Genomic DNA, 72,089 nt, shown 5'->3' on the forward strand with positions numbered 1-72,089 from the left:
CTGCTGCCTGTCAAGGGGGTGGAGGGAGGGAGAACATCAGGAAAAATAGCTAATGCATGTGGGGCTTAATACCTAGGTGATGGGTCGACAGGTGCAGCAAACCACCATGGCACATGTTTACCTACATGACAAACCTGCACGTCACATCCTGCACATGTATCCTGGAACCTAAAAGAAAATTAAATTAATTTTTGTTAAAAAGAACTAATTGCCTAAGCTTCAAAGCATTCTACAAAATGTTTATTTCCACCACAAAGCAGGTTAATATATATATATATATATAGCCAGCTCTTATAAGTGTCATTGTAAACATTTCCAAAAGAACAGTATTCCAAAGTCTGTGGAAAGAGAACTCCACCATTGTCTAAGAGACTTCTTGTGACATTAGTGCTATTTTAAATCTAGAATTAAATCAAGGCTTTGAAAGGAAAAGCCAGCACCATCAGTTTTCAGGGACAATAGGGACATACTCTAGAGGACTTCAGTGGGGACTCCAAGACGGAAGAGAGCTGCTAGAAACAGCATGTGCTGATTGAAGTTGAGAGTTCAGAGTAAGAGGTAAGGGTCTGAGAGTCACAGTTCAAATGCTCCTTGGACCTTCCTATTACAAACAGAACTAGGGACTCATGAGAATGATTAGATTGAATTGTAATTTTTCTGTTAATGCACATCTGTGAGCTCCTAAGTAAGGGATTGAATTTCATTCTTCTTAATAAATCTCTACCCACGTACCTAGCACAGAGGCTGCTATATGGGAGGTACCTAATACATATTGATTCAACTGAACTGATGGCCTTGCCAGGAGAGAAAACTTTTTTTTTTTCTGAAGAGTGTGAGGTTGGCAGTATCCTTGAATAAGGCCTAAAAGAGCAAATCATTAAGACCTACTCATCAAAAGATCAGCCAGCTTTGGTCCCAAAATCTAAAATCAAAGAGAGTGCCACAATTTTCCATTGCCCTGAAGGTATTCCAGCATTCAGCAGCGGCTAGTAATTTGAACAAGGGGACCACTTCAAGCCTGCAATACTGCAATTTTTGTAACACTGATGTGTGTAATTTTGGCCACAGTTTAACACAGGATAACAAATAAAAGCAATATTCTATTTGTCTATAGTTGTTTATCTAACACCATAGACTATAAGCTTTTTTATGAAATTGTATTTACTGTGCATACTTTACCTAAATTAACTAAGCATTCCTCCTCTGCAATATCATCTGCACAGGGCCAAATTCTCCATTAGAAGTCTTAGGCACACTGCCCAGAGCTCATGGTACCTTGAGGGCTTCCCAAAAATGATTTAATTTCTTTTAAAAATCAGAAAAAGATAAACTTTTAGATTAAAGAAGATATTTAAATAAAGAAGAAAATATATTCACCTTTATACTAATGCAATCATAAAATATAATTTTAACTTGGCAAGGCAGGGAGCGGGATTCATAAAGGAAAACATCATAAAAGTCATAACTGGACCTCATAACCACATATGCCAAGATGTGTCAAATTTGGTGTCATAAAGTAGATAATCTTAACAATCCTGTTTTCAGAAAAGAATCACTCAATTTGTCATAGATGGATGGATTGTTGTTACATACACAGAGACAAAATTGGGAGTTGGGACGGGCTGGTTGGGGAGGCATGAGATGGGTGAGCTGAGTTGAAAGGAACAACAATCCTCCATGTTTTATGGCTGTGACCCTCATTTCCCCTCTCACTAGCAGACTGCTCTAGCTAATTAGCAAATCAAAAGCAATAGAAACAATTCTAGACCTCAGCACAATCAAATTAGTGGAGTTATTTGAGGATATTATTTTCACACAGTGCAATCATGCTCTCTTTGTTTTGGTCAAACGAGTGAAAATTATCTTTCAAACCCAACGCCCTTCCCTCTACTCAACTGGCTCTGTGGATAGTGGCATTTCCTATCTGCTCTCATAAGTTTTACAGATGATCTTTTTCTATTAAGACAGGAATGCACAATGCACAATTAAACAATACCCAACAAGCTTCCTTTTAAAAATACATTTGACTTTTAAGGTGATTCAGCAGTAAGAGCCATTAGTACATCATCTAAATCAGGACTTGGAAAGTTTATTAAAATTGGATTTTTAACCTGATCCCAATTTCCTTTGCGGATAAAGAATCCCACTGGAGTCTTTAATATTCATGCTATTAACCTGAAGCATTCAAACAGCCATGATGGGAAGAAAGGCTATACAGGGTTGCCCACTAGACGGGGGTTACAAATAAAACCCCATTGAGTCTGAGCAGGTAGACTACTGTGGATTCTGGACATCTTCAAAAGAAGCAACTTCTCTCTTTTTCTCTCTCTCCCCTTTTCCTGACCTCCTGTCTCCTACTACATATTTTGGGGGAAAGAGAAAAACCACAAAAATAGCAAATATAAGCATATTACTTAATTACATAGAGCACTGGACTAGGAGTCTAGTTTTTACTGGAAGGGTAGCTTCCTCCTCTAGTGCTCTAATGAACTCCCTCAATTATAAAATAGGGAAGTCTGGGCTAATAATCTCTAAGATTGGTTGAGAAGACGCACTTTGGGGTCAGGTGAGAACTATTTGAATATCAGCCCTACCACTTATTAGTATGTCACCTTGAACGAGTCACTAAACTCTTCTAAACCTCTGTTTCCCCATTTGTAAAATGAACAAAAGGTGCAGCTCATATGATTCATTTTGCATAGTACCTGGCACTATAAGTCTTAGATACACTTTAGCTGGTATTATTACTGATTATTGCCCAAACTCATAGGTCAGTTGCTTTTGTTTCTATTTCACGCCTTGTCACTCCTTGAGCCTTTATCTTCTTCAGAACAGTTTACAACTGTGTTAACTGATGTCTGTGAGTGTCTGTAAAGGTAGGCTATGAGCGTTTGCCTTGTTTTTCCTTGAGATAAGATTTTATGCTCCCTTAGGGCAATGGAGATGTCTTAATTTTTCATCTCTCTCTTAGTAACTGGCATAGCGTTGTACACATACTAGGTGCTCAAAAAAGACTTTGAGATCTGAAAATATTAGCAGTACAGAGATCTTCCACTAAAACCCTCTAATTTTTCAGTTGTTGGCACTGAGAAAAAGAGTCTTGGGCCACACATCTATGACTGACAGCCACTTCGACAGTCAACTACTACTGTGTCTCCTGAGAGCCTCTATTCTCACGCCCAAGGCTTTGAAAGGGAAACATGTTTGACTTAAACCCTGACTCCTTGAGGGAAGTTCCATTTACAAATTTTTTTTTTTTAAGAGCATAGTATGTTTCAGATACTACGCAGGATTGCAGGATTCTGGGATTCAGATATCATGGAGGATTCATCATTAAATCACGATACCCAAGCTCAAGGCATTTATAATCTATCAGGGAAGACAGATCCCTAAATAGATGTTTCAATAATGTGATTGCGTTGTCATAAGAGAGCTGAGCTCTGACACTATATGAGCTTCTGGATAGGAAACCTAACTCATGACCAGAAGACTTCAGGGAGAGCTATTTAGGAGCAGTGGCAAATACCTGGACACACACATAAAGCTAAGTAAGAACAAAATAGCCAGTTAGTATTTTTATTCATCTGAATGTAAGAACATTGATTATTGATCAATGAACAATCTCTCAGATTTAAAAAGAGATGAGGAAAACTAAAATGTTAGTCCTCAAATTCCTGTCACTTCCCACATGTGCCTGCAGTCATTTCCTGCAAATGGAAACTTCTAACAACAACTCTGGGCTGGAGACCTGGGGTTCCAGTTTCTTTCAAGGTCTTGTGGTAGGGAACTAAGTAGGTGGGAAACCTGCCTTTGGCTTCCAGGGTGCAAACAGAATCATTGCTAACCCCCTTTGTGTCTCACAATAGGTAATGAAATTCATACTATGGCACCAAAGCACTTTGAACTCTTTAGAAAAAGTGATCATACCAACTTAGAGCATCAAAACTGCTCCGTATTTTGAAGGACTCGTGATCTGCACTGTGCTTGGCTGCTGGTGGAAGCTTAAAGACACCAGTAATTGGCAGAGCTTTACCTTAGACTTCCATTTGACCCTCACAACCTCACACATGATTTTACACGGCTTCCTATAATGGGGGAGAAAAGCACTTCTTTTAAATCTAATGTTAGTTTAAATGCTAAGGCTTTCAAAGTGGGGCTTTAAAGTCACTTTTTAGAATTTGTATTTTTTCAACCTAAAATAGACATGCCAACATTATTCTGATAAAAGAAGTAGACAAGGTCATTCAACTCCTAAAAGCTTATCTTCCAAAAGCACACTTAGGTCTCAGCTTTCAGGGTGCTTCTGGCTGTATCAAAAAGACAGAAAATACTGGTCACTGTTGTTTTTCCAAAGTGCCGAGGGTAATCTGTGTATGAGTTAAAGGGCCGATTTCCTATAGGAACCTTCTCTTAGAAGGGATAATATTTTTAAATTAAACAATGTTGGTGAAATATATTTAAACGTAAATCACAAATTCGAAGTCTTCCAAGTATTTATTTACTAATATGGAAGACATGAAAACTATAGTAATCTCATTTAAAGGAAGTTACTTTGATGTGCATTTGCTTTGAGGGGGCGTATGATTGCTGACCTGCCTTTGAGGGCAACCTCCTTTGACTCAGGTAAGCAGGCAAGCCCGTTTCTCTAAGGCGATTCCAACCCCACGCCCCTCAAAACCTTAAATCTTAAATTGAGTTATTGGGTGCAGGTCCTTTCTCCCACAGAACCTCCCAGCTGCCGGAACAGAGGGGCGGGGCAGAAAGACCCTGCTTTTTATTTCAGAGCTGACGTTTGCAATCCTAGTGCACCAGCAAAAAAAAAAAAAGCTGAATTTTCCGCGCTCTCCTGGCAAATTGGCGTCCGCTCTCCGACGCGAAACCACAGGAAAAGGAGTGTTCAATGGCGACAGGGCGCTCTTTGAAGCTGGCTCCTCACGCGGATTCCGGCCCAGGCCGCCGCTCCGGTCCCAGTCCGGCTGCAGAGCGAATTGGAGAGGATGGCACCTCCTGCTTCCCGGGGGGCGGAAGGAGCGCCAGCGCCTAAGGTGGGTCACCTGCCAGGAAGGGAACACGCATGGTGCAGACGCACGTGGGAGGAGCACAGGTCCCGGGTACAAGTGCCAAGCTGGCGACTCAGGGAAGAGGTAGGCTCGGGCTCAGACCAAGCAGGTGTGAGGGAGTAGACGGGACGTCCCGGGTTTGCAGTGACGGCGGAGTCACCCATCCCAGCAGCCTCACCTTCTTGGAGCGCTGGTCCCTCCCCTTGGACTGAAACCCCAGGGGCCGCCGCACCGGGTGGGCGGGACCGACTACTCCCGGATCCGTGGCTGGAGCTGCGTGCCAGGCGGGGCCGTGCGGAGCAGCTGAGCGCAGAGCGGAGCACCAGGCACCTAGCGGGCCGGACTCCGGGCGGCACCCGAGCGGGCCGGGCAGCAGTGGGCGCTCGCGGTCCTCCTCTGCCCAACGCGCTCTCCCTCCGGGCCCGGCCTCCTCCGTCTCCTCCTTTTGCTCCTGCTCCTCCTCCCGCTCCTCCCCTCCTTGGGATTGAGCACCAAAACGCCCGCCTGCAAGGTCCTCTGCTCGCTGGCAGCCAGGAGTCGCCGCCACGACCGCCGGGTCTCAGTGGGTGCCTGCGCCTTCTCCCCGCCCGCCTGCCCCGGGCCATCCAGAAACTTGCTCCACCCGCCGAGGGAGCTCCGCAGTGCTGCCCATGGCCCAGCCCAGGAGCCTATTTAGGGCGCCGGACGGGCTGGACGGAGGCGCGGCTCAGGTGAGTGCAGCGCGCGCGGGGTGGGAGAGTGGCAGGACGCAGGCGTGGAGGGCTCCGAGGCGCCTTCGTCTGGCGTTCTGGACTTCGGGCAAGTGCAAAACCTAAGAAGAATCTGGGCTGGAGCAGGTGGAGTGGATGCAGAGGGAACCAGGAAGAAGAGGCTGGGGATTTTCCCATCCTCCTCACCTCCTGCCCTAGCACCTCTGCTCTGGAAGTCCCGAGGGATCGGTTGATCTGTAAGGACAGGGACCCAGATTTCTGACTCTTACTGGGTTGGATGTTTTTCCCCCCCAGCAGAGTCGGGAGGTTCGCTCCTGCTGGCCGCTTCGCGACCGCAGCTTCACCATAGGACCCTGTAGGGCAGCGAGAGCGCAGCACTCAACGGAGCCTGGGTACCACCTGGGGCCAGAAACTGGGGCGAGGACACAGCCCACAAAAGTAACTCGGCCGAGGGAGCCTTTGGGAGTGGAGAAGCCTTGATCGGGTTTGCCTTTGCATTTGGTTGGAGATAGGCATCTCCCAAGGAGAGAGGTTGAGGTGACAGCCCTGACAATAAACCTCTCATCCCCAATGCCAATTACATGAGGGTCTTGATTTTTTTCTTGTTACTTTTTACTGATTTTTTTTTTTCCCGTCGTGGGTTTCTATTTCCGGGCCCTTGGGTAGTGGCAGCGGATGGAGGTGAGAGATGGCGGGGCGCGAACCCGCGGTTGGAGCGTCTAGCCCCCCAGCTCCCAAGAAGGTTCTTATTCGCGGAGCTTGACCTCTCCAGGTGCGCTCTACCAGCCAGGGGGCGGACGGCGCGCTGCTCCTCCTTCTGGCCCCAGCCTGTCCCGGGAAGCGGAGGACAGACCCAGAACGTAGGCGGATGATGGGAAGAAGAAGCTGGAGCCAAAGCCGGGTGCCGGCGCGGGATGGGGTGTGCTGGGCTCTGCAGTTATGTGCCGGCGCTATAGGTCTTCCACTCTTTCCCTCCCCTGGGAGCCAGCGATTCCTCGCACACTCAGGGCGCTCTCTTGGGCCAAGGGTTGCATCCTCCCTCCTCCTCCTCCTTTGCAGAGCCAGTGGTACCCTTGCCTCGCCTTGCGCGAGTCTCGCTCCTCCCTTTCCCACAACGTTATCATGAGCTATTTTTATCTACAACTTGTGCCAAGATGCTTTTGGGGGGATTCTAGGGAGGCCACTCCAAATCCACTGTCTTTGCGCTGCGCTCCCAGAAACAGTCTCCTGTTAGCATGGAGCAGCCTCAAGGAGTGGCGGGGAGGGTGGCCGAGAACCGAAGGAGCCAGTCCGCCCTCTTCTCCTCCCTCAGCCCTAGCCCGGGAGGGAAACCCCGCCACCACCAGCTCGGCTGCGCCTCCCGCCAGTAGCCCGGGAAGAGGGTCCCCAGACAAGTCCCCACGCTCTCGCTCCCAGGCGCTGGGTGCTTGGGGACTGCTGAGGCAGCAGCCTGGCACAGGCAGGATCCTTCATTCCCACCCGTGCGTTCTCGCTTTGCAGGCAAATCTCATTTTATTTTGTTGAAATGCTTCCACCCAAAGGTTAATTCCAGGAATTCCATCTTAAAAAAAAAAGAAAAGAAAAAGAAAAAAAAAAAAAGGAGGGAGAAATAACCCAACTTCTGCCTCCCTGCATTTCTAAAGCAAAGCGCATCCTTTGACGTTCGGATTTTTTTCTTGCTTTCTGCATTCCTGGTAATATTGGGTAACACTGGGTGCAATTAGAATAAGCCTTACCTACTGAAATTCCAGGAGACGCGCTTGGCTGCAAATCCCTGCCCTACCCTTCCCTTCGTATATCCAGCGCTTAAATTTTCCCCCACAGGATTGCAGAAATAACATATTGAAATGGACCATTGTGTTACATAAGGTTTTCTCCAGCGCTAAGCAGAGAAAGAACAGCTTTTAAAAGAGTCTTTCCAGGTTTCGGTTAGCCCATCTAACTCTTTCCGCTGAGTTTGACAGGGATGGACAACTTCATGACTAAGCACTCTTAAGTGGAAGCAGTTAATTACAACAGCAGCATAGATGAAGATTCCTTAGTGAGGCTTATTAAACTGTGCTTCTAGGCTGTGGATCCTCTGTGAAGCCACAGGGTATACAATGCTCTGTAGTTTTAAGATGGGAGATTTTTGTTCTGAGAAGCTGGTGAGAAATTGGCACCTTGAGATGGCATCGGAAAAAGCAAAGGGTTCTTTACTTTCCTGTTATGCCTGGGATGAAGCCTCAAGCCCTCCCCGGGTCCCCCTAAAAGTTGGAGCATGTACTTTTCTTATTAAAATAAGAAATTATTTTACTGGAAAAATCCTGCGAGGATTGGGGCGGGGTGGGGGGGACTCTGAAGGGAAAAGCCACATGGAAGCTTCTCTTGCCTTGAATTGAAACTCGATGTTGACTAGAAAGGGGCTAGAAAGATGGCCTGGGTGGTGTAAATTGCTTCACCCATGCACACTGCCTTTCCGAGAACATAGCAGCTACGCACGATGGCATATCCCACCGTGGTTGCTAAATCATGTCTGTCTATGGGAGCTAAAGTTTGGAGGAAGGCACAGTAAGATGTATTGGGTGTCCTGATGAAATCGAGCCTGTAGGCTGGGTCAGTGCCCAGGCACCAGGTTTCCGGGCCTGCATCTAAGCCTGGGTCCCTGTGTTAGAGACAGTTGTTGCAGGAGAGTGGTAACTTTTTAGCAGCTTCCAGGGAAATGCAGTAACTTTCCAGCTACTGTTGGAAAAGATCAGGGCTATTCCCCAGTTTTGTTCCCTCAACCTGGCTACTTGACCTAGTGCTTTCAATTGAGGCTGCTCATTTCTTACGACAGAAGGCAAGAGAGTGCTAGCTGGATTTAAAGCCAACTTCTTGCCCCATGACCTTGGGCAACAATTTCTCCCTCCCTGAGCCTAAGTTTCTTCCTCTGCAAAACAGTGAGGAAAAGATTATTATGAGAAAGTGACAAAATGTATATGAAGTGCATTTTGCCGATTATAGAACACTTGTGCAATTGTAAAGGGTAAAAAATACAAAACAAAATTAAGTTTTATCATAGATCTATTTTAATGTTCATTTTAATCCTAGTTTGCATATGTCTGAGAAAATTACATATGCTAAACGTTAAGTGAGAGAGATTTCCTTTAATTGGCCAGTCTCTTCTTGTGATCACTCCACCTGAATGCTACAAGCACCAGGCCTCACTGCTTCTCAGAATGATTCCTTTCTTGTTTTCAGGATCACAGTTAATTTTTAGAGCGTTTTTCCTTTTAACATAATACACATTACATGTCTTAAGAAAATCTGTTTGAAGAGAGGGCCCTGATGTTAATTAATCAAAAAAAAAAAAAAAGGAGAAAAGTCACAAATGGGGAGTGACTCCATTGGGGAAAAGTAAAACATGACCAGTGTCATGAGATGACCCGGCTCCCCCTTGTCTAAATCTTTATCAGCATCATGCACTGGCTCCCCATTGCATTTTAGGTGTTGTTCCAAACGTGTCTCCAGAACCTAACTCAGTGCCTGCCTGGCACTTAGACATTCAATAAGTATATTTGGAATAATTGAATGAGTGATTGGACTGAATCTTCACAGCAACCTTGGAGAGCAGATGGCGTCATTTCTATTTTAAGGATTTGGAATCTGCCGATCGGAAAACTTAATTAATTTTCTAAAGGTACAAAGGATTCCAGACTAGAATTCAGGCCTGTCTGTTCTTATTCCACTCTACAGTCGTGCTTGTAGTGCTCTCTCTCTTCAGACTCACTTAAAACCCTTCTACGCAGTTGGAACCAAACATCCTATTTAGGGAACATGACACTCCCTTCATAGAAGGATTTTTTTGGTGGGAGATGGGCCTCTTTCTCCTTGTCCATATCTCCCAGCCCTGAACTAGGGCTTAGTTGAATGATCCCACCTGGGGCCTGGAATCTTGACAGACTAGCTAAAGGGCACAGGGACACTGGAGTGTTTATTTACCACCTTGGGTCATGGATCAAGTGGCGTCGGCAGCAGTATGCATGTCCCAAGCTGTGGTCCCAGAGGTGCCTTTTCTGCAACACCATCTTGACGTGCCCCTGGTGCCCGGGTTCCTTTCGCTCCTTCTCGTTTTCCAATCCTGGCTTTTCAGCTTCTCGGCGATTCCTAGAGGCAACCCATTGTCTTCAAGTGAATTCCCTTTCTCCCTGACTTAGCCAGAATTGCAACCCACTGATGTACAGCCTCTCCCCATTCATCTTCAGGCCTGTCTCCAGCATGAAGCATCCTTAGCTTCCTCTACCCATGGGAAATGAAGTCTATAGCTTTTTCAGATCGTTAGAATAATAACTACTGGGCCGTAGTTTGTCAATAGTTATGTGCTACTACAAGAGGTCTAGAAAAATGAATACATTATTCTTCCAAACAATAGTCTGAACATAACAGAAATAGATCCCAGTGGGCATCTTTCTTTTCTTCTAATACATGCTTTTTGGTAGTTTTCCAGCAGGGGTCGCAAACTCTAATGCCTTCAGCAGCCAGGCAAGTAACAGCTTGAGTGGAACAGGACTTGGGCCCTGTGCCTGGGTAAGTGGGGCTTGTAGCCCAGATCCAGCACAGGGGCTGCAGGCGGGACTTCAGGTCTGGTCTTGCCAGATCTGGTTATGTTTTTTTTTTTTTTTTTTCAAGATAGACTGTCAATTCACAGTTTTATGTGAAATCTACTCACTTTCAAGTGCCAGCAGCTAATTCAATATTCCTAAATAACACCATGTGGGCCAAACCAAACATTTCTGTGTGTAAGCCTTATATCTGTCACACAGGCCTCCAATGTATGGCCTCCGGTTTCCAGAGATATGAGGGAAATTTGGAATATGAAATTCAGGAGGGTACGTTATTCAGAATATCAAGGCAAGAATGTAGGGACGTGGAGCGCAGACAGTGCTCTAGTTAGTTACTGTTTACAGAGTGAACCTCTGTTCGGGATGTTCCTTCTTCCTATTTCTGCAAGCGGTTACAGCAATCACGTTTACTCCTATAACACATGTTTATTGAGTTCCAGCCATGTACCGCGTATTGTTCTGCTCACCTGTGACACAGTAGGGAACAAAACAGTTGGAAGTCCTCGCCCTTGTGCTTATCTTCCAGCGGAGGAGACAGACAAAACGCAAGACAGATAAGCAGAATCTCTCCTAGTTAGATAGTGATGTGCTAAGGATTAAAAAATAAATAAAAACTAGGGGAAAGTGATAGGAAACATCAGGATACTGGGGAGGAACCTTAGGCCGTTAGCCAGGGAGCCTGCAGTTCAGTCTCTGGCTCAATATAACCCAAAGTTAAGTTTCATTATCCAACATAAAATATTTTCTATGTGGGAGTTTGATTGTCTCCTGGGACTATCATCTGTTGGGTAGTTTTGGATATTGAGCTATACTCTCAATTTTAATAAAATTGACTATTGAGCACATTTATTGTCTGTCATATACCCGGCATTGCATTACATGTTAGAGTACATTGATGAACAAAACCAATCGAGGACTACTCTGCAAGGAAATTATAGACCAGCATGAAATACATTAAACATGATCTCAAATGATTAGGCAACTAAAGTGATTGAGGACTGTGGTAAGGATGCCTTAATTGTTGAGTTTTCATACTCAGAACTCTGACGTTCAGCACCTTTTTTTTCTTTTTTTTTTTTTTTTTGACGGCGTCTCGCTCTTGTTGCCCTGGCTGGAGTTCAGTGGCGTGATCCCAGCTCACTGCAACCTCTGCCTCCTGGGCTCAAGGGATTCTCCTGCCTCAGCCTCCCGAGCACCTTTTAAATTGATCATTTGTTTTGTCCCAGGCACAGTTTACATCTGTGCTTATTAACTTACTTTAAGCCTGCTCCCATCGTCCACGGAAATTTTTTTGAGGCTTTAATTTCTTTCTCTGGCAATGACATTTTTATTATAAAATTTCATTTCGCGTTATGAGAAGTATGTATTTCTAAAAAATGTGTTCCAAGTGTAAAGTGTGCTTGTGCCCTTGGAGACTCTGGTACACCTTCTCCCAAATCTGCCCCTACATTTGCTATTGATTGTCGTTCACAAGGCAGTTGTGCAGGAGATTAAGAAATAGTTCTTGTCGTTGATGAATTTACAGTTTCCTATGGGGGTCAGATAAATAACCAAGTCTCTGCCTCTCTCATGAGATGGACCATCCCAAGAATATTTCCCTTTCATCACCTTATTTCTTTCTTTCATGGTAATAATTTCTTCAGTAACATAATTGGGTAGCAAGTATGTTTATGTGGAGTCACCTTGTTACTTGATTGGCTTATTTGCTTACTTTCTCGCACTCTCCCACCAGAGTATGTGCTCCAGGAGAGCAGGGGCCTGGAAGTGTGAGTTTGCTCCAGTTTCTAGAATAGTGTATTGCTCAGAAATGAAGAAACAGGCGGCATTTCTGTCTGGAGGAGTTAGAAAACGGTTCATGGTGGAAGAAATATTTAAGAAAAGAGAGACGTGGTGAGAACAGCCAAAGAAGAATGATAAGATGTAGTCAAAATTGCATAGCCCTCAAACCTTTGTTGAAAACTGATTTGTCTATTTTAGGGATTCCCAATACGGTCAGTCCAGCTGAATAACTGGCATATTAATATAAGCCCTTTGCTGAATACATCCTGGTCTGCTTGTGCAAAAGCACTCTGGCATGAAAAGAATGTAGTAGATAATTCCTTACTTTCACATAATGTGACAATACCCACTGCCTCCTTTATCTCTCGTACCCAGCCCTGTGAGGGCTGCAGGGGAGCTCTTACCATCTTCATTTGCTATTTAAGGAAACTGAGGTCCAAAAGTGAAGAAACTTTTCTTAGAGATGCCCAAAGTAAAGGTGGCAGACTGGATCCAGGGACAAGATTCTCTACCTGCTGTGAGCAGTTGGCTCAAGGTGGAGATTTGTTAAATCCCTGGAGAACTGAGTACCCCACATTTTCTATAAGCAAAGAAATACATTTAGATGTGAAACATTCACATCTCCTTTCATCCCTCAAGAACTTCTATTTCAGCATTTTATGCCTTGTCGAATTTCCCCTAGAATTCCTGCAGATGAAGTACTTGTACATCCTGCAGTAGGTTGTTTTATGTAAATGTCTTCGCTCTTTAGTTTAGGAGGGTAAATCAAAGTTCTGTATCAGCTGTTAAAATACAGTGAGAGAAAGGTGATTTCGGATGCAGCTGAAATGAAAAGGCATGCTTGCCTAGCTGTGTTCTGAAAAATACATACTTGTGTGGCAGGAAATGAGAGTGGGCTGGGAGCCTCCTCTGGAAAGCTGGCTTGCACTTTACTTGAATTACTTCTAAAACCAGATCTCTCCCAGTGTCCTGGGTAGGAAGGTGGGGGAGGGTGTTGGTTACGGATTTCTGAGATTAGATTTTGGAGCTATTTTTGTGGTTGAAAGAGCTTGGCTTTGGAAGTCATGTATGTTTGAATTTCTGGCCTGGTTCTTACTGGTTGTGTCACTCTGAGTAATAGACAATTTTTCTGGGCCTCAGTTTTTCTCCATACCCTAGTGAGGACTGAGGGAGATGGCCAATATGTAGTGCCTAGCACAACGCTCAATGTGTTTTTTCTTGTGTAGATTTGCCAGATTCAGCAAATACAAATACGGAACACCTAATTCAATTTGAGTTTAAGACAGACAACAAATAATTTTTTAGTATAGTATGTCTCAGATACTAAAAAGTAAGAAGTGTGTCATGTTTATCTAAAATTTCAATTTAACTGGACATCCTGTATATTATTAGCATCCCTATTCTCCTGGTAGCAGTTCTGAAAGATTCTTTTCTGAAAGTTCTTGTGCCATAGGAAGATAAAGAAAGCAGTGTAGTCTTCAAGGTGAAATGACTTGTCCAGGGAGTGGGGTCCAAGGTGAAAGAGAAGGGCTGTTTTCCTTGGTGAGCTAAGCAACAGAACAATCAAACCAAAGCAAGCTTATTTCTTTGCTTAAAAGGACCAAAAGAAGTGTAGAGCAAAACAGAACTCTGGGCATTGAAGAAGTGAGGCCAATTCCTGCCTATGTCACCAAAGCACAAGCCAGATTATTCTCAACACCCTTCAAGAAGAAGGTATTTCAACCCCGTGAGGCCACCAGGGTAGTGTTCATTCCGCTAAGATAGAACCTTATTAAATACTAACATTGCTCCAAGCTCGTTACTGTAGGGCTGGAATTAGAAAGACTAGCCTCACACAGCGTTCCACTGAGCACACTGAAGGGATACTTTGTGCTTTGAAAACTCACACCTGAAATTCCTCCTGCAATAAAAGCTAATAAAACTGTTAGAGAGCTTTTCAGACTTGCTCCCCCCAAAAAGATGAACACAGATTATAAATTGAGTCTGAGATCTCTCCTGCGACTGCTGGAGCATGCTGTTCTGAGGAGGGCTGTGAAAATGTTGCATTTCCATTTCAGGTGATAGACCGATGGGGAACTAAATTAACAACAGTTTTGTTGTGTGGGGTCTTTCCAAAGCAGAGTTTCATGCTTTCTTCAATAGTGAGGTGTTGCTCATGCCAAAATAACCAGTTCCTGTTGCGTGTAATATCAGTGACTCCTCATTTAACCTGAGCTGCTAACTAGCAGGGTGTTTACATGAAATATGGGACAGAAAGAAAGTAGAACAGCAGTATGATTAGTGTGAAGGCTTAACCAGCCAGAGAGATCTGGTTAGAATCTGCTATGCTACTTTGCAGCCAGGCCATAAGAGGTGAGCTACTTTATAGCTCAACGTCTCAGGCTCCACCTCCGCAAAATAGGCTTAATTAAAATTATAGCACAGATTTTATTTCATGTGCATTAAATTAACAAGTTATGTCATGCACTTATGTGGTGTCTGGTTCACGGTCAGAATTTTTTTTTAAAGGATGCCATTAATGATGAGGGAAAGCAAGGAAGGCCTCTGGATTGCGAACTCAATGTCCTGTCACAAAGACCACAGACTAATTTGTTTTTTCAAATTATATTTTTAATGGGTTAAATGTGCCCCCACCATATATGTTTTCTTACTGGAAGGCCCCTACTTCTTCTTTTTTTTTTTAATTTTATTGTATTTTATTTTACTTTAAGTTCCAGGATGCAAGTGCAGAACATGTAGGTTTGTTACATAGGTAAACGTGTGCCATGGTGTTTGCTCCACGCATCAACCCGTCGTCTAGGTTTCCAGCCCCGCATGCATTCGCTGTTTGTCATAATGCTCTCCTCCCCTCTCCCCAACCTCTGGCAGGCCCCCGTGTGTGTTCTTCCCCTCCCTGTATCCATGTGTTCTCATTATTCAACTCCCACTTCCGAGTGAGAACATGCGGTGTCACAAACTAAATTTTATGCATCATGTTCATGGGAGAGTGTCTCAGTCTTTTGCCCTTTGTTTCTTTAGTCTTAATTTATATAATTCAAGTAAGCACTGTTGATTCATTTTCTAGGCCAACCAATGAGATGCAGCAATGTAGCAAAATATGGAAGGAACAGTGAGGGGAAGATGCAGAAAAAGTACAAGGAGAGGAAGAGAAGTGGGGAGATAAGACGAGATGGACAGAGGGTGAGAGAAGGGAAAAGAATACAAGACAAGAGAACAGAAAAATCATGAAAAGTAGAAAAAAGGATTTGAAGAGCATAGAAGTCCAGCGACGTTTTGAGACAGGGTGGTCTTCAGCAGCCCCTGAGTAAACCCCAATGCAGCCAGGCCACTGAGAGTGGTACATGCCACTCCCTCTCCCTGCCTCAGCAGAGCTTCTCAGGACCCCAACACAATGCCTCATGACCTTGAGGGAAAGACGTAGAAACTGTAGTGTTCCAACTAGAAAGCGTATGGAGCATGATAGGAGCAGCGAGCCATGTGCTTTCTCCCCAGTCTGTTTCTGTGACAGCTGAACATCGCAGATGAAACCTGAAGGCAAGGGACCTGAGTGCCATCTTGTGGAGGGACAGGCCATGGTGCCCCTGGTGGTCCTCTCACTGTGTGGGGATTTGGTTTGGTTTTAATGGTTTGCATGGTGTATCCTGGCCTTCCTCCTCTCCCTAAGCCCCACCTGCCTGCACCGTGGGAACTGATCCTTTCTGGGGTGATGAGTACATTGTCACCAGTCATTCTGTGATGCAGGATCATTCTTGGGGCCAGAGCTCCATTCGCCATGCAGTTTGAAATTCATGGTGGCTCTGGGTATGAGAGACTATTCCCTGATCCAAAAGGGAGTGTAGTATTTGAAGCATTTGATGACAGGGAAATGACTTTGCATCATTGAACCTTGGTCGCCTTATCTGTCAAATGGAATTATATTTCCTTATGGACTTTTGTTGTGAGAATCACATTTCGTAATGTATGCAAAGCACCCATTAGAGAGCCTGGTATGTAGTTAAGTGTCTATAATGTGGCACTTAATAGCAATGATTATTTTTCTTGCTGGTAAGCCTGATTTTGATTGAAAAGCAGATTACAAATGTCATCATAGATCTAGCTGCTTATTGCCTTCCAGTCCACCTCTGCCTTCTGGCCGATCCTCCCCTCCAGGTGGCTAAAGTGCCACAGTGTCCCAAAGCAGCTGATCTCATTACTCTGCTCTAAAGTAGGAGGGGAGCAAGGTGCAGAAGGGCTGGGAAGAGAGAGGCTCTCTTTTAATCACAGAGGAAAATCTTTCTCAAATGCCAGAATATTTTCCCCTTGTGTGCCCTTGGCCAAAAACTAGGTCACAGGCTCACAGGCAAAATCATTACAGAACAGGAAACTGAGGCACAAAGACATTTGAAGCAGTGAAAGAGGAAAATGAATCGAATATGGTAACTCTGAATTGATCCCTCTTGCCTTTGGGCAACAATTACACTTCTGTTTGTATATTACAATTGGAGATTGATCCTGCTCAGCTTCATCGCTTCTCTTTTACTGCCATCTTCAGCTAAAATACAAATCTTGTATCTTTCTGGCTTCTGTTTTGTTTTTCCTTCCCAGCTCTGTCATTTTTACAGCCATTTGCAATCTGCAATATTTCTCTATGTTAATCTCTCTTGCTAACCTGTGAAATCTTTGTAAAACACAAATATAATCAGGTTATTGCCCAGTCTTGTAATTCAGAATGTTCCATGGATTTCCATTGTTCATGATATTAATGTTTAAGTGCAGGACTTTTAGATGCAAGAAGAGGTCAAGTCCCAGCCACGTCACTTCATCACAATATCACCTTGGGCAGGTGAATAATCTCTCTAAACTTCAGGTATTCTTCCATGATTTTTAATTATGTATTTTTCATACATTCATTTATTAACATTTAATTTGTTCTAATAGATAAAATTGTAGGAGGATGGGGACTTTGTCTAGAGCCCCCCCCCACCAAAATCTGTCTCTAATCTGAACCAATGCCTGGCAGACAGTGGTCACCCAGGAAATAATTGTGGAGTGAAAAACCGTGGAACCTAACGCCCTCTATTTCATAGAATAGCCAGGATTAAATATGATAATGCATGTACTGATTATTTTAATTATAATGCATTTGATTAACTTAGAATGTTTAATACACATAGTGGATGCTTGAAAGCTGGCTCTCCTTTCAGTTTTTTTTTTTTTAAATAATAAAAGTAGTACCAAAATTCAAGTTCTGCAGGATGGCTCTCACATTCTAATTTATTAAGCCTTATCATTAGCCAGTCTCTGTTCTGTATACATACCTCATAATCTGACCTCAGGACCACCCTTTGTTCCCAGATAAATCAGGAATGTGAGCATTCACACCCCTACACATACTGTTTCCTCTGCCTAGAACTTTTGTATGTTTTCCCTTTTCTTATCAGGTTCAGACTGTATCATTCTTTAAGGGCTGTCTAGCTCTGTCCCAATACACTGCTCCCTCTCCATAGTAAATCACAGCATGTGTGCCTTTTGCCTTGGATCTCTCTCTTCCAGGCACTCGATGGGACGTGCTTTCCTTCCTAGTTGGAGTTCAGCCGGGCCATGCAAAAGTGAGGGGAACTGAGGTGTGGTCACCTGGCCTGAAGCTTTAAGAGCCAGCCCATGCTTTGTGCCAGATCTCCTCCCCGCCAGCCTGGTGACTGGCACTACTACAGAGAGTACCTGCTCTGTCTTTCTGCCTCTCTGAGAGACTCGAATGAGCAGTGTCCTGCCACCAACCCTCGTGGGACAAACAGCCAAAGGGAGGAGGGACAGAGATGTAGGTGTTGATCTCAGCCTAACCTGGCATACCCTGAATGAGGCACCACCTCTCCAGTGCTCCTGGAGCTCTCCACATTGTGCAGTTGATGCTGTGGTCATTGCTCGTTGACTTGGCTGCATCCCTCAGGAGACAGCTCCCAGAGAGCAGGACAGAACCCCGGTCAGGCCCCTTCATGCCCCTTCACACCGCTCGTGCCTAGTCCCGAGTGTAAGTCCTCCATCCCTGAGTGAAATATAGATTTATGTGGTGAGAGGCGATGAAAGGAGGGGCCTTTGGTCATTGTTGTTAGGAAGTGAAAGTACCATTATGATAAAAAGAATTACCAGTCTTTGAGTGGAGGCAGATCTTTTCGTTCGGATTGCCTGAGTTCAGATTGCTGTCCTTTGTCATCTCATGAAGGGTTTAAAGTGACCTGAGAAAATGTCCCCTGGGTAAGGTCAATGCTACCTGCACTCTGTCCTTCCCTGAACTCTCTCATGGGAGTTCTTATGTGCATCAGCCCTTCCCCAACCAGGAAGGCACCTGTTCTAGGAATGTTTTTACACTTTCAGTCATACTGGAGCAGCCTGCTCCTGCCGGCTTCTCACCCCCAGACGAGTCTCCTTAGCTGCACACATTTCCGCAGAAGCACTCTCTCTGCATTGTCATCGGGTCATTTGGTGACATAGACCACTGGGCCCTATTCATTTAGACAAACCCATGTGTTTGGTTTAAGATTGTCATCACCTGCTACTTTTCCCTGCTTTAGTTCTTAAGGTTCTCTGCTAAAGGCAGCACAAAGGCTAATTATCTTATGATAGTTGTCCTTTAAAAACACTAGATTAACAGCCACTTTATGCTTTTTATTCTGTCTTTTCTTTGTCGTCTGTCTCTGCATAGCTATCAATAGAGGAGCATTTTTGTGCTTTCACTGGAGAATGTTTCTTTCTTACTCATCAATTTTCAGAATGTTGTTTCTTTCTTATGACAACTATTTAAGCAGACAAAAATAGTTGTCGTTAAACCTAAATTATTACTAATATTTTTCTTTCACTTTTCTCTTCAAGTTAATATCATTGAGCTATTATTGATTGAGTGAATACTATTGAGCAATTATTTATTGTGAGTCTATCATATGTCAGGTGGGCTAAAATGATTTTTCTGTAATATTTTACTTAATTCCACCTAAGAAAACAGGCAGTGGTCCCTTTCTTCAAGATAGGGAAATTAGGCCCAGAGTGAAAAATAGCTTCTTCGAGGGCATGTAACTAACCCAGAATGCAAACCCAAGGTAATTTAAACATGATTGCTTTGATCTTTCTGCCCCATCCATTTATTTCTCTGTTTCCCTATTTACATACTTTAGCCTGGACATTAGTTCAAAGTGTTGAACTTTGTTTCTGTCCTCACCAGACCCCTGAACTTTCCTCAGGTGCCTTCTCCATGAAGCATATTCCAAATTTCCTCATCCCAACCTCCTTAATGTTGATGAAATAGTGTCTATTCCACAGTTTCTTTCATCTCATTGGATTGGTAGTGTTTGTTTCCAAATCCATCTTTCCCCTTACACAGTGGGTTCCTTGGGATGGGACCTCATTTTCTTCCTACATTTCTGGGCTTGGTTACCTATGACCTGAGCAAATGACATCTAACCCTCATCAGTGTCTGAATTTGCTAATCTTACATTGTGGGAGTGAGGAAAGGGGATAATAATTGTAGAAAGAAATCCTGGATTCCAACTCAGTGACTCACAGTATTAAAATTCTCTCTCTCTATGAATCTAAGCATTTGAAGAAAAACTGTGAAAAACCAATCCAGAAACCTCAACACAATTTCCAAAGCTTATTTAACATGAACTACTGTTCTTTGGCCAAGCCTACTCATCTTCCTTGGCATGTTGGACACTAATGAATCTGTTGGTTTAGATTTGATATCAATCTGGAATACAAAGCCAGGCCTGAGCGTTCACACAAGCTAGTGGGGGAAGTAAATATGGTTGTTAAAGTAGAAAAGCAATGGGACTGACTTGACCAAGGCAGCCACAGTCAGTTTTATTCTTTAGATGCCTCTGAAAACTCGTCTTTATGGTAGTATGCTATGGGCTAGAACATTTCAGGACCTCTAGGCATTGCTTCCTTCATTAATGTGCTGATGACCTAGAGGAGGTTGTGAGAAGCAGGAAGTCTTGAAAACTTAGTTCATCATTGGAACAATCACACATGTGTGTACATGCGTACACATACACAGAGAGAGAGACACAGCAATTATATGCCACAGGCCCGTCTTGAAAGGAGATGGAACCAGGACTTGATGAGTGAACCTTGCTAAGGTCCCGTCAAATCTAATGAACATGATGGAATAAAGAATAACATAGCAAAGGCTCTCTTGCTTGCAACTATACTGCCTTGCAAGTGCCTGACTGCAGAAGCTAAGCATGGTCAGGCCTGGTTAGTACTTGGGATGGGAGACTGTCCAGGAAGATCCAGTGTTTTGTGCTTTAAAAAAAAGGAAGGAAAAAAGCCTATCTCATGCAGCCTCCTGCTTGTCCTTCATTTCTCCTGCCGATATCTTTGCTTTTCCTTCTTTCTTACTATGATTTAGAGGAAGAAATACAGTTATTAACAGATAATAACTCATGTTCACATGTTTTTTTTTCAATTTTGAAACACAAAGCAATCTATTTCTAATTGTAGCTCTGCTATCATTCTTCTTATCTCATAACACATGAATAAGACCAAAATGGTTTTCATGTAGATCTCTTAGTCCATTATTGATGAGTCTCTGTGCTCTTCCCACAAGCATCCTGTCCTTAGCCCTCTCACAGCCCTAACCCTAATGTGATCATGGCTGTTTTTGTTTTGTTTTGTACCTTCTCTCCTATTGTTCCCTCTCCACACCCCATACACTGCATGGTCCCAAGCTGTTTGAGGGAAGAGACAGGGTGGGTGTCAACTGTCTCTAATTTCTTAGTGCCTGATGCACCGTACATTTATTTAGGCCTTGACTCTGAATTGTGGATTCTCTCACACCCTGATACTTTACAAAGTTTGCTTCTCCATTTGCTAAGGAAGAGGCTAAGTGTCATATGTGGTGCAAACCAGGAAACTAGACCCCTGTGGCAGCTCTCAGTCCTCGGCTCTTTTCCCAAGCAATTCTACTTACTCCCATTTGTCCATACCTCATTTAAGCAAGCAGAAGCCTTAGAGCAAACTGCCTTCCTCCAGCCTAGAAGGTGATTAAGCTGCCTGTTTGGTGTGGGGATAAGGGAAATCTTATCCCACCACATGCCCCAGGTTGAAAGGATTCTCTTCTAATGGTATGTTTTATTGTCACTGAGAAACTTTTTATATAATACTTATCTTAGTTAATTAGGGCTACTATGACCAAGCACCACAGGCCGGATGGCTTATGAACAACAGAAACTGACTTCTCACAGTTCTGCAGGCTGGAAGTCTGAGGCCAGGATGCCAGCATGCTTGGGTTCTGGTGAGAGCCCTCTTCTGGGTTGCAGCCCCTGCTGAATTCTCCTTGTATCCCCACATGGCAGAAAGAAAATGAGCCAGACTTCTGGCCTCTTCTTAGAAGGGTGCTAATCCCATTCATGAAGTCTTCACCCTCATGACCTACTTACCTCCTAAGGGCCCCACCTCCAATACCATCATGATGGGGATTTGATTTTAACATATTAATTTTGTAAGGACACAAACATTCAGTCCGTAGGAGTACAATGCTTTCTTCTTTGCCTTGTTTCATTCTAGTAATGGTTAAGCATTCTTCATAGATTATTTCTCAGTCTAACTGACCCACCTCTCAATCAGGTCCTAGGTTCAATGAATACTCATTGAATGAGTGCTAAGTATGATCTGAGTAGAGTCAGATCAGCAAGTGCAGTTTGAGAGGCCCTACCCAAGGAAACAGCCTCTTTTCCACTAAAGGCTGTATTCTTCCCCCTCCCCATCAAGAAGACCTCAGCAGCTTAGAAGTTTGATATATGGTGCTACCTTTAACCTATAAAATGTTAGATGCCCACATTGGTGACAAAACTTTGTGGTTAATTTTTAACAGTAATCACTTTGGCTAGGAATTTTGGATTCCGTAGCTCTTGGAAAATTCTCTTGAAATTTTGGATTCCAAGAGAGCCATGGTCTCTTGACGTGATCAACCCATATGTTTCTCAATCCTCTAAAGCGTTCATGTTTTAGATTGATCTTATACGATCTTAGAATTTACGACCCAATCGTTTCACTCTGTAAACAAGGCTTAGAGTAGCCCTGTGTCTTGCTTACCATCACGTGGAAGTCAAGACAGAACCAGGGACTAGACCCTAGCTCCTATCTCCCAGTTCAGCACCCTATTTACCCTGGTGATTTGGCCCTTTCGAGCAAAGAAGACTTTGTGGATATGCATCTTATGTGTCTGAATTATTGATTACCTGAATAGAAGCTTTATCAACTATTGGGATATGGAAGTCTGACAGTGACAAAAACTGAAATTTGGTGGGAGTTTTCTACGCCAGCCCCATTCTTTAATACTTCACACAGTCACATCTCCTTTGATCCCTATGACAATCCCATGAGGTTGGTGCTGTTACCATCCCCATATTTCAGATGGGAAAATGCATATAGAGGTCACATGGCTTGCTCTTGGTCATATAGAGTCAGTATGGGTGCAGCCAGGATTCAAACCCAGGCCCTTAATCACCATCCTCCCCACTCTGAGCTCCTGTAATTCATCTTGATGATTCCTGAACTTCTTCTGACATTACTTTATTTGAGTAATAATAAATAACTTTTTAAAAGTATCAAATGTAAATCATTTTGCATCAACATTCAGAAAGAACGAATGACCAGGCCACTGATGGATTAACTTGACATACACCAGTGCATTTAATCTGAAGATAGTGTAATTATAATAAGAGATAACAAGAGATTACAGAGAGGGCTGTGTGGAGTGCACGATCTAGTTGTTGTTTCTCTGGATAGATTACATGGCATTTAAATATTTCAAGATTAGCAAGATGATAAAACAGCATCTCCTGTTTAAAGTAAAGTTTGAGTCAGAGGCAAATGAGATACTAATTTACTTGTAGAACCTGAAGCATCAGTATAATGAAATATTCAACTTGAATGACACTTTAAAAACATTTCAAGCAAGGGACAAATGGAAATCACAGTGGTGTGTATATGTATGTGGGCCAGAGGAAAGAACCATGTACTATTGCTTTATTTAGTGCTATCATATGAACTGCAACAGTGTTTTCAATATAAAATCAAAACCTACTAGGGCATACTACTTGTATTATTTCTATGCCAGTTTTCCCCTTGAGCTCTTTCAGGCATGGATGCCGCTTTGTCATTGCTCTACCCCTGGTGTTTTTCATGGTGCCTGGCAAGATAATAAAAAGTTCCTGGGCCAAAGCTGAACAAAAGTTTCCAAGTTACGCCTTAACTTTTCTCAAGTCAGAGCTTGTACATAGTGAAGTGACACTGCTGAGGTTTAAGTTCAGGACTATATGCTTCGTCCCAATGCCAGGGTTATTTTTCCTCTACATTTTTTTTTTTTTTTTTTTTTGAGATGGAGTCTCGCTCTGTCACCCAGGCTGGAGTGCCATGGTGTGATCTTGGCTCACTGCAAACTCTGCCTCCCAGGTTCAAGCAATTCTGCTGCCTCAGCCTCCTGAGGAGCTGGGATTACAGGCACATGCCACCACGCCTGGCTAATTTTTGTGTTTTTAGTAGAGACGGGGTTTCACCATGTTTGACAGGCTGGTCTTGAACTCCTGACCTCATGATCCACCTACCTTGGCCTCCCAAAAGTGCTGGGATTACGGGCATAAGCCACCGCTCCCAGCCTCCTCTACCCTCTTTCTAAATTTCTAGGGAGAGCACTGCAGCCTCTCAAGCTGTGGGTCCTGTAGCCTCATCCACACCAGCACCTGCCATGGCCTGTGCTCACCATAGCACATCTTAGCATAGGCTGAGGTTTTCATTGTACCCCATTTAGCTTTTTCTCCTACTGCCCTGAATGAATGCTCCCGTGGGACTTTCTCCTGAGCAATGGCCAAGTTTTCTCCAAGATTGTGTTCGAACATGATCTTTGCAGTGAGGTCCTTCCAGGCCCTCCCTGACCCTCTGCTAGCTCCCATCTCTTTCCTCTGGGCTCTTGAGTTTCTACGGCTGGATCTATGTCTACTCCGAAGTCTAGTCATTCATTCCTTCCACGTGCATCTTCCACATTATAAGGTGCTCCTTGAGGACAGGGACGGGATTATTTCAGTGTCCCCAGGGACTCAGTACAATTTTAGAAACATCGTAGATGTCTTGTAAGAGTTTGAGTGATCACCTATGGGCAAAGCATAGACCTTAGGCATTGCTCTTTGCAGACTTGCCATTCAGTCTTTTTTATTTTTATTTTTTCCTTTTCTTCACTTTACTTGGCAACTTATATCCATTTATGAGTTTCCTAAAAATCAGCACTTTTCACATAAATATCCATAGTTGAGTTTTGAAAAATGTGAAGATCAGACCACTCTGGTCCCTGGTCTCTGATAATATCTGCCAGAGTTGGCAGCACCTGCTTCTTTAGCCAAACTACACACACAGCTGCTTGCCACCGTCTCCCACCAGCCAGCCGGCTTCATACATAGATGTCACCTGCCCAAACCTGGAAGCATCTGAGTGCTGCCCCTGGAAAGACACACAATGGAGGAAGTCCCAGCCAAACTGTTTTGCTTTACTAATTATTCTGAGGACCATGTACTAGTCAGTTAGGGCTGCTATCATCAAATACTGTGCAATGGATGGTTTAAACAACAGACATTTATTTCTCACAGCTCTGGAGGCTGGAAGTTCAAGATCAAGGTGTCAGCAGAAGTGGTTCTTCATGAAACCCCATTCCTTGCTTGCAGAGAGCCACGTTTTGGCTGTGCCTTCACATGGTGGAGAGAATGAGAGAGAGAGACAGAGTGAGCCCTGTTTTATCTTCCTCTTTTTATAAGGACACCAATCATGTCAGAATGGAGCCCCACCCTTACAACCTGATGGAAACCTAATCATCTAAAGCCCCCACCTCCAAATACCATCACACGGAGGGTTAGGGTCTCAACCTATGAATTTGGGGAGGACAAAAACATTCAGTCCATAACAATCTGGCTCAAGAAATGAGACAAATCATCTCTCCCTATTTGTCCAAATTGTTTCAGGGGAAACAATTTACTTTGGTTTGTATAAGTTTATTTTCAGCTGTGAATTATTCCAATCCTCCTTACCCAAACAAAAAAGGACAGATTTCCATGTGTATGGAGGTTTGTGAGACGCAAATTGGGAGACCCATGTTTCTGACTCAGTTCAGTCCCTGCAGGCCTGACCTTGGGGTTCTTGTTCTCTGCTTACCTCAGTTTCTCTATCTGCAAAATGATAAGACAGAACAAAATGATGGTACATGGCTGTTTTGCCTCTGATGCCTTGTGTGTCTTTCCTGACCAATTCTGGGTTAACACAAAAGATTTGTGGGTACTCACCATGTGCAGGGTGATAGATGACCGTCCACCCCAGCCAGGGGAGCTTCTTCAGCTTCTTCAGCTAAGATGGTACCTCTCAGAGGCTCAGTCACACCTGGAGCAGGGGCCAAAGCCATGCACCCCAGCGTGGGCCCAAGGCAGCCCAGCTCCTCTCTCCTGTCTGCTATGGGGCCCCTCTTCCACTCAGTTGCACTGAGTAATAAGAGAAGCCCCGTCTGTCCACCCTCCTGTCACAGAGCTCTGCTGCGCAGTGCCTGAGCCAGTGTGTTTCTGCTTCTAATGAAGGATTTATTTAGGTCACTGCTGCCTTCTGTGCACAGCAATGCAAATTAAACATGTTGAGAAGTAACTCCTCCTCTTCCTTCACTGGGGCCTGCCTCACCACTGCACACACCTGGCTGTTCATCATTCATTCAGGATCCCTTTATGAAGGACCCACAGCCACTGCGTGCCCTTCCACAGAGAGCTAAATTATTTCTATGTGTCACTGTCCTTTCTTCTTTGAGCCTCTGTCTGGTTGAGTCACTGCAGTACTTTGCATCATGAACAAATGTGTTTGACTAATTATCATCCCAGGATCCCATTTATACCACCCAACATTTTTTTTTTAAGGGACAAAAATAACTACCATGATTTGAGAGCTTACCACAGTCCAGACAGTATGGCAATGCCCTAAGCATGCCACATGTACTATTTTATTTAATCCTCACAGTAAATATGTAGGGCCAAGACATTCAATCTCAAGCTCTGAGTTTCAGGGCTGTCTTGCAGATTTCAAGTTACAGAGCTAACATTTGAGACTGGGTTTTTGGCTCTAAATCCTGTTAATTCCCAGCATCTTCCCTCCATCTCCCGCCTCCCAAAATACAAACTCGGCAGCCAAAATAATCCCTATCTATTTTGTCTACCACAATTGTTTTCAGTCCTGGAATTAAAAATATACTACCCCAACAACAGTAGAAAACAAACAAATAAAAAACAAAAGACATTGCCCATCTCTGCCCCAGGCCAAGAGTATCAGAATCTGAATTGGCACCCACATTCTAAGCTCACAGGGGCCTAGCCATTCCAAAGACTATCGAGGGTTAGATCAGCTCCTCTGAGAATTTATGAGGAATACAGAATCCCAGGCCTCTGCTCAGGCCTCTTGCATTAGAATCTGCATTTGTAACTGGCTTTCCAAGTGACTTGCATGCATATGCATGCTTGGAAAGCACTATGCCTGATAATTATAACTTGCGGCCACAAGTCCCTCCCAAGAGGAAATCTTTAGTTACCGCTCATGCGAAGTTTATATCCAGATCCTTGGGCCGTAATCCTTCGCCTGATCTGGGCAATAACATTTTGTGGGTTGACTTCAGACTACCTATGGGACAGGTTGCATTTATCATTCTCATTTTATCAAGGAGCACTTAGAGGCTCACAAATAACACTGAGATGGGAAACCTTATCCCGGTGACCACACCACGCTGCCTTCCTTGGCTTGCCAAGGCATCTCCTTCCTTCAGTTTCAGAGAATTCAATTTACTATCAAGTTAAACTTTTGCAAATATGGCATCTCTCAGACATGCAGAGGATTCAAGGAAGCATAGAAAGCTAGAGGAGGAGATATTCGAATAGTCCTCTTCTTTTTCAAGGAAAAAGTGGGTTCAATGACTCTAACTTATCCCCCACTGCATAGTAAATGTGGTCCAAGGAAGCTTATTAACATTACATGGCCTGACTTATGGTCCCTTCTACCCTAAACTCTTTTCACCCCATCCCACCTCACAGCAATTACCATAAGGAAATCCAAACAAAAGTGAATGTCAACATTCGTTGAAGATTGACACGTATAGACAATTTCAAGAAAATAAATATTTATGTAGGTCTTGAAATATCACTGTCCTCTCATAGACTGACAGGCACAAACTAAATCTATTTCCAATTTCACTGTTTCCAAAATGACCTGCCAAGGATGAAAATCTGACACCACTGCGAGGTGCTCTTCAGTAGCTGTGCAAAGATGAAAGTGAAGACATTTTTCATTCTTAACAATGAAAAAATAATCTTACACTTTTGATTGTCCAGAAGTTTGGTAGATTAAAAAAAAAATGACAGTTCTGTTGTTCAACCTGTCTTTCTCATGTTTCAGTATGTTCCAGAAAATTAAATCACTCAGCACCATGGGATTCTTGGAAAGAAGCAGTTCTTGCATAACAGTATAATAAATCTCACACTTCTATCTCATTGTGGTTTTAAGTAAGCTCTCCCTCGCCTGGAATGCACTCCCCACTGCCCAAGGGTAAGCATCACCATTCAAATGGGACAAAAGCACACCATGGGCTTTGAGGATGGCCGGTGGAATATTTTAGTTTTGATATTTCCTGGTTCTGTGACCTTGAGGAGGTCATTTAACCTTAACAGCATGTTTCCATTTCTGTCATGGCAGATACGAATATGAAAGGCAGGCCATTAACATTTGTTGAATGACTGTGTGCCAGACACTGTGCCATGTATTTGGCATGGGTCATCTTATTTAATTATGATGACACCCCTATCAAGTAGATTTAAGCTCATATTTGCAGAGGGGAATGTGGCGCCCCAGAGAGGTTAGACATTTACTGAGGTCAGTTAGCAGTAAGAATTCTAGCTTGGATCTACCTGATTGCAAAAGCTTCTTTGATCATCTACTACTCTCCACCACCTTTTTATTGCTTAAAAATATAAAATAAAATGAGAACAACCACCTCTTGTATTGTCGCAAGTATTAGAAGAAATAATTTATACTCAAGTGCTTACCACCTGACACCCAGTGAGTGCTCAGCAGGTAATCTCTTCCCCTCTAACCCTTCTGTTAAATCCCATAAGTGACTTGTGGTTGTATGTTTTGATCATCCCCACTGCCCTAGAGGAGATTCCTGCCTGTGACAGTGTGTCACCATCTCTTGTTGAGGGGCTGTGAAGGTGTCCTGCAGACAGCCAGATGGCAGGCGTCGCTGTTCCAGATTCATTAAATGTACCTCTTGTGAAATATCCTAGTTATTTCATTTCATCTATGAATATGTTCCAGTAGTGGGACTGAGAGAATACATTACAGTTAATTACATTTGAAATCTAGGTCATAATGTGAATTATGTAATAAGGAGTCATAAGGAGAAAATGAAAATATGTTTGAAGGGTTATGCCATAGCTTCCCCTCCTTTTTTAATCCAAATATTTTCTAGGCTCTCAGGTGAGGTCGCCCAATCACGATTAGAAATGTGAGTCCCCCTTTCAACATCTGGTTTCTGCTTGACTCTCTAGAGACAGAAGTTTCAAACCCTTTAAGTTTCTCTTCCTGCTGTGTTAAAATATGTTCCCAGTACCTTCCAGCTATTTGCCTGTCTACTGCATTTGACGAGTTCATTCAGCAAACAAAATATCTAGTACGTGCTATATACCAGAAACCATGCCAGGCCCGAGGCGATAGAGCAGAGCAAGGCAAGACCTCCATTTGCAGGAAAGGCCTCCTTGGAAAGGAGTTTAGATTTAATTCCAAGTGCAAGGGAAGCCTCCATCTGGAAGATTCTGTGGAATCTCCCTTGGGTTTCCTATGCCTGGCATGTGGCTACTGTCTTCACAGTGGGACTCGAGGAAGCTTACTGTTGCTGATAGGAAGGACCTTAATCTTTTCAATTCGTGAAACTCAGGACTTGGGTTTTCACCGTAACACCCAGAAAACAGCCTCCCTGATAAAGGGAAGTAAACGGAGAGGTAGCTGGATCTTGCTTTGGGACCTATTAACCCATCTATAAAAGGAAGGCGGAGGTTCATTTTGCCCATCTTAGCAAGTCCGGGCCTTCACAGAAATTGTGACCTTCATCAAAGAATTGGTGCAAGGCACAACTATTCAACAGGACCGAAGAAGTCGAGCCAAGTTCATCAACAACTTGCTCACTAACTCCAGACATTGCCAAGAAAAGTGAAAGTGACAGTGAAGTTCCTGGCTTTGTCTGTTTAGACTGAGTTTGAATCCTTTCACCTCCTCTAACTTTCTAGACACAAGACTTCATTTCTCTGCACCTCATTTTTAAAAATAATAATATCACTTACCCTGAAGACTTGCAGTGAGGATTACAGCAAGCCCTGTGTGGAAAATTGCCAGCCTAGTGCCTGTTCAGTAGCAATTGCTGCAGATGGGAGCTGCAATCATTGCTTTTGCCGAGGATGTGGCCTCAGCTCCAGGTGCTATGGAGAATTCTGTATCCATGCCCACATCAGCCAAGTGCTTCAACTGTCAAAAGGTCCCATTTGTTTACTTTTACCTGGTTTGTTTCTTGAGGGAGAAGATGGAATTTGCCTTTGTGCTGCCTGCAGGTTCAAACCTGCCTTCCTGGTTCTTCTGTTCAGGAAGCTCCTAATCAGTGAGTGGGCAGAGAATCTTGCTTTCAGGAGAGTGTGATCCACACTTGAAGAGCTCTCAGATTAAGAATTGCAAACGTGCCCAGTGCTATCTATCTCTGTGCTCTCTAACTCAATTGCCACCAGCCATATGTGTCCTTGAGATGTGCTACACGGAAAATATATATGCACTTGCATTTTGAAGACTGGGTAAAAAAAAAATGCAAAATACCTCATTAATTTTATATAGTGATTAGGCCAGGTATGGTGGCTCATGCCTGGAATCCAAGCACTTTGGGAGACCGAGGCAGGTGGATCACTTAAGGTCAGGAGTTCGAGACCAGTCTGGCCAACCTGGTGAAACTCCATCTGTACTAAAATTATAATACAAAAATTAGCCAGGTGTAGTGGCACATGCCTGTGGTCCCAGCTACTTGGGAGGCTGAGGCACAAGAACTACTTGAACCCAAAATGCAGAGGTCACAGTGAGCGGAGATCATGCCACTGCACTCCAGCCTGGGCAACAGAGGAAGACTCTGTCTCAAAAAAGAAAATTTATATAGTAATTATATGTTAGAGTGATAACATTTTAGATTTATTAAGCTATATAAAATATAAAATGTGACCCTTGGAAAATGTGTGAATGCATATGCGATACACAATATATTTGTATTGGACAGTCCTGACACACATTGCTTCATTTCAGTCTCAAAGTAATCATTTGAAGCAGGTGGAATTATTACCATTTTACAGATGAGGAAACTGAAGCTAAGAGAGGTTAAGTCACTTTGACCAAGGTACAAACTAGAGACAGGAATCCTGACTCCAGAGCCTGTGCAATTCATTTGGACCCTTCTACTGAACAGAACAAATGAGCAAGTTTGACCCTGTACTGCACATACCCTGTGTGTCAGCTGACACTGGAAGTTGGTGGCCAGGGAGTTGTCATTGCTGGGTAGATTTTGTTGGGTTTTTCTTCTTTGGAATCCCAAAAACATTGTCATTATTTTCCATTACAACCACTTACTCAAAAGACAGTAATAACAGCAACTAGACTACAGAACTGGAATTCAGGAGCCAAAAGTCCTAGGAACAGACTTACTATGCGACATTGGGCAAGTCATCTTGGGGTGTGAAAGGCAGAGACTAAGTGACTCCCTTCTTCTCTGATGTTTATAATTCCATTGTCAAGATCAAGGTTGCCCATAAGAATGGCTTACAGGTTCACCTGAACTTGGGAATCTTTTTGTTTCTGAGAGTGTTACAAAAAGGACCAGAAATCCTTTCTCTGCCACTGGGAAGTCCAAATTACAAAACCACAAGAGGAAGTTGGCTCCCAATGCCCACGGTGTGTATGTAATATAAAACAGGTTATACTGTATTTAGGTGTGAATATATGTGTGCATACATTTACACGCACGAACACATATATACTTATACACATTTTTACATATACACATAAGAGATACACATGGGGTATACACGTGATAGATATGCTATATATAGTATTTGTGTATGTATATGTTTGTGTATATACTTGCATATACGTATATAAGACATTAGCTAATTTCTTTCTCTATAAGCCTCAAATATTTTTGAATGAAAAAGGTCTAGACATAAGTAAATACATTTTTAGAAAGGATTGAAGTACAAACAAAGAGCTTATAAGCTGCTTAACTTCCCAATATTTTGTTGTTATTTTCTTTCATAAAGGACAAACTATATTTAGTTTCTTCTCTACTGTCTGCTGGTAATTCCCCTTCAGGAAAGAAACCTCAGATGTACACTATACTAACCAGGATACCTCAGGTTAGAGTGGAAGGAGCATAAACAGTCAGATAATATGAATTTCAGATCTGGCCTCTGCCTCTACACTTAGGTATCAAATAATAGGGATGTGTTTTTCCCTGAGTCTGAACATGGAACTATAAGACGGGGATAGAAGTGACCAACACACAATATAGCTCTCTACAGGGTAGTAGTTAGTCCTTCTCTCATTTGACTAACCTATTATACCTGCACACACACACACATGCATGCACACACATACAGACACACTCAAGCATGCACATACAATTGCATACATTCTCACATCTCAAACATGTAAGAGCCAAGCACAATTGGTACATTTGGTCGAACCACATAGCTGACTTGAGAAGGAAATGAAATTCAGGTGAAACACCCTGAAACCACGAGTTGACTAAAAAAATTGGTCCATTAAATTGAGCTCACCAATCGGTAGAACCAACCTGAAACCTCATAGTTCTTGGCTAGCCTTTCTAAAGCATTCTCGATTTTTTTCTTAAAGAGTTACATCATTGATCTCTCAGGTCCCTTCTCCAGTGCACTGTGGTTCTCTAAAACCTTCCATCTATTTGATTACTTGCTCTTTAATATGTTTTTCAAAGCAGATAACAATATCTGAGAAAGGTAGATCAGCTGGTTGATCATAAAAATGGATGTCCTGGGATTTGTTCTTCCTTTATTCATTCTGGACAAGTTTTAAACTAATGAAGTACATTTTGAAACTGCCGTACAAAAGATGATGAGTCCTCTTGATGGAGAACATTTTTACTAGCTTTGTAAATCCCACAGTTCCCAAGCCAGGCCTGTCTCTTACGCTTCTCTTAATGTGTTTTAACAGAGATGACTCAAGTGAGAGCATCTAATCTCCTCTTTAGGGGAGAGCGTGAAACACAGACTGATGAGTATCAGCTCCTTGAAAACATAAACCCTTGACTGGTGTGTCTTGTGGAACCCCACAGCATCTAGGCCAGCAGTTCCTGTGTCCTTTACTGCCTAAATGTTATAAATCTTAAATAGGTAAAGAGGAGAAGTTTTGTGGAAAAGATGTGGTTTGTGGATAAAGAACACTGAGTTTAGAGTTTTCAATTTGTCTTTGAATTTTGAAATAGACAATAGAATAGTGTCCTTAGACAAGACTACCCTCTATAAAATGGTGGTGACCGGCAGGGCGTGGTGGCTCATGCCTGTAATCCCAGCACTTTGGGAGGCCGAGGTGGGTGGATCACCTGGGGTTGGGAGTTCGAGACCAGCCTGACCAACATGGAGAAACCCCATCTCTACTAAAAATACAAAATTAGCCAGGCGTGGTGGCACATGCCTGTAATCTCAGCTACTCGGGAGACTGAGGCAGGAGAGTTGCTCGAACCCAGGAGGCAGAGGCTGCGGCGAGCTGAGATCGCACCATTGCACTCCAGCCTGAGCAACAAGAGAAAAACTCCATCTAAAAAAAAAAATGGTGGTGACACCTGCCCTGCCTTCCTACCTTACAATGTAGGGTTGTAGTGACAATAGCTGAACATAGTATGAGACCATATTATCAATAGTAAAGCTTTGTACAAATGAAGGCTTTTTTGCACTTTGTGGTAATTTCACTTGTTTATCCCTCCAGGCCTACTTCAAATGTTTCCTCCACTGTGAAACCATCCCCAATTATTTTAGGCAAAATGAATGAAAATGTGTCTTCATAGTACCCTACCTAAATTACAATCATAACATATATCTCCCCGATGCCTACAGTCAGGCTGCATCAATTAACTTTTGCCAATCTCCCGCTGCAATACAAACCACTCCAAAACTCAGTGGCTTAAAACCACAATCACGCATCTTCAGTCATGAGCTGGGATGGCTGTGTGTGTCTCTCATCCTCCCTCTGGGACCGTGGGCTAGCCAGGGCATATTCTTCTCATGGCAAAGGCAAGAGTGAAAGAGGGTGAGCAAAAACACACAAGACCTCTTGCAGCCAGGCTGGGAACTGATACGTTGTCACATCAGCTCATATGCTAGTGGCAAGGCCAATTCAAGGGTTGGACACAAGGTGAAGAATTGGGACTAATCATGCAATCTTTCATACTAATTCACGTGCTTTGTTAGATTAGGAGCCCCTGGCTGGAAGAGTGGGGGCAGGAACAAAGCCTGCTTCTATATCACCTGCCCCTCTGCCAGGGACTGGTGAGTAGTAGATATTTTACTGATTTTTGCTGAGTTCCAAAGGGTCTTCCCAACCCTTTCCTTTATAGCAAGGGTTAGCATGCTCTGACTAGGGGGCCAAACCTGGCCTGGTTGTATGCAGCCAAGCAGCTAAACATATAAATGATTGCAAAAAATAATAACAGTATAAAGGAAAATAATATTTAATGACACGTGAAAATTATATGAAATTCATTCAGTGCCCGTAAATAGAGTGTTCTTGGAACACAACCACACCCATTCCCTTGTGTGTTGTCTACGGCTGCATTCCATCTATAATAGCATGGTTGGAGTTGGAGCTGGCATAAAGTATGTCCCTTAAATCCTAAAATACTTATTCTCTGGCCTTTTGCAGAAAATGTTTGCCATCGGCTCTTGTATAGGATAAGAAACTGAGAGTCCTGGGGAGGTGAATATAGCCCTCACTGCGGAGTGGCTACAGAGTTGTTAGTTGAATTATCCCTGTGTTTGTTATATGTTAATATCTTCCCTTTTTGTTCCCTAGTAATTGAAGGCCTGAAACGCCCATGTGCCACTGACTAGGAGGCTTCCCTGCTGCGGTGCTTCATGACCCAGCGGCGCACGGCCCAGTGAAGCCACCGTGGTGTCCAGCATGGCCGCGCTGCTCCTGGGCGCGGTGCTGCTGGTGGCCCAGCCCCAGCTAGTGCCTTCCCGCCCCTCTGAGCTAGGCCAGCAGGAGCTTCTGCGGAAAGCGGGGACCCTCCAGGATGACGTCCGCGATGGCGCAGCCCCGAACGGCTCTGCCCAGCAGTTGCCACAGACCATCATCATCGGCGTGCGCAAGGGCGGCACGCGCGCGCTGCTGGAGATGCTCAGCCTGCACCCCGACGTGGCGGCCGCGGAGAACGAGGTCCACTTCTTCGACTGGGAGGAGCATTACAGCCACGGCCTGGGCTGGTACCTCAGCCAGATGCCCTTCTCCTGGCCACACCAGCTCACGGTGGAGAAGACCCCCGCGTACTTCACGTCGCCCAAAGTGCCTGAGCGAGTCTACAGCATGAACCCGTCCATCCGGCTGCTGCTCATCCTGCGAGACCCGTCGGAGCGCGTGCTATCTGACTACACCCAAGTGTTCTACAACCACATGCAGAAGCGCAAGCCCTACCCATCCATCGAGGAGTTCCTGGTGCGCGACGGCCGGCTCAACGTGGACTACAAGGCCCTCAACCGCAGCCTCTACCACGTGCACATGCAGAACTGGCTGCGCTTCTTCCCGCTGCGCCACATCCACATTGTGGACGGCGACCGCCTCATCAGGGACCCTTTCCCCGAGATCCAAAAGGTCGAGAGGTTCCTGAAGCTGTCGCCGCAGATCAATGCCTCAAACTTCTACTTTAACAAAACCAAGGGCTTTTACTGCCTGCGGGACAGCGGCCGGGACCGCTGCTTACATGAGTCCAAAGGCCGGGCGCACCCCCAAGTTGATCCCAAACTACTCAATAAACTGCACGAATATTTTCATGAGCCAAATAAGAAATTCTTCGAGCTTGTTGGCAGAACATTTGACTGGCACTGATTTGCAATAAGCTAAGCTCAGAAACTTTCCTACTGTAAGTTCTGGTGTACATCTGGGGGTGGGGGAAGAATTTTAAAAAAAGCATTTAAGGTATAATTTATTTGTAAAATCCATAAAGTACTTCTGTACAGTATTAGATTCACAATTGCCATATATACTAGTTATATTTTTCTACTTGTTAAATGGAGGGCATTTTGTATTGTTTTTCATGGTTGTTAACATTGTGTAATATGTCTCTATATGAAGGAACTAAACTATTTCACTGAAAAAAAAGATTTTTTCTGGAGACGCTATCTTTTTTTGAATATAATTAACTTGCCCCCAACTCAAAATAGCTGTCTGTGTTGCAATCATTGCAAAATCTAAATTCTTTTGTTACTTAAAAAAACATGTTTTTCATGGCTATTATAATCCTCTCTCTCCTCTCTCCTTTCTGCATTGCTCTTTTTAATTTTTAATGTCTTATTGTGATCATCAGATTTATTTTTACTTGGATTGTAAGATTTATCTCGTCGGCGATTCCTTGTCATTTTTGGAGGTCACAGTTTTACCCATTCCCACATGTAAACTTCAAGTAAACAAAGCAATATTCAGGATGGAGAAGCAGTTAGTGACTGGCTAGAGGTCTCTTGGGATCCATCTTGACCTCAAAGAATATTTGCACACGCTTCTGATCTCAGCAGTTATAATAAAGAGGATTAAACCCTTGCCCTTCAGAATGATCTTGGGCCTGGGTACTTTGCCCTAGGTGGCAGTTGGCTTCCAGAAAGCCAATTAGAATAGCAAAGAGAAACTGCAAAATCTATGCGTGTCTTCATCCTGTAGGTTCTGTGAAAAGCTAACTAAAAGGGTAGTAGTCTTTTGCTTAGTCTGAAAGTCTGCTTACTTCCTGAAAGATACATTGGCATTATAGACATATATTCCATATGCACTGAGACATAAATATGTGTATGTTTCAAAATCAACTCTAAATTTGGAGTCCTGAATGTGAAAGAAAAAGTAAGCTCCCAAGGGTTGAAGTCAAAAAGAGAAAAGAGCAGAGCTGAGGGTAGCACCTAAGAGAGCCACTGTACCTGCCCCCAGAGGAGAGGCTGGAGTTCAGGTTTACTTCTGCCTCTGAGCAGCCAGCTTGTTGGAGATGGTCACACAAACCCTTCTTATCCTCAGTTTTTTCATGCATTCTTTGTGCAGTCAGCCTTTTACAGAATTAAACACATTGGAATTTAATAAAAATAAAACATTCATGACAGTAAAAGAGAACATACAAACAAGCAAAATAAACTGGTTTCCTGACATAGTTTATACTGAAGGAAAATGACAGAAATGGACGTTATTAATCATCTCCTACACTTAAGAACTCATTGAAATTTCTCCAAGCAACCCCAGGATGCAGATATTATTATGGAAATTTCAAAGAGGAGGAAATAGGCCCAGAGAACATGAGAAACTTGCCCAAGGTCACATTGACTATAAACTCAGGCTTAGAGGCTACTCAGAGCCAAAGCACAGGTTATTTATGTATTTAGTTTTTACCCAACTCTTTCTGAACTCAAAAGGAAAAGCCCAGACTCAGAGCCAGTTCTTCCTGACCTGACTTGACATTTCTTCCCAGGTGCCAAATATCTTCCATCCTAAGAGGTGTGTCCCAGATACAGGAAGGGCAAGAAGAAGCCTGCAGTTTTCTCAGCAGTGTTATCAGGGAAGTGAGTCACCTTGGTGTGTTTCAGCAGCTCCAGCCTGACCTGACCTTAGCATGGCCTATGCCCTACCCCATATCATGCACAGAGAGCAGAGAGGATGCCTTCCCTTTAGAATCCATTAAAGTCGTCATTAAACCATCATCTCCCCGAGAGGATGTAGCAGAAATATTTATAGCAGGCCCGTGGTGGACATGGTACTTTTCAATAGGCAGAGAGCCTCCCTCTGCAGTGCATCATTGGATCTTGCTTTTACCATAGTCGTTGAAGAGCTGAAGAAATAAGAGGGCCCAGAAAGGTTAAGTCAAGTTTCCAAGCCTGTTCAGGAATCTGGTGACTGAAAGGAAACTGCAATGACAGTCTCTGACTCGGAAGAAGATGCTCTTTGCAAACTGCCTGTAAATTCCTGTGCCCTGACAGGGATGGTCTGGTTGAAGCATGAACTGTTGATGCAAGAGGCAGCGGGGAGGAGCAGAGGAAGACAGGAACAGCACGTGGAACATAATCTAGCTGTTGGGACTGGCATAGTCGATGGAGGGGGTGGTCCAGTGTAAAATGATCAGTGAATGTAAATTCAATATGTTTTCCTTTGAGGGTGTAGTGTCGTGGCTAAAGGAATGTTCAAATGAGTCTACCATGAGCAAGGGATCAGAGGTCCTAGTGGCACTATCTGTTCATTCATTTTTGGTACAACCCCAGCCAGTCATTGAGAAGGTACACTGAGAAAGAAACCATCACTCAAGACTTACCCAAGGTATTTATTAATAGCTCTCACCAAGCACTGTCAAATTCAAAGGAGGCCCTGTAGTAGACCCTGTGCTGTCCTTATAGGCCAAAATGCAGTGACTCAGGAGCTTAATAGCACCCGGTCCCTCCAAAACATGCCTTCTACCAATTCCATTAACAGAGACAGATGTCAGTAGAAGGCGTGGGGCTCCTGTCCAGACCACCCCAGCCCAGGAGCAGCCTGGGGGATCCAGGTGGGTCCTTCCAGAGAGGCAGCTGAGAACAACGGAACCAAGCCTCAGCTATTAGATTTGGAATATTCACACATGTGACACTCCAGAGTCAGAACAGCCCCTTCCCTTTCCCTTCCTCCTGGAATCAGATAGGGTTGAAATCCTTTTAACACCATTTGGTTATCAGCGCACAACCTGAAGGTTTGAGAGTTTAGGAAAAGTGACATGTCTCTGAGCACAGGGTGCTTTACTCCTTCTGTGCTTGGAGGCTTACCCAACTGGAAGGAGATGCAAGGCAGGGGAGACCAATGCCTAGCATGCCTGCTGCTTACAGGGGTGATGTCACAGGTCACCATTATTCATTAAAATTTTACTTTTTTGAGCCCCTACCACATGCTCAACATGGTATTGAGTCGTCAAAAACATAAAAAGAAAATACAACAGGAACCAGTAGTCATTAACTGTTTGTTCTGGAGTTTAATAAAAATACAGAGGGTCTTGGAGTACAAGGGGAAAGACATTTAGCTGTGTATAGACTGGGTGGGGGGATGTGTTCCATGGTTTGGCATTCAGTTCAGCAACATTCCTGAGAGAAATCAACTAGCCCCCTTATAGAGAAGAGGAAACTGAGATTTAAAAAGTGGTCCTGGCCGGACGCAGTGGCTCACGCTTGTAATCCCAGCACTTTGGGAGGCCGAGGCAGGTGAATCACGAGGTCAGGAGTTCAAGACCAGCCTGACCAACATGGTGAAACCCCGTCTCTACTAAAAATACAAAAATTTGTCAGGCATGGTGGCGAGTGCATGTAATCCCAGCTACTCAGGAGGCTGAGGCAGGAGGACCACTTGAACCTGGCAGGTGGAGGTTGCAGTAAGCCGAGATGATGCCACTGCACTCCAGCCTGGGTGACAGAGCAAGACTCCATCTCAAATAAATAAATAAATAAGATAAAATAATAATAAAAAATAAAAAATGATCCTGACCTCAAGTCATTTTTTTTCGGAAGAAAGGATTTTTGCTCACTCCAGGGAAATAGTCCAGAAATGGGAAACGTTGACATCACATATCACAAAAGAAGGTGAAAAATATCAGAGACCCTCTCCAGAATATCATTTGTCAGAAATATTAAGAAATAGAGAATCTTCCCAGAGGTCGCATGGCAGGGCAGGTCACTTAACTTGTGGGCCACAGAGATCCTGACCTTCCTATGGGAAGGTTTCATGGAGGAATTGCCATAAAGCTGGGGCACGAATGGCAGTGGTGTCACCAGAGCAGGGCATTCTGAATAAGGGAAGCTTGAGACATGAAGACAGTGGTCCTGGGGAGAGGCTGGGGTTAGAGGGTAGAGGTAGGCAAGAGATTTGTCTAAGTGGCATGTCAAATGTGTTAAACTCAGGGAGAAGCTACTGCTTTCCAAGGCTGGAGTGTTGGAAGCTTACTTAGCAGGCACCCATGTGAATTTGGCTCCTGTGCAGGTGTATCTGTTGCATAAAAATACCTATCATTTGTTGCACACCTGCCATGTGCTTGGTATTTTAAATATATTGCTTCTAACCTGTATAACAACTCTAGGAAGTAGAAAATGGGCTACTAATTTTACAGAAAAATAAACTCAGAAATTAAAGGGCTTGCCTGTGTTGATAGAGCCATTGCTTCTTACAAATGAAATTTTGTCTCGGGTGTCTCTGCTCCTTTTCAGTCCATCTATTTGTGGGTCAGTGGAGGAAGATATAAAGCATATGTATCTGTCTATTAGGCACAGCCTGTAAGGGAAATTATGGGCATCTAGGATTTGGAGTTGGACTGTTAGGGTGTTGTCAAGATTACCTTCAAGCAAAGCAGTGGCTGGGATTTGATGCAACAGGGACGTGATAAAACATGCTCCTAACCGGCAGCAGCTCATTTCGGAAGACTGAGCCTGAGTTAAAGGCCAGAGCAACGTAACAGATTTCTCCAAACAGCATACAATGAGAGAAGGCCAAAGCTAAAGAGGACATCATCAGATTTAGCTGCTTCACTAAAGTGTTTTGATGTAGAAAATGACCTTGGTGCTTTAGTTCTCCCTGATGTCAAGACCTTTACTCCATTTTGCCCAAATTTCCCAGTTAGATAACAGCAGAGAGAGAGCCAGTAGACCTGGGTATGCATCCTAGCTGTACCAATCACTGACCATGGGATCTTAGATTCAGATTCTGAGGACCTCCATTTCCTTTTCCATAAAAATGGGCAGATATCTACTGTATTCTGTTTGGGGGAAAACTCCAATTCAATGAGATAAAGTAGGTAAAAACTATAAACCCGGTGCATATGTTACTTAGTGGTTAAAAACATTTGGGACTTCAGGAGACAGACCAAAATTGGTTTTGAACCAGTCGGCAGAAATGCACTGCCCTTTTTCCTGCTCTGCTTCCCAGCTATGTGACTGTAGCTGTTGCTGTTAATGCTTCATCCAGAGCTCATTTACCAGGGAAGTGCTCTCAACCCCAGCTGCCACCAAGATTGTCTTCTGTACTATTTCCTGAAGGATTTCTCTTAGTTGGCGGGAGTTTCCTTACCTGAAGATGACTGAGAAGTGTTGTCCACCCCACTCCCCTGCTTTCCTAGGGTTAGGGCATGACTAATGATTGACTGACCGATGTGGGATGGGGCATGGGGGTAGTAGGGTAACAGTCCACCCTCATTGCCTCCGGGCAGGACAACCTCTGGTGCGACTCATACTCAGAGCTCCTCGTGAGATCAGGCTGAGGCTAGACTTCTCCTGAAACCTTACTTTTACTTATTTCTTCTGAAACTTCATCCTTTTCCCACATTTCCTTACTCATTTCTTCTGCTACCCTGTTCTCAGTAAATGTGTTTCCCAAGAAAACAGGAATCCCCCCTCAGACTTCGCTTCTAGACCATCCACTTTAAGGTCTTAACCTTGCATGCATGTTTTCTTCTCTCTGTATTTTAAATGTATAATGTGATCAACCCACGGAGTTATTAGAATTCTTCCAATTAAATGAAATGTAGCAGAGAATGCGTCTATTTTATTGGCTAGCAAATAGCAAAGTGTTAAATTCAATAATGGCTGAAATTGTTTCCAAGTAGTAGGCTCTTTTATTAGCTTATCGGACTACCAAAATAGTATAATGCATCAATATCAAACTTAAATTCCAGCTTCATAGAACAATTCTGGGCCCAACAAATATGAAGGTATTGCTCCATCTTATGTAGCAACATCTTGTATTTCTATTGTTTGATAAATATTCCACTTAGAACTAATACATGGATGTCTATTCCTTTTGATTTCAACCCTCTGGCACTGAACACAGCGCCTGGTACATGGTAAGTAAGGAGTATTAATACTTGTTTGTGGATTGAAGGGTAACTCTAGACTAGTTGTCAGTTTTATGTGAAAGCCCCTTCTACAACATCCCAGCCTCATGATCTGGCCCGCCTCCTGAAAGTACCCTTTCTGGCCCAGACACTGGTAGGTACTTTAAAATATGCTGTTTTATGTAATCTTCACAAACCTCAGGGGAAATAATCAATTCAAGCTTCCTGTGTTTGTTTACCATTAGATCCCCATCACATAGCAACAATACTTGACATAGGAGCTATAAATATTTATTAATCGAACAAATCGCCCTAATACCCAAGCTCTTTTCACTATGCCTTACTATATGACCTCTTCTTGAATATTGAACCCATGGATAGTTCTCCAAGGTAACCCATTATATCTCCAAACTGACTATTGAAATTCATACTTACTGTACCTCGACTTACATCCCCCAACTTTCTCTCATGAATTTGAGTTCTACCACACAGTGCCATAATGAACAGGTCTAATACCACTTTCTCATGTTGGCGTACTGAAAAGAGCGCTGACCTCGGATTCTGAAGACATGAATTTAGAAGTTTATCTCTCATCCTTTTTCACAGCTATGTGACCTTGGGCAATTTCCTTAACTTCTCTGAACTTCCAGTACCTTTCTGTAAAATAGGGATAAATATACCTTCTTCACAGAGATTCTATGAACAATTTATGGAAAATGGACAATGGACATATATGACATCACAATGTCATAAACTCTCCAAATATGTAAAAGTGAGTCTTTCTAATTCCTAGTTAGCTCTCACGGCTGGTATCATCTTCGACAGAAAGTAAAGGAATAATACTCATGTGCTTATTAAAACCTAGGTATTATCTCATTTAACCTTCATATCAACCTATGAGACAAATGCTACTATTTCGCTTCTTTTATATATGGATGGGGAACCAAGGCACAGAGACATTAAGTAATTTGCCCAAGGTCACATGGCTAGTAAATAGTAGCACCAGATTTGTCTCTTGCGTGTTCTCTTCATAACTAAAATGCTTTACCTCTAGGTTATAATTCCTGGCAATGCAAAAGAGAATCTCTTCTACAACATGTCTGTTCATAAAAAGAGCTAGAACACAAAGAAGGCAAAGATAGAGACCAGAAACTTAATATAAATATCAGCAAAAAAGGCTGTCTCAGGCAGAATTCTAGAAAGGCTCCCTTGATTTCCACCTACTTGTATACAAACCCTGCATAGACCCCTCGCCTTGAATATGAGCAGAAGTTATAAATAAGATGAGTCATTTACTCTCTTGGTTAGAGTACTTTATATGGCAAAGATGATGAGCTATAATGACATTGTGTTATGTAAGACTCCAACTTAGCACACTGGGGAGATTCTTCTACTGGCTTTGAAGGCCTCACCTGCCATGTTGTGAAAGAACTTTTAGAGGGCCATGTAGCAAGGGACTGCAGTGTCCAGTAGTAGCTGAGACTGTCCCCAGCCAATATCCAGCAAGAAAGCAAAGATCTCAATATTCCAGTTTCAAAGACTAAATATTTGCAACAACACATGAGCTTGAAAGAGGGCCCCAAGCTCTGGATAAGAAAGTCATCAGTCTGAAATCTTGATTGCTGCTTGGGAAGGCCACAGCAGAGGTAGGATGTGATTGGACTCCTGTCACAGAGAAGTTGAGAGAATAGGTGTATATTGGTTTAAGCTGCTAAGTTTGTAGTAATTTGTTAGGTAATAGGTAATTAATTCAAAGTGCAATTCTATTATCTAGTCTATTCATCTTGCCTCATGCTCACTTTTCTGTATGCTCCCTTGAAAACAAACAAAATGTATGGATTTTTGTTACCCAAGGAATGCATTTCCATTGTATATTAACCAGAGCCTTATAGCAAGATTATTCAGAGATGACAATTTTTAAATTTTTATTTATATCCTTTGAGATAAAAAAAAACACACACACACACAGAATTGCAGCTCCATCAGTTGATAGAGTTGAAAGGGAACTTACAGGTGATTTTAGCCAAACTTCTCTTTTTATAGAAGGATTTAAGGTCTGGAGGAATAAAGTAATGTAGGTAGCAGCAGAATCGAAGGGAGAACTCAGAACTACTTTGTAATATCTATCACACTATGTATCTGTTTTCCAATCCCTTGCTCTCCAAGTGAAGACCTGTTGCTTACTGTGGAGACCAATGCACCACACAGTTCTCTGCATAAAGAAGATACCCAGCTGAGAGTTGATTGAAATTATGCTCCTCATTTAGTAGTGTTTTTGGTAGAGCATGAAAAACAATAATAGCTAAACATACCTGGTGTTCCAGTTACCTAAGGCTATATAACAAACCACTCCAAAATTTAGTGTATAAAGAAACAATCTATTACCTCTTATGGTTCTGTGGGTAAATTGGAAACATCTGGGAAAGTCTTGCTTGGGGGTTTACCTGGTTGTAGTCAGGTGGTGGCTAGGACTGTAGTCATCTGAAGACTAACCTCATCTGGATGGCCAAGATGGCTTCTTTAATCTCATGTTGGGATAACTGTAACACCTCCGTGTGGCCAACTTGGGTTTCCTCACAGCATGGCCGACTTAGATTTATTGGTGGAACTTTTTATATGGTAGCTGGCTTTCCCTAGAATGTTCCAAGAAACCAAGGCAAAAGTTACAACTGTTACATAGTGAAACTATTGTCACATTTAATGTTTCAACAAGGCCGGCCCAAATTCAGTGTGGGAAAAGACCACAAAAGAGGCAGAATAATTGGAGGCGTGGTTCACAGGGGGGCCCTCTGTGGAGACTAGCTTCCATACCTGGTTGTTCCTTCACAATAAAATGGACAGAATACCTGCTTAATGGTTATGCGGTCATACTTAAAAAGGGAGATTAATATAAGTGTAAGCTTTCAGGATATTAGTGTTCATTACACAAATGTAAGTTATCATTATTATAAGTCCTTGGGCTTGCTATGTAATTTCAACTATTTTGACCTAAGGAATGTGGTCAGTTCACTCCTCTTTTGATCCTATGTGATGGTGATTAAGTGATTTTGCATAAATCAATTTATTCTACAAGTAGAATCCAGGCATGCACACTGTGTTGCTTCCTCTGAATTTTTTTATGGCTCAACCAAACCATGTGAAGAAAAGATAACACTTAGAACAAATTACAGGCTGGAGTCAGCTTGGAAAACTTTGTGTTACATGAAAGCACAAACCCTGACAGACCTGCAAAACCTCTTAGACAATTCATCAGACATAAAAGACTATTGCTGAGACATTTAACACTGGATATTAAAAGCTATGCACAGCACTCAAAAGACAATATATGGCAGACTCTATTTCCACTTTCTTTAATTTGGAAGTTCTATCTTTAGTAGCAATTTACATTTTCCACACAATTAAAGACTGTACCTCGTTCTGATATGCACTTCAAGTATCCAATTCATCTGTGATTTACATTTTCTTCTCTGTTTATCTGTTTATTTTCCTCTCAGTTAGAAAATGAGGTTTTAAATTTTGGCATCATCACTTAAAATCTGGGCAATGCTGGGCAAATTTGATTAACCATTTCAGAGGGTCAGTTGGCTGATATGTTAAATGGGAATATGATTTTGTTTCAGGAATTGTTGTGGCTCTTGAAGTCTATGAGCACAGCCAGGCATGCAGTAGATATTCAACACATACATATTCATTGATCTTTTAATACACTTTTTGTTGGTGGATTCAAAGGGTCTGTAAATAGGAATTCACTTGTGACAATAGAACAACCCTTCAGATATCATTGTACCACCATGAATGTCAAGACCAATACATCTAAAAATCAATGAAATTTTATTGTGCCTCTAATGGTAACCATTTACATAAGGCCAAGCCATGGGCAAATGTGATATAGTGGTATAGTAAGAACTATGTACAAATGCTCCTTGACTTACAATGGAGTCATATCCCAAAAAAAAATCTGATTTATTGAAATATCTTGATAAGTTGAAAATATTATAAATCAAAAATGCATTTAATATCGTAATCTATTGAACATCATAGATAAGCCTAGCCTACCTTAAACATGCATAGAACACTTACATTAACTTAAAGTTGGGGAGAATAGTCTACCACAAAGCCTATTTTAGAATGAAATGTTGAATATCTCATGTCATTTATTGAATATTGCACTGAAAGTGAAAAACAGAATGGTTGTATGGGTACCCACCACTAGCACATACAGCTGAAAGCACACTGGGCCTGAAATATGTTTGAAGCATTGAACTAAAATTAATTTTTGAATGATGGGGATGCCACAGCAACAGGGTCATCAATTTCTCTCTCTTCCAGTGAGGCTTAAGAAGAGCTGATAGAAGGCACTGGAACATGGACGCTTGTTTATGGGTCAGCAGCAATGGTGTTCTTCATGACGACACCAAGTGTCAGTTTACCCCAGTGAGCAAGTGGCTGAATGGGAACTACTGCTTGCTGCCACTGCTCAGCCTTGCTAGAGAGTATCTTACTGAATATCACTAGACCAGGAAGATACCAAAATTCAAAATTGGAAATATGGTTTCTACTGAATTTGTATTGCTTCTGCTACCATCACAAAGTCAGAAAATAGTAAGCCAAATCATTGTAAGCTGAGAACCATCCCTATGTTGGTCTTCATCTTGTTCTTGACATACAGCTTCTAAAACTCTTGGAATTTCCTAAGGGATAAAAGCAATAAAGCACAGAAGGGAGCCTTTTGTTATTCACAACAGGCCACTTTCCACCACACCTGAGTTAACATTGATGAGATGACTTTTGTAAAACTCCTGGATAACCACAGGATGGGAGGTGGTTGCCAGGGGAAACAACCACGTGATTAAAATGTCTGAGCTTTCAGCCCTAGCTGCCACACTCCCCCACTTCTGATCTCCCTGAAGGAAGCGGGTGAAGAGGGGCTGAAGATTGAGTTGATCACCAATGGTCAATGATTTAATCAGCCATACCTACTTAATGATATGACCATAAAAACCCAAAAGGACAGAGTTCAGAGTTTCCAAGTTGATGAACATTTGGGGGTGCTGGGAGGATAGCAAGCCCAGAGAGGCCATGGACGCTCTGCACTCCTTCATTCTGCATCATCCCATGGCAGAAGTTGGAAGGGCAAGGGAGGGTGAGAGCAAGAGAGCAAAATACGCTGAACTCACTTTTAAAAAAAACCCACTCTTGTGACAGCTATTTCACTCCCTTGATAATGACATTAATCTATTCCTTCAGGCCGATCTCTCATGACATAATCACCTCTTATGAGGCCCCACCTCTCAACAGTGTTGCACTGGAGATTAAGTTTTCAACACATAAATTTTGGGGACATATTCAAACCATAGCATTCCATTATTGGTCCCCCAAATGTATGTTCATACAATGCAAAATACATTCATTCTATCCCAATAGTCTCAAATTCTTAACTTGTTCGAGTCATCAACTCAAAAATTCAAAGTCCAGAGTCTCATCTAAATCAAATATAAGTGACACTAAAGGCACAGTTCATCAGAGGCAAATTATTTTCCAGCTGTGAGCCTGTGAAATTAACAAGTTATGAAATACAATGGTGAAACAGGCACAGAATAGACATTCTCACTTCAAAAGAGAGAAATAGACAAAAAGAAAGGAGTAACTGGGCCCAAGTAAATCCAAAACCTAACAGGGAAAATAACATTCAGTCTTAAATCTGGAGAATAATTTATTTTGACTCCATGTCCTGAATCCTGAGCACAAAGTGGGTTAGGAACTGGGCCCCCAAAGTCTCAGGCAGCCCCATGCCTATGGCTTTGCTGGGCACAATCCATCCAGAAGCTATCATGGGTTAAAATCTTGTGCCTGCAACTGCAGGGTTCCTGGAGCTGCTCTCCGGTGGATTTACAGTTCTGGGGTCTTAGTGGCTGTTCCACTCTCATAGCACCATTAGGCTTTGCACTAGTTGGTGCTTCCTGTGGTGTCTACTCCTGTGACAGGTCTATGCCCCCAGACTGTCCAAAACATCCTTTGAAATTTAGACAGAGGCCATCTTGGCCACATATCTCTTGCATTTTCTTTGCAGAATTAGAATCACATGAGTTCTCCCGAAGTTTATGCCTTGTAACTTTTGGAACAGTGGGTAAAGCCACACCTGGACTCACCCGAGCCACAGCTGGGGTGGCCAAGGGGTGCTGCACCAGAATTCAGGGATCCCTGAATTTTAGATGTCACAGGGCAGCAGATTCTGAGGTTCCATGGGCACTTCTTTGAAAACCTTGCCCTCAAGTTTCTAGCTCACCTGGGATATCTCTGAAATGCTTCTAAGAGCATTCTCTCATTGTCTGGTTAAATGGAACATGGCTTCCTTCTATCCATATTAATCACTTTAGCAAATGGTTACTTGGCCACACTCTTAGTGTTCTCTTCCAAGCATGTTTTTATTTTCTTTTTTATTTTTTTTTCTATTCCTGACATGGCAGGCTGAGCATTTTCCAAGTCTTTTCATTGTGCTTCCCTTTTAATTATAATTTCATCTTTAAATCACTTCTGACTTCTATCACTTCACTATAAGCAGTTAAAAGTAGCCAGGCAAGTCTTTCAATATCTTTCTTAGAAATTTCTTCCACCAGATATCCTGTTAGGTTGATGCAGACGTAATTGCGGTTTTGCCATTACGTCCAATGGCAAAAACCAACCTAATAGTTTATCACTCTTACTTAAATTGCACCTTCCATAGAGCCCTTGAGAATGGACACAGCTCAATCAAATCCTTTATCAATTTATAACAAAGATAGGCTTTATTTCAGTTTCCAATAAATTATTCCTTGTATTTATCTCAGCTTTGGCTGAGATATGAATGGCTTTTACTCTCCATATTTCTACCAACATTTTGATCATGACCACTTAAGTAACCTTTAAGAAGATTTAGACTTTTCTTACAGCTCTTGTCTTCTTCTGAGTCCTCCCCACAACAGCCCTTAATGCTCTGTTTATGGCAATCTAGGCTTTTCCTAGCCTGCTTTCCTAAATTCTTCTAACCTGTGCACATTCCCCAGTTCCAAAGCCGCTTTCATATTTTCAGGTATTTGTTATAGCAACAACATCACTTTTTCAGTACCAATTTTCTGTCTGAGTTCATTTTATTTTGCTATAGCAGAATACCACATACTGGGTAATTTATAATAAACAGAAATTTATTTCGCTTATGGTTCTGAAGACTGGGGAGTCCAGGAGTATTGGAGAACCTTAGTGCCATGTCATCCCATGGAACAAGGCATATAGGTGAGGGTGGGAGTGAGAGAACATGAAGGGGGCAAACTCAGTTTTCTAATAAACTTACTTCTGTGGTAACTAACCCACTCCCTTGATAATGACATTCATCCATTCATGATGGCAAAGCCTTCACGACCTAATTACTTCTTATTAGGCCCCAACCCCGAGCACTGGAGATTGAGTTTCCAACATATGAATTTTTTGAGATACATTCAAACTATAACACATATCTCCCATTTGTCAGCTTCTGAGTTGTATCTTTTATAATAAACTTGTAATCGTATGTAAAGCACTTTTCTGAGTTCTATAACCTATTGTAGAAAATTATTAAACCTTTGAAAGGGGGTTATTGGAACCCCTGAATTTGTACTTGCCAAGTCAGAAGCAATGATGACACCTTAGATCTTGTTATTGACTTTTGAAGTGGGGGCAGTCTTGTGGGACTGAACCTTAGCCTATGGGTCTGATACGATCTCAGGATCATATCAGAATTGAGTTAAATCATAGGACACCCAGCTGTTGTTGTCTGCCAAGAATTTAAGAATTGTTTGGTGTGAGGGAGAAAAATAGCACACATTTGATGACCAGAAGTGAAATAGTAGTGTGGAAGTTGAATGAGTATAAAGATAAACAATTTGTTTTATCCTGTACAACAAACACCATTTTTTGAGATAATTATCAGGATTATAAAGATCATTTTGTTTTTCTGAAATATTCCAATAATGAAGAAGAAAAGGCTGATCATTTTCCTGTTCTTTCTTCTTACACATAGACAGATGCAGATTAAAGGTGATTTTCTTAAAAAACTTATTCTACTAGCTAGTTGAGAAATTTACTTCTTTTTCTAAAGATGATTGTTAACTGTTTTTCAAGGATGTTAAATGATTATTTTCAATTATCTATCAATTTTTTTTCATTTTTACCAAGGTGATTCTTTTAAAATTCAGTTTTTTCCCTCACCCAATGCAAATAGCCCTACTTATTATTTTATTTTTTTCTAGAGAGGTGGAGGATGGCAAGTTTGAAAAAGGACAAAAAGAATTGTAAGGGTCAAGGGATATCTCAGCCTTGCCCATCTATTTATTAAAATCCAATCTTACCCTTATTCACAATTGTCAAAATGTAGAAACAACCTATGTCCATCAACTGATGAATAAATAAACTAAATGTGACATATTTATACAGTAGAATATTATTTAGGCAGGAAAATGTATGAAGTTCTGATACATGCTGCAGCAAGGGCGAGCCTTGAAAATGTTATGTTAAGTGAAATAAACCAGACACAAAAGAATAAATCTCATATGATTCCACTTATATGAAATATCTATAATGGGAAAATCCATAGAAATAGAAAGTACATTAGCAGATACCAGAGGCTGGCGGGTGGGCAATGAAGTGTTATCGCTTAACAGGTATAAAGTTTCTGTTTGGGTGTTGAAAACTTTTTAGAAATAATGGTGATGGATGCACAACATTTTGAAAGCAATTAATGGCTCTGAATCATATAATCATACACATGAGATTAAAAAGGCAAGTGTATGTTACATATATTTTACCACTATGTGAGTGTGTGTTTGTGTTTCTGTGTGTGTGTCCCAAAACAGGGGAAAACATTAATCTTAGGTTCTATGTGAACTTTGTATTTAATTGCAAGCAAGTCAACTATGTTCTTGACTTATTTGTAGGATGTGCATAAAATCTTCTATAAAAATGCTAAATCTATGCATCACTGTTGCATGACAATTTCAGTTACCAATTGCTACATTATTTATCAGTGTATAGATGGGAAATAAACATGGTACTTAATGTGAAGCAGGCCTAATTACACCCACTTTTCATGTGCCTAACCTGTGACTTAGCTTCGAACCAAATAAATCATTTACACTTATAAGTTAAACTACTGTACAAGCAGTTTTCAATTTCTCCCATCCTGAGAAGTATATTATTGCCTCTCTAAATCACGTTGTTCCCAATCTGCCTGTAAAACATTCAGCAACACAACCTCAGTGTGAATGCATCATCAGTCAGCAATTTCCAGGGTGGAAATTAACCCCTTGCCCTCTCAGTTCTGTTAAACAAAAATTCCTGATCATGGGTTGAGCATAGCTGCCCAAACTGGAGTAAGTACAAAATAGATGAGCTCCTTAATAGTCAAAAGCAGATAGTATACTTGAGCTGTAATAAAATTAACCAAAAGAATACATTAACAAGGGGTGGGTGTACCTTCAAATTATTTTTGTTTTGTTTATCTCCATCAGACACACAGGCTAATTGAATAGTCATCACTTTGTCTGGTATGCCAAGTTTCTGCTAGATAGCAAGTGAAAAATGTTATATAATTGGAAATAAGACTGACTATATTTAACGTTATGTAGAATTAAGTGTATATATCTGCAGTCTTACATGGAGAAAATTTGACACCTTAAAATCTGATTGGATTCCTTAAATAATAGTTTCGTTGTTTAAAATAAGTCCTGGGCAACTGGGCATTCTCCTACTAGAGGCCAGCAAATAGGAAGTTCAAGGGATTTGGGGGCTGATCAATAAATAAGATATGATCCTGAAAGCCTGTAACACACAACAAGCCTTATGGGGCAGTACTTGGATAGGGTTGCATAACAGGAAAGTCCTTACAGCACGAGACCATCCAGTGGTTTGTGTGCCCAGGTGATGTTGCTAAACAGCAAGGCTGGGTCAGAAAGCTCCTAAGGGTAGCAGCTGCTTCTTCTGAATTTGTAATCACAAAGCCCTATCTTCTCAATGGGTAACAATTGTCTGGTGAGGTTTCCTGGGGTATGCAAAACAAGCAGGCTACAATTGGCTTGTTTGGGTTATATTTTAAATAATTGGATATGCAAAAATATTTGACTTTGGAGCGAGTGTAATTTTGAGCTCAGGGGTCTCAACCTTCTGCGAAGAAATAAACAACCCAGTAGCCAATACATAGAGGCCATCTTTGGCTCACTTACATAACCACAAGAAACTAGAGTGTCTGCCTTACACAGGCATGGATTGTTCATCTTCAAGTAGACTTCTGTCAACTCAGAATATCCATCAAATGGCTTATATTTGTTTTTGTTTTCTATCGCCACGGAAACACATTGCCACAACTTAGTGGCTTACACAAGAAAAATGTATTTTCTTGCAGTTCTGAAATTTGGATGTTCAAACTCGGTCTTGGTGAGCTAAAATCAAAGTGTTATCAGGAATCTGTTCCTTTTGGAGGCAATGGGGAGAATGTTTCACAAAGTCTTTTCTAGGTTTTAGAGTCCATTCTCATTTCTTGGCTAGCGGTCTCACATCAAATCACCTTCCTTCAGACTCTAATCTACCTCTGCTTCCCTCAAGATTTTTGTGGGTTCACCCAGGTAAGTTATCTCCCCATTTCAAGATTCTAACCTTCATCATAACTGCAAAGTCCCTGTGCCATGTAATTTAACATAGTCACAGGTTCCAGGGATTAGGATGTGGATATCTGTGGTGACATTATTCAGCCCCCCAAGGGGTGCTGGAGAAAACACAGACTCCAGGTCTGTGAGGAGCCTCAGGTTCAGGACACAGATAAAAGGAAACTCAATGGACTCTTTTCAAGGCAGCCTCTTAACTTCACTGAGTGACTTCTGGAAGGGGGTATAGCTATTTTCAAACATACAGGTAGTGAGGATGAAATTTATGATTTCATCTAGCCCAGGGAAGCATTCTGACCCCCAGCCCTGGAGCAGTTTAAGAGATGGAGCCAGTAAAGTCAGGCTTGTCTTCCTCAGGTTTCTTCCTCTTCAGACCATACTGTTCTGTGTTCCCTTTTCAAAGTTTGGGCCTCTCTGCACCCTAAAATCCCAGTGACTGACAGGTGGCTCAGATGCAGTTCTTGTCCTGGTGGATCCCATAGCCTGGTGCGAAAGACATAAATATAAATGGAGATTCCATTTCCTTCCAGGGCCCTGAGCATCTAGCCAAACCATTGATTCTGCAGCCCATGCATTGACACATAATTGCATGTCTAGCCATTTCTCCTTCCAAGTAAAGTGCACAACCAGGGGCACTGCCCAACGTTCTGTTCACTGGGAGGTTTTCCCTTTGCTACTGTCCTTCATGGATGTTCTGGAAAGAGGCTGTGGAGCTGCAGCTGTCCACATTTGGTGGTGTCTGCATATTATGCAAAACCATCTGAAGCCTGGTTCAACTGTCCTCTTCCTCTGTCAACTGATCATAGGGTACTACCCATGAAGCCACAGGTGCAGGCTAGAAGAGAGAAGGCAGTGTAGCCAGAGTAGGGACCATGGGCATTTGGGTCACTTCTTCATGTAATTTACTTACGCCTTCAGGACTTTCTTGGGTCTGAACCAGTATACAGAACTTCCTTTGGTGATGAAGTATTGTACTGCATGCCTAACCTTATGGCTTGGTAGGTCATGTAACACCCAGTTCATGATAGGTAGCTCAGATAGCATGGATACTTAGTGGCCCATAGTCAAGCATTCAGTTTCTACTAAGGCCTAATAGCTGGCAGAGAGCTGTCTCTCAAAAGGAAGAGTTTTCTGAAGATGATGGCAGAGCTTGCTCCAAAATCCTAAAGCCTATACTGTTTGCCTATGGGAACTACAAACATTTCCATCTGCTACTAACATTTCAAGCACAGGTTATTCTGAAACACACAATATGATTGAACCATTATTCTATAATTTGGATCTGAGGGGTCCAAGGCTTGAGAATGTCACCGAACCTGATGGAATTCAGGCAGTGCCACATGAAGGCTGAACACACAAACCTTGAGTCAGGATTATGGGTTCAAATCTCAACCTCTCTTCTGTCTATCTAGAGTGGAAATATCTCCAGACAGACAGAAGAGAGTTTGACCCTGGACAGGTTCTTTGACTCCCAGTGCTTCCTTCCATCACTGTTAGAATGGCAATGATAATGGCAATCCCTTACTGGATTATGGAAAGCTGAATAATCGAATATGTGGAAAACAAGAACTCTTCTCATGTGATTAGATGATGAATGAATATTCATTATGATTGCTGCCTCACTTTAACTTAGCTCTGTACTCAAATACCACCAAATAAAGGCTTCCCTCACCACCTTATAACTTCTGCTTACTTCCGATTTTCATTGTACTTGATTTTTCCGCATAGAACTGATCATTACTAGATATATTAGTAACATATAGATTAAATATTATTTTAAATGTTGCCTCTTTTGTTTTAATTTTTTTTACCAAATGTAATTCATTTAAATCATTCTACAGATATTAACTGACCATCTACTATGTGCCAGGACCCATTCATTGGACTGGAAATATAACAGTAATTAAAAGGTAAAATTTTGTTCACCTTCTTTTCTGGTGTTCACTTACTGACCTTCACTACCAGGAGCCTGTTTCCATGAGGGTAGGGATTCTGTGTCTTTGATTCATTCCTGAAAACTCAGAACCTAGAACAGTGACTATCCCATAAAGTCAACACTTAGTGAATAAACAAATGAGTGAATTAATAATATTTTTACCCAGCACATGAAAATTGTCACCAGGGAAGAAAAGAGGAGCAAACCTTGAAGCTCTTTAACACAGAGAGAGCTGGTAATGGAATGCATCTGAGATTTCCTCCTTATGATTCTGCAGGGTCTGTGCTTTTTCTTAGTGTGGAAAGTGAAAATCAGAGACATCAAACAGCTTCCTCAAGGACACACAGTTAGATGGAAATGGAGTCAGAATTCTAATCCAGGTCTATTTGACCACCAACTCTGCAATTTACCTACCATATCTGTGCAGAAGAGCCCTGAGTTACAGACCAGTAATGAGAAGAAATAGTGAAGGGTTGGCAGGCACCTCAGTTACATAAGGAGTTTCTCTAGGCTGTGTGCATCACCCCACACTCCATCTAAAATAGATGTTGGAGATTTTAAACATCTAGGGTTTAGATACCTGAAAAAAATTAATCATTTTAGTGGTTTATGAAAAAAGGCAGGAAGAAGAGGAGAAGCAGCAGCAGGAGGAGGTGGAGGAGGAGGAGAAGGAGCAGGAAGGGGAAGAGGAGGGAGGAAGGGAGTGGAAAAGAAGAAGAGAAAAAAATGAGTAACCAGGCGGACTTTTAGTTGGCCTTTTGCTCACATCAGTATTTCATCCTTGGCCACCAATTGCACACTTGAAGTTGTTTACCTTCCTGGAGGATTTCTCAGTCGTTCATTGTGAAGGATTCCTAGCCTCTCCTCAGTGGACAGCCAAGAGCCTCCTCTCAGCTGGGAGCCTTCCTCCTATTCACTGCAGTCTCCCTGAACTGCTTCCAGGCCCAGCTTCTCTGGCCAATGGCCAAGGACTCAGACAGGCACTGTTCTTTCAGCACAGAAACACAGAAACCAAGTGCCTTGGTACAAACAGAAGGCTGCATTCTTTGGCTGGGATCTGGGAGAGATAATTACCCCACAAGGTCTTCCTCTCATCTAAGCTGTTGTTTAGCTAGACAGCACAACAGAGTTTGTGGAAAGTGCTGCACAAAGGTTTAGTTCATTCATTTGCTGACCCTGTGATTAGTGACGGTGAGCCTCACCTCCATGAGCTACAGATTTCCTTCTCTGAAAAGGGTCATAGAACTAGGTTATCTTTAAATTTCTGAAAAGTTCTGAAACATGATAATTTCTCCTAGTATGAAAGAAGAAAGTTTAAGAAAAAGTGAAATTTTATTCCTTCCTTCCTTCCTTCCTTCCTTTCTTCCTTCCTTCTTTCCTTCCCTCCCTCCTTCCCTCCCTACCTCCTTCCCTTCCTTTCCCTTCCCTTCCCTTCCCTTCCCTTCCCTTCCCCTCCTTTCCCTTCTCCTCCCTCCCTCCCTCCCATCTTCTTTTTCCTCTCTCTCTCTCTAATGTACCAAGATTTTAAGCAAATAATTTCCAGATGAAATTAGTACCTTGAAATTTTGAAGTTGTATTGGGTAGAAGCCAGAAAGATATCCTCCAAAAAGCTGTAGACATTTTATTATGCTTCTTACATGACAAAACTTGAGGACTCCTTTGCAGCCACCTTTTTCTCTGTTCACTATTTACAAATCTCATTTCTTGAGACGTCATAGAGGAATTCAGAGATGGGTTTGGTCATGGAAACCTATTTTCCATTTTTCATTTTCCATGCTACACTTGCCACTCATTTCAGTGGTAGGAGTTGCTAAGCCAGTGAGTTAACCTTGTCTTGGCCTAGAGCTGGGGCCTGGCAGAAACTGGTGAAATTGATTTAGAATGTGTTCTGTGGTCTATACCTTATCATTGTAGAAATAGATAAGCTTTTTTTTTGAGACAGGGTCTAGCTTTGTCACCCAGGCTATAGTACAGTGGTATGATTGTAGTTCACTGCAGCCTCAAACTCCTGGGCTCAAACAATCCTCCTGCTTCAGCCTCCTGAGTAGCTGGAACCACAGGCACACACTACCGCACCCAGCTGGAGATGGTTTTCGAAAGTTCATTAACTGATATTTACATACAGGAGAAAACACAAATGAAAGCGAGGCTGAAGACTCTGATTTCATGAGAGATATTGTGAAGTTCTGGGTAGAGAAAGACTTCTCCCGGGTCCAGTGAAAAAGTAGCTCCAAATGGGGAAGAGCCATTGTCCACATCCCAGCCCCCTTCCTCCTCAGACTTGGAGACGGTGGGGGCAAGTGGCATGAGGGATAATTGTGCCAAGGTCACCTGGATTCTCAGTTGATTTTGTGTGAGCTGGAAACACACTTTTCTGTGTAAACCCGTTGGGATTTAGGGGTGCTGGTGTTGTAACATAGCCAAAGCTTTACCTGATTAACATAACCCACAGGACAAGGGCAATGAGTAAACTAATTGTAGGCACATGGTGTTATCTTTTTGCAAGAAGAAAGAATCAGAAGATGCTGATGAGAGGAAGGACACCCTGCAATCAAGCTAAGAGGGCTCAATGTCACCATCCATTTGGATTAAATGTCAGTGTGACCTTCCTTGGACAGAATTAATGTCTTTGGTGTATTCTGTTTCCTTGAAGCTTAGCAATGATTCCTCAGAAGGAAATGGAGGCTGGGGTTCGAGCCCGGGACTGTCTCACACTAAAGCCAACGTTCTTTGGAGCACACAACACTAATTCCTTTTTCCATTTTGCTCGGTTCTGGATTCTTTGCCTGCACATGCATCATTTTAATATATGTATAATTATATCATGATATGTATTTTATTATCATTGCACTAGAGATACTGGACCTTCCCTACTAAAGACTTTGACACATTCACAGCTTTCAAAACAACACAATAATAACTAATGTTTGAAATACTTCACAGTTGGTCCTTCCATAAAAAAAAATTCTTTGGAGTTTGAAAACTCTTAAGCTCTTTTTCCATAGCTATGGGGGCTGGTAGGACTGAAAGGGTTTCAAATGTAGAGGAATTTTTAGTTTCTTGGCAATCTCATAATTCAAACAACTTTAAGTTTTAAATGTCACACTTGTGATGTACTATAGGTAGTCATTAATAAACATGAATGGGTTTTTGAGGTTCAGAAAACTGGCAGCAAATAAAGGGATGGAAACATTGATGCAGAGAGCAGGTGCATGCTATAGGGAGCTCCACTTTCCTTGCTGGCTGACATTTGCACAGAGTTAAGGTCAGCCATGTTGGCTGTGATCTTCACAGCCAGCAGGGGAGTTTTCTAAAAGTAAAAGGCTCCTGGTGTCATTCCCCACTTCCACACCTTGAGGGCTGCCCATTGGTAGAAGGTCATTTTGCTTTTTTAGTTTATTGGGTTTTATTTTCAATGTGGCATTCAAGGCCTGTTGCATGCCTGGCCCAACTTAACCTTTACCGTCCTCTTTCCCTGCTCTTCTATATGTTGGGCTGCAGTTCAAGCGACAGGACTGCTAGACACACTAGCCTGAATTCCCAAACAGGCCATCCCTTTTTACATCTCTATGCCTCACTCAAAACATTTTCCTCCTCTTGCTTCCCAGCAATGTCTGGCATGACTTTCAGAGCCCACCTAACACATCACCTCTTGGGATTGACTTCCTGTGGTATTCCACAATTGACAAACTCAGCACATCTGTGACATCCATCAAACACTTGACTCTCATCTGTAGGGAAGACTTTACCATTCAGTGTCATTGTCCCTACTGGGTCTGGGTCCATAACCAGGCACAGAGCCCAGCAGTTATGCCTTCACCACCTTGTTTTGTTGAAATTTACACAGCACTGGCTTATAGTTGGTACTCAACAAATGTTTGTTGAAAGAATATTTAGATAGTTGATAGATAGATCATAGATATTGAGGTTCCTCTACCCTCCTTAATTTAATATTTTCTTTCTCCACATTGAGCAGAAGACTAGCTTTTAAGTCCAGTGGTGTACTGCAGGGCAATGGGAACAGTCTTCCTGGGGTGCAGGTGATGAGGGAAGTAGTGTTTGTGCGTAATAAAAACAATTAAAAGTGGGTCTACTTTTTGTTATTACCATGCACTTGTAATGCTAATCAATGTCACTGATAAAATATGCCCCTCTTCAGGGCATTCCTGCCCTCCACCCCTCCTAGTTAGGCCAGGGTCAGGAACTCTCATGATTTCCTCCCTTATGCAGAATCCTTCTATCCTGCAACAAGCTTCTGCAGGGCTTCTCCTAGAGATCATTCATCCATTCATTCCTTTAACAAGTGTTTATACAATTATTAATATAGAGCAGCATTGCTAGACAAAGATGAGCACAAAAGAGGTGCTCTTCTTGTCTTAGAGTTTGAATTGCATTTGGGGGAGACAGAAAATAAAATGAGTATGTATCACACGCACACAAATACACACACGTGCACACTTTTTGGGGTGGTAATTGTTTGAGAACAGTAGCCTAAGATGATGTGATCCTGATGGAGGAGGGGTGCCTTCAGAAGGGTTTTCAGTGGCAGCCATTGTGTCTGTGGTGGAGCAGAGTGAGCTGAGGTATGAGTGATAAGAAGGGGCCAGAGATGTGAAGAGCAGGAATAATATTCGCAGCAGAGAGAAGAGCAAGTGTGAGGACATGGGGTCGCAAAGAGATATTATAGAAAAACACCTGCCAAATACTCACAAGGGCAACAGGTGTTATGTTTTTGCTGTCTTTTAAATCCTGTACTTAGACCTGTCTCTTCAGTTCACCTGTTGATAATGGTTTGGCTGTGTCCCTATCCAAATCTCATCTTGAATTGTAGCTCCCATAATCCCCACGTGTTGTGGGAGGGACCTGGTGGGAGATAATTGAATCATGGAGGTGGTTTCCCCCCTACTATTCTCGTCATAGTGAATCAGTCTCACAAGATCTGATAGTTTTATAAGGGGAAACCCTTTTCGCTTGATTCTTATTCTCTCTTCCCTGCTGCCATGTAAGAGTTGGCTTTCACCTTCTGCCATGATTATGAGGCCTCCCCAGCCACATGGAACTGTGAGTCTATTAAACCTCTTTTTCTTTATTAATTGCCCAGTCTCACGTATGTCTTTATCAGCAGCGTGAAAATGAACTGATACACTTGTGCTCTGTAAACTCTCCTGATTTTTTACCTGGAGACAGGGTGAAACCTGGCAAAAAGATGGAATGTGTTTTATCCCAGTGCCTGTTTTGATGTGGCCGACTCTTGTTGGTGGTAACACTGGGCATTTTGACATAGATGGAGGGTTCTGTGTCTCTCCTCTCAATTGTCATCCCTGGTTCTCCATCACGTGGTCAAGATGTGCAAATGATAGGGCTCAAATAGCTCTCCATCCCCTCTCATCAGTATTTCATTATTGGAGTATGGTTCATGTCATCTGGTGCCTTAATTCAACAGATAAAGCAACTGAAGCTCAGAGAAACTGAGTTGCTGGCAGAGTGTCACATAGCTATGTAGTGGTAGTGCTTGAGTGAATAATATGTATCACCCTTCTCTAAACACAAAGCATATGCTGAACATTGTGAAAGTCACTTTACATAGACCATCTTTTCTCAACAGTCTCAGATGCTAGAGAAAAAAATGTGGTAGGGAGCCTGATTAAGTGGCTTCTTATCAGACATTTCAACAAGAAAATCTTCTCCTTTCTGTATCCCATGTTATCTCCAGATACATATGCTTTTCAAAATATGTAGGTCCATTTTTATAGGCGCTTCTGAGGACAATGCTATGGAGATGTTATATTTTTGCTTTAATGTTTTGCAAGCATGAGACTCATCTACATAACATCTTGCACAGCAGGCTACACTTTATAACGATTAATACCCCTAGGCTGTGGGTCAGTAATCATTTGTGTAACTGATTCGGCATTAGCCAAGACCACAGACAGTGCCAGAGAGGGTGAAACTGGAACATTAGTGGGATACGCTTTGATAACCACTAACCAGCTGCAAGCTGAAAATTCTCCTCCTGTGCCTGCTATGCTGTTTGTTCTCTTCAGTTTGAAAAGTGAAAAATGAAAGGGCTGTATGGGCAACCTTAAGAAATATATGACTAGAGTAAAAAGACTTTCACTGAGGCCCATTGTGCTAGAAGCAGGTGAGAAAAGTTTATACTCTCAAAAGCTAAAATAATTACTAGGTAAAGATATGGATAATTACTCAGACACTCTAGGAATATTTTACAGGTAATTGTGATATAAGTGAATGACTTTCACCTATCAAATTTATTTATATATATGTATATGTATATATACATTTTATAAATATGTAGGGTTTAACACTGATGAGGATCTATCTATTAGCACATGAACTTGAATCTCAAGTTCAAGTGGTGAAAATATTCAAGAAAGCAATTGAACCATATGTATCAAGGTCCTTAATGGGGTGTATTATCTTTTGGTGAATAATTCTACTTCAAGAAATCTGTTTTTGGGAAATAACAATACCTGAAGGAAAGATGTATGAACAAATGTTTTATTAAATAATAGTGTAAAGTGGTACTGAAAGCAACTGAAGTATCTATTAAAAACATATATATGCTCTTATATGCCTTACAATTATATATACAGTTGACCCTTGAACAACATGAGGATTGAAGGCACCAACCCCCACTGCAGTCGAAAATCTGAGTATAACTTTTGACTCCCCAAAACCTTTACTACTAATAGCCTACTGTTGATCTGAAGCCTTACCAATAACATAAACAGTCAATTGACATATATTTTGTATGTTATATGTATTATAGATTGTATTCTTACAATAAAATAGGCTAGTGAAAAAAATATTAGAAGAAAATTATAAGGAAGAGAAACTTATTTACTATTTATTCAGTAGAGAATTGGACCATCATAAAGGTCTGCATTCTGTTTGTCTTCTCGTTGAGTAGGCTAAGGAGGAGGAGGAAGAGGAGGGGTTGGTGTTACTGTTTGAAGAGTGGCAGAGGCAGAAGTGAAGGAAGCAAAAGTTGAGGCAGGAGAGACAGGAACCCTCAGTGTAACTTCACAGAAATACAACCTAATTTCTATTTGATATGTCACTTTTTCATTTCTCCATGAATATTTCTATACAGTTCCAGTCCTTCTTCTGCCATTTGCTTTAGTTTCAGTGCCTGCATCACAGAAGGGTTCATGTCATAAAAAGAAAACAGAAGCGGTCTTGAATAACCAAAACTCTTCTTCCAGATTATCTAATGTCAATTTGTTTCCTGGCACTGTTTTTTGTTTTTTGTTTTGTTTTGTTTTGTTTTCCATCTTCTTCCTCATCATTGGGGACTGGTTTGGGAGCACGCAGGTCCATCGATTCATCTCTTGTTAATTCTTCTGGTGTGGTGCCTATTAGGCCCTGAGTTTCTCCAAGATCCATATAGTGAAACCCTTCACAATTGTCACCTCCCTTCCTTTGCCATATTCACAATCTCTTTCATGACTTCCTGGACTGTCTCTGTCATAAATCTTGTGAAGTCGAGCACAACATCTGGACGTAATTTTCCCCAGCAGGAATTTACTGCCTCAGGCTTTCATGGCTTGCCTCATAGCAATGATAGTAAAATTCTTCCAGACTTTCAGAATGTTCTGTGTCAAAGTTCCCTTCCACAGTGTTGGCAACCCTTTCCATAGATCACTGTGCATAATGAGCCTTAAAGGTTTGTATGGCCCTGGATCTAGAGGCTAAACTAGGGATGTTGTGTTTGGAGGCAAATAGATCACTTTGGCACCACCATCAGGGTTTAACTCAAGAGGTTTCAGATGGTCAGAGGCATTGTCCAATTTCAAAAGAACTTTATGACAGTCCTTTACTAGCAAGGTATTTCCTGACTTTAGAAACAAAGCATCAAAGGAACCAGTCCAGAAAAAGGGTTCTTGTTGTCCAGGCCTTACTGTTATACAACCAAAAGACTGTTGGCACTTCTTATGGGTCCCACAGTGTTTCCAAGATTTATGGTATTGCATAAAACACAATGAAAAATATGCAAGAATCGTAAAAGATCAATTTTTGCTGTGATTTGCAATTTACTAGAGAGACAAACTGCTCAGGGGATATGATTAGTGTAACCCAGCATTTTAAGCTGATACTGGTAACACATGAGCTTGCCTTAATAGCAACGGGAGGTGGCTACAAAATTATTACAATGGTACAGTATTACTACTGTTAATTGTACGTAGTTATAACTTAACACTGCATCTTTACATTTGTTTACCTTTCTCTTGATTGCAAATGGTGCCATGGTTTGTCTGTGTGTGCATATATTTTGCAAATTTTTAACTTTTCATAATAGACGCATATATCTTATAGCAGTAAATGATAAAATAGACTAGTATTTATGTATACTTATGATTCAGGACATAGTTAACCTTTCTTAATTGTTTTCAGTATTACTAGGTGATACGATTTGTCTGTGAGCTTTTTCAAATCGTCACTTCAAATCCCCCCCAAAATTTCCGATATATTTATTGAAAAAGATCTATGTATAAGTGGACCACCACAGTTGAAGTCCATGCAGCTCAAGTCTTAACTGTCCTGGTTGAATGTTATGCAAGCATCAGGCCGATCTGGCATAGTGTCTAGAACACATCTTGATCCAGAGAAAACAGTCTACAACCATTAATATTCTAAGCATCTGAGTTGGAATATCATTAATCATTCGTGTAAGTGATTGAACATTAGCCAAGACCACAAACAACACCAGAAATGTTGAAATTGGAACATTAACAGGGTTTGCACTGATGACAATATTTTGCTGGCCCAGGTGTGGTTATTTAGAAATCCTTATACATTTCATGGTACTAGAGATTGATAATTGTTTAAATGTTTTGATACCTATGGTTAATTTCTGAGAATACAACCCAAAGGAGGAAAATGAAAACAAAGAGCAACAACAGAAAGTCTTACTTCCAAGGATATACATTGTTAACATTTATAATAGTCAAGCTTATAAACAAATCAAATATCAAGTTTTGTTTTATGTAACATAACTTACCTAACAAATCAAATTATAAGACAAGGTTAAGTAACTTGTGGCATAGAAACACAATGGTGTATTGTATAGTCTTTATATGCACATGGAGTTTTTTCTTTCAAGAAAGCTACATAAAATATTGAAAAGTATTTTAATGTTAGTTGAAAAATATAGTGCAAAAAGAATACAATTGTAACACATAAAAATATTATTCTGTGCACTAAGATAATGTGTTATTCAAAACATGGTTAACTGGGTGGGTTTGTGTGGTGAGGATGCAGATTTCTTTTTTTATTTTTCCATCCTACCTTCTCTTCCTCTCCCCACGCAGGTTCTTTGTCAGTCATTAGAAATGAAAATGTAATAACATTAAAGATGTATAGTGTGTCTTTAGGGGAAATAAGCAACAGTCAATTAAGAACACAGAAAGGCTATCAGTGCTTTATAAATACCCCATTCAACACACTCAGAGAGAGCAGCTAGCATTACAAAGGAATTCAGAGAGAGTGTGCTCTCCTAAGAGGTGATGAGGACTGAAAATAAAAATAGATTATTAAAAGACTTAGAAAAATTTTTGAATGAAAGCTGTACAAAAGATTGTTGAGCTCAGCTAGATATTTACAAAAAACACTTAGCTATTGCATTTGATTTTCCACAAAATGCCTCTCAAAATCATTGTCACAAAAGCATCAGACTGGAAAGTAGCAGTGTCCAGATTTTTTAGTTTCTATTAAGTTCTGCCCTGTGGATTCGAAGAGCTGTTATTTGAAGAAACGGGTAAGACCATCTCTGTATGACTCCAATACGCTGCATCACCTCTCTAAGGAATATATTTTTATTAATTTAAAGCAGTCTGTGGCAGTGAGGGTACCAACAGGAAACACGACAAATTTAAATTGAGATAATTTGGGATGAACTCATTAAAGAACTAACTACAAAGGTATGAATGAGCTATAGTGGAACCACAGAACATATTATGAAAAGCTCAGCTAATAAAAGAAACAGAGGGGGAAAGACAGTTACCAGCACTCAGTGGTTTGAGAGCAGTAACTTCGATCAGGGCTACACCTGGGACCCATGGAAATAAGTAGCCTGATTTCCCCCCTCCCACCTGCCAATATCCTGTTGGATGCTGGCTAAATCCATGGGTCAAACTCAACTGGAAGCAAAAATGCAGTCCTGTCTATCAAATGATGGGCATTTGGGATGATTCCATGTCTTTGCTATTGTGAATGGTGCTGCAATGAACATATGCATGCATGTATTTTTATAATAGAATGTTTTCTATTTTGGGGGTGTATACCCAGTAAGAGGATTGCTGGGTCAAATGGTATTTCTGCTTCTAGATCTTTGAGGAATTGCCACACCGTCTTCCACAATGGTTGAACTAATTTACACTCCCACCAAGAGTGTAAAAGCATTCCTTTTTCTCCACACCTCACCAGCATCTGTTGTTTCTGGACTTTTTAATAATTGCCATTCTGACTGGCATGAGATGGTATCTCATTGTGGTTTTTGTTTGTATTTCTCTAATGATCAGTGGCGGACACATGGTGGGGAACAACACACACTGGGGCCTATTGGGGGTTGCAGGGGAAGGAAAGCATCAGGAAGAATAGCTAATGGATGCTGGGCTTAATACCTAGATGATGGGTTAATCTATGCAGCAAACCACCATGGCACACATTTCCTTTTGTAACAAACCTGCATATCCTGCACATGTACCCTGAAACTTAAAATAAAAATTGAAGAAAAAAATAAAAATAATGTAGTCCATAGAAATCAGCCTCCTGGAGGAAAGCACAGGGTGCTGAAGAAGGATCCAGAGAGCCAAACAGAAGGTGGCCTGAACACAGCCCAAACAAGGAGGAGCCAACCCCACAAATCAGTATGTTTTTCATCATTATCATTGGTGAAAAGAGGCTGAAGGATCTTTTCTTTGGGAAAGCTAAACTGTATTAGTTTGTTTTCATTGGGGCTGATAAAAATATACCCGAGACTGGGCAATTTACAAAAGAAAGAGGTTTAATTGGACTTTCAGTTCCATGTGGCTGGAGAAACCTCACAATCACGGCAGAAAGCAAGGAGGAGCAAGTCAGATCTTACATGGATGGCAGCAGGCAGAGAGAGAGAGCTTGGCAGGAGAACTCTCTCTTCTTAAAACCATCAGATCTTATGAAACTTATTCACTATCATGATAACAGCACAGGAAAGACTCGTCCCTATAATTCGATTACCTCTCACCAGATCCCTCCCACAACATGTGAGAATTCAAGATGAGATTTGGGTGCAGATACAGCCAAACCATATCATAAACAGAGCATAGTGTTTGGACCAGATGGCTTAACATTTTCCAGTTAATTCTAAAACTTTGTAATTCTAAGGCACCTCAACTAAACTAGGGACAAATAAATAACCAATGCAATTATAATTGCATATTATGGTCACAAACTCAAGTCAGAAAAATTGAGCTCTTTATCCCTTTTATAGAGCAATAACTTTTCTAGCATCCATACTGATTATCTCTGGAACACTTTTACAAAGCAATAAAACCAATGGTATATTTAATTGAAGTATGGGTGTTGATGATCAACAAGCACAACCTGAGATGAATACATAATGAGAGCTCTTTTCATGTGGCACTCAAAGACCAGGATGTATAAGAAATACATTTTAATAAGAACTAACATACTTTAAGTGCTCATATGTGCCAGATATGAGCCATGAACTTTATATTAACTCATTTAATCTGGCCAAGAAGCTCTTTAAACTACACACTTTTGTTGCTCTTTCTTTACCTATGCAGGGAAGCAGCCAGGGAAATGTGCTACTCAGATCTTTTGCAATAGGAGGCATATTTTGCTTATAGTTTTACATGCTGACCCTTGAAATCCATTATCATGATTGTTGAAACCACAATTCCTGAAGATTGCCCCCAGACCAGTTACTGAGCACAGCAAGGCACTCCATTCCCAGTCCAGGTAGAAGCAGGACTGCTTGAATGGCTTTGGCTCAAGCTCTTGAGCTCTATGAGCCTGGCCAAATCTTTCTTGAAACTGTGCTACAGTCGAACATCCTTCCTACTGAAGACATTTTCTTTCTCTCTCTTCTTTCACAGTTGTCAGACCCATATAGAGATCTGACAGTTCCCCCACCCTTCCCTCCCTGCTATAGACTGAATTGTGTACCTCCCCTCCCCAACCCATATTGGAATGTTGAACCCCTAACAGGCAGTGTGATAGTAGTTGGAGATAGAGTCTTTATGAGATTATGAAGGTTAAATGAGTTCATAAGAGTGGGACCTTAATGGGATAGGACTGTGGCCTCTCTCTGTCTCTCTTTCTCTTTACCATATGAGGACTTGGCTAGAAGGTAGGCGTTTGCAAGCTAGGAAGAGAGTTCTCACCAGAAACTAAATTGGCTGGCACCTTGATTTTGGATTTCCCAGTTGCCAGAAGTGTAAGAAAATAAATTTCTGTTGTTTAAGCCACCTGGTCTATGGTATTTCACATGGTACCAAAAGCTGACTAAAACACTCTTCTAATAAATGTCTTATGGGTTTAATCACATCTTGGCACTGGTTCTCAGCGGACCTGAACAAAATGCATGCACCATCAGAAGTCCTAGGTGTTCGCCTAAATTCACCAACCTTGGGGGTGGCAAGGCTGAGGTGCAAACTCAGGCAATGGAAATCATGAGTCTCCATCTGCTTCCTCTCTAAGCTGTGTTGCCTCTTGAGTTATTCAGGAGCTTAACTTGCCTAGGAACACTTTTTTTTGGAACACCTTCTCTCCCCATTTAAGCAAAGCATTTCAGCCTTTATCTTTTTTTTTTTTCTCCCCTGACTTGAAGTCAGACAGCTGTTGTAACCTGAGACTTCGCTCCAGCAAAACTTGCCTCTGGTCTTTAATTCTGTGTGGTGGCAAGGGTTTAGACGCCTCCTTACTGTCAATCACCTGGACAGACGAGTTAGACAGATGCGTATGTAAATGGGCTCCAGCAGTTATCAGCTGTGAGAACTCAGATGCCTTGACGGCCCTGAGCCTTTGTTTAATTATGTGAAAAAGTGAGAATTAGCCATTCCTGAGTCATGTGTCACTCGGAGGACTAAGCGAGTTCACATTTAAGGACTGAGGACATTAGCTGGTACATAAGGACAATAAATAATATATCCCGGCTGGGCGCTGTGGCTCACACCTGTAATCCCAGCACTTTGGGAGGCCGAGGCCGGCGGATCACGAGGTCAGGAGATCGAAACCATCGTGGCTAACACAGTGAAACCCTGTCTCTACTAAAAATACAAAAATTTAGCCAGGCGTGGTGGCAGGCGCCTGCAGTCCCAGCTACTTGGGCAGCTGAGGCAGGATGGCGTGAACCCGGGAGGCAGAGCTTGCAGTGAGCCCAGATGGCGCCACTGCACTCCAGCCTGGGCGACAGAGCGAGACTCTGTCTCAAAAAAAAAAAAAAAAAAAAAAAAAAAAATCCCATTCCTATCTGGGTACCTCTTTTGATTTATTTGAATCAGTTGCTCTTAAGTTTGTTTCCCAGAAGTGAATGGAACTACTCTCACTTGCAGTGGTGACTTTTCTACTCCCTCCCTGACATTTCCGAAGAACAGACAGGAAATTCCATTCAGAAGCTTTGCCTGGTTTGACATTTCCCCATATGTTCCTGTGGGTCAAGAAAAAAGGTTCTGATGTCCTAGCTTGGTTATCTGGATCCTGGAATTACTCATGAACTGCATCATCAGTTGTTGCCACTGCCTATGTCTGAAGCTGCATGAAGGGGAGAAGAATGAGTCAAGGAGGTCATTCTTTGGCACTACAATTTGATCTTCAATGAAGCATACTTCGTTTTCAACTATTTCTAATTGTTCTTTGCGTAAACCCATCATGGAAAGTTAAAGAACAAGTTTCTGTTGTTGCTGCTGTTTTTGTCATGTTTAAAATTGAATAATAAAGGCAGGGCTCTAGTCTCAGAACAGAATGGTCTTTACCTTGAAGTGGGTAAAATTTGGTTCTACTGCTAATGAGCTGTGTCACTTCAGACAATTTTCTTAATTGCTCTGTGTTTGATTTCTCCAGTTGGAATCAAGAATGGTTTTCCTTTCTTGGGATTTATTGTAAGGATTAAATGAAATCATGAATGTAAAAGTCCACGTTGCTGACGTGCAGAAGTACCTAAATAAATGGTCATGTGTGAGCCTGATATTTTAATTAAGTTGCTGCCCTCACCATCTCTGCTGTGTTCCACATTACAAGTCCTCAATGATCCTCAGGGTTTTCAAAATCTTCTAGTAGAAAATTTCCATCGTTTTATTTATTTCTAAGGAAGTATAGATGACCCCTGGGAAGTTGACAGTCCCACCTATGACTAATATTATTGGTAGACCTTGTTATAGGAGTGTTATTTTGTTGTTTTGTTTTGTATTTTTGTTTAAAGATTTTTTAATTTTTTCCATTGAATCTAGGTTCTGTTGAGAAATCATATTTTAGGCCATGTGATACTCCTCTGGCTCTGTTTATTTCCTTGCCTATTTGGTCTTTAAATGACTCCTTTGAAGTATGCCAGAATACCTGGAAAGTGTCATTGAATGGTCCCTTGGTTATTACCTGCATTATATAATCCATCTAGCAGGTACCATTTCCTGTTGCTATAAATTCTGGAAGTATTATACTATTCTCTTAAGGACAATGAATCTTATTGTTTTCTTAAAAGGGGTATTGTTGAATATTTTGTTATTCCTAAAAACCCTTTTTTAAAATTATTGTTCTCTACTTCACTTTCTTTTTTTTTCTTTTTTTGAGACGGAGTTTCACTCTTGTTACCCAGGCTGGAGTGCAGTGGTGTGATCTTGACTCACTGCAACCTCCACCTCCGGAGTTCAAGCGATTCTCCTGCCTCAGCCTCCTGAGTAGCTGGGATTACAGGCACCTGCCACCACAGCTGGCTAATTTTTTGTATTTTTAGTAGAGATGGGGTTTCACCATGTTAGACAGGCTGGTCTCGAACTCCTGACCTCAGGTGATCCACATGCGTCAGCCTCCCAAAGTGCTGTGATTACAGGCATGAGCCACCATGCTCGGCTCCACTTCCCTTTTTAATGGGCCTTTGGGAATGACAAGCTCTGATGTCAACAAATACATGGACACAATGCACCATAATTTCTTGATAATGCTAGGCTTCTGTGGGGTCGGGAGGCAATCTTGGACTAGGTGACTGCATCTCACAGTGAGATGGGCCCATGGCTGAGGTAAAAGGGTGCTGTGAAGTAGCACTGCAATGGATTGCTTTCCTGAACCATAGTTTTGTGCCAATGGCTTACATACTATAATATGCCGTTATAGTTTGCATGAGATGAGGAGCAGCCTGGAATAGAGTAGATGTGTTTCCACTCAAGAACAAGGTCTATCTGGATACTGCATACTATAGTATGCCATTTTATACTTCTTTTCTGCATGTGTCTCCTGCTGAAAAGACAAACTAAAAGTTAAATGAAATATTAATTTTGGGATCCTGAGAAGAATCCATAAGTGTCAGCTCATGCCTGTGTCATTCTGACATCCCCACCCCAGAGTGGACCCTAGGACATCCTATTCAGAATCAGACTTATTCCTGTGTCTAGGCTATTTCTGCTCAAAGCAAGAAAGATGTGAGCAGACTCAGCCCCCTACTCAAGTGGGAGTCTAGCAGTGTGGTTATGAGCCTGCAATTTCGGCTTCATTACTTGGTAACCATTTGAACTTGGGCAAGTTACATAACTTCTGCTATATTCTGTGTTCTTCCCAAAATTTATGTTGATACCCAATCCTCAATATAGTGATACTGGGAAGTAAGATCTTTGGCCAATAATTAGGTCGTAAGTGTGGAGCCTGCAGGAATAGGATTAGGGCCCTCATTACAGAGGTTCCAGATAGATCCCTCTACTTTCTGCCATATGAGGTAACAGTGAGAAGATGGCCATCTATGAACCAGAAAGTAGCCCCTCAGCAAACATGAAACCTGTTGACACTTTGACCTTGGACTTCCTGGCCTCCAGTACTGTGATACATAAATTTTTGATGTTTAAACCACCCAGTATCGTGTTGTGTTATAACAGCCTAAATGAACAAAGACAACTTCTCTGTGCCTCAGTTTTCTTAGCGGTAAAATGTGAATGATAATACCCATTTCAATGGTTTATTTTGAGGAATAACTAGGGTATGACATGTGAAGTGCCTAACCATAATAAGCCCTCAATAAATTTAACCTTTCACTATTATGACATTTTTTCCTCTCCCCAAATAGACCCTGTTACTGAATGGAAACCCATTTACTCTATTCCAGGCTGCACCTGTTCTCATACAAAGCACGATCACTGACATGCAGAGTCAGACTACACGGGGTCATCCTTAGTCTCACAGCATCTTAGTAACTTAAGAAATAAATTGCATCTCCAACTTACTTTTCTCATCTGTAAAAGGGGGTCTAATGTCATTAGAGGTGTTGTAAAGATTACATCAGCCAATCCTTGTTAAATGTTTAACACAATCTGGCTGGGCGCAGTGGCTCACACTTGTAATTCCAGCACTTTGGGAGGCTGAGGTGGGTGGATCACGTGGTCAGGAGATTGATACCATCCTGGCTAACACGGTGTGAAACCCCATCTCTACTAAAAATACAAAAAAATTAGCCAGGTGCGGTGGCAGGCAACTGTAGTCCCAGCTACTTGGGAGGCTGAGGCAGGAGAATGGTGTGAACCGGGGAGGCAGAACTTGCAGTGAGCCGAGATCGCTCCACTGCACTCCAGCCTGGGCAACAGGGCAAGACTTTGTCTTAAAAAAAAAAACAAAAAACAAACTGTGCACATATACTTAAAAGTTCTGAAAGAACAATGTATTGGGTCTGCTCATTTAAGAATCCCATCTGTGTCCACCAGCTGATGTTAATCATTTTACTCGTACAGCAACTTACTAATTCATTCACTAAAATTCTTTTTTGTTGTTGTTTTTGTTTTTGCTTTTTACAGGCCACTGTCTGAGAAGTGGGGCCCTTACTTTTTTTTTTTAATGGTGGAGAGCGTTTTTCTTCAAACAAAGACTGATGGCAGGCATCACTACTTCTGTTCTTACTGCTTTCCATAGAACATCAAAATTCATCTAAGGGCATTAAATACATTTAAATGTTAAAAAATGGAACTCTACCAAATAAATATTCATAAAGTGCAATTTACATAATGAAAATCTGTGCTTAGTGAATACATATAAAATAAAACCTCATTGAACAGGTACAGAATTTAGCCAAGTTATAAAATTCATTAACCAGTGAACATACTCATCCATTAACAAATTAATCATCTTTCTCTACTTTGAAAACGAATTCATATCTGAATGGCTAATTATACAGATCCTTCCTCACTGAAGACATTAATATAGGAACATTGAATGTGGAGGGAAGAAAAGTGGTAGCTAATATATTTTTCGTTTTTTGTTTAACAGCATAATGATATGCTGAGTCTTCAGTGAAGACCCCAACATAAATTGTGCAATAGGTGAAAGATGGAACCTTTTAATTTTGTTTTGTTTTTCTATTTTTGTGCATTTTTAACATTTAATAAATGTCAGTGAACATGTCTAATTTTCATATGAATCCTGGTGGGGGTAGGAATCATTAACCCATTTTACAGACAAGGACCCTGAGACTTAGAGGTTTTATTGGTTTAAGCAGGATTATCACAAGTAGATCTCAGAGCAGGGACTTTATTCCAAGGGTTGTCTGATTCAGAAGTCTGTTTTCGTCACCTACACCCTGGCAAGCAGCAATATTAACCTTGGTAACAGCCATAACTGAAAAATGTTAGCTGAACTTTAAAAACAAATTCCTCTTTCAGGTGTTTGCTACGTTCACACACTCACTGCCCAAATCTGCTACTTGTGATTCCATGCTTGGCAATTTTAAGGTCCTCATCTCATGAGCAAGAATATGGGACTTAGCCCTCAGCAAAGCACTAATATGAACATGGTTTTATCACACTAGGATTTCTTTAAGCTACAGTTAAGGGAAGCCCAGAGGCCGTTTTCCTTAATACTAGCTAGAGTCAATCAAGTTCATTTCCTTGGAGAGAAGCAATGCATTCATTTAAGGAAACTGAAGGAGACTGTGGGTCATAGAAATTCAGAGCTTAGTATATCACATATTCCCTCCCCTCAT

General features: G+C 41.9%; 1 protein-coding gene across 5 annotated transcripts; it reads left to right on the forward strand.

The window, feature by feature from the left end:
- The first annotated feature begins 4,723 nt into the window (after positions 1-4,723).
- Positions 4,724-41,242, forward strand: HS3ST1 (heparan sulfate-glucosamine 3-sulfotransferase 1). Of its 5 annotated transcripts, XM_030801093.1 has the most exons (3): positions 5,736-5,770; positions 27,565-27,714; positions 34,291-38,651. In XM_030801093.1, the coding sequence occupies exon 3, from the start codon at positions 34,399-34,401 to the stop codon at positions 35,320-35,322; it is 924 nt and encodes a 307-aa protein (XP_030656953.1). In that variant the 5' UTR covers positions 5,736-5,770; positions 27,565-27,714; positions 34,291-34,398; the 3' UTR covers positions 35,323-38,651. The 5 variants fall into 5 exon arrangements, with proteins under 5 accessions (XP_030656952.1, XP_030656953.1, XP_030656956.1 ...); XM_030801092.1 differs by lacking the exon at positions 27,565-27,714 and having other exon boundaries at positions 4,724-5,770; positions 34,291-41,242; XM_030801096.1 differs by lacking the exons at positions 5,736-5,770; positions 27,565-27,714 and adding an exon at positions 5,789-6,006.
- The last annotated feature ends 30,847 nt before the right edge of the window (positions 41,243-72,089 follow it).

The sequence above is a fragment of the Nomascus leucogenys genome, chromosome 20, assembly GCF_006542625.1.
Source record: "Nomascus leucogenys isolate Asia chromosome 20, Asia_NLE_v1, whole genome shotgun sequence".
Lineage (NCBI taxonomy): Eukaryota > Metazoa > Chordata > Mammalia > Primates > Hylobatidae > Nomascus > Nomascus leucogenys.

What these genes read in the sequence shown, in the direction of transcription:
- HS3ST1 (XM_030801092.1), top strand. Translation starts at nt 34,399, where the DNA reads ATGGCCGCGCTGCTCCTGGGCGCGGTGCTGCTGGTGGCCCAGCCCCAG.